This window comes from Prosopis cineraria, unplaced genomic scaffold (genome assembly GCF_029017545.1).
Source record: "Prosopis cineraria cultivar Desert tree isolate PC_DT_omini unplaced genomic scaffold, ASM2901754v1 PC3, whole genome shotgun sequence".
NCBI lineage: Eukaryota > Viridiplantae > Streptophyta > Magnoliopsida > Fabales > Fabaceae > Prosopis > Prosopis cineraria.
The window spans coordinates 1052673-1113915 of NW_026555334.1; the positions used below are offsets into that span (position 1 = coordinate 1052673).

Below are 61243 nucleotides of genomic sequence, written 5' to 3' on the forward strand. Positions count from 1 at the left end.
TTGCTTGATAATCGATGGAAAACAATCCCTCGAGACCTCTGTTTTTAATTAATTATATGATCCACCTACCTGTCAATTTTGCATTAGGGAGAAGTCAAAAGAATAAAAGCAAAAGATGGTTTCACATATTGATGAGATTACCCTATAATAGGAATAGGGTGTCAATAAAAGTGGATGAAAAGGGAAGTATTTTGAGGTTGAAGAAAAAATATTATAAAATGCCATATAAAAAGATATTGGTATTAATTAAATCTGCAGCAGAGGCTAAAAATTTTGAGTTTTTATTTGTATTGTATCTGGGAACACTTTTTTGTCCAAGTGCTAACGCTAATGTTTAGTGAGCGGATGGTTAAGGTCATATATTGTACCAAGAATGCACTGAAAGACTTCAATTGGTCAAGATATATATTAGATAACTTGTGTGATGAATTGGAAGAGTATTTGAAACAAATGAGGAAAAAGAAGAAGGATGGTGCTACAAATATTGAAAGATGCCTGTACTTTCTAGTGGTATGTATAGATGAGTTTATGCTAGTTTTTTTCATTGTAATGTATTCATACTAAGTATAATATCATAACTATATGTATATATTACAGATCGATTTTTTTTAGCATTTCTCACTAGTCAAAACAAGTGATCATGATTTTAAAAATGGTGTCTAATATTGGAATGATAAGAGAGCCAAGGAAGATACAAAAAGAGAGAGAAGCAATATTAGGATGCTTTATGGTGCTTCTACTAGAGAGCCCATTTCCACCATGACTAGGAAGAGATTGATGACATTATATCTAGACCGTATTTATTACTTACTATTTTGGATAGAATATAATTAAAAATAATTTTTTTCCTATTAATACTTTCTAAATGTGTAGGAATTAAATGAGTTATTATCAATAGTGATAGGGGATTATTGAAGATAATTATCAAAGATTCGTCTATGTTGAATTTGCATTTAGAAAGGAGTAGATGAAAAGGAAGCATCACAAAAATTAAAAGGGGAAGGCAAGTCAAATGTTGAAGTTGAGGAAGAAGATGATTGGGTGGATATGGTAGTGAAGACAGCACGCTAAAATCCGAGCATGAAGAAGAAGACAACTAAAAAGGACATGACATAAAGACAAGGCAAATTTTTTGAGTTTGAAGAACATGAACAACAAGAAGATGGAGGTGATAAAGGAGACGAAGATGAAGGAAAAGAAGAAGGTAGAGGTAATAAAGGAGAAGTAGATGATGATGATGATGAAGGTAAGGGTGATAAAGGAAGAGGAGAACAAATTGATAATTTATCATCTCCAATTCATCTATTTGTCTAAGAAGAGAAGGAAGAAGAACAATAAAATGAAGATGATAAGGAAGTTAAGGAAGATGATGGTGAGTGACGAATTAGGATATCTATAAGGAGAAAAATACCAACTATTAGGTCTCCTTAGGTTTTGTCAAAGCCAGTAAATAGGTGATAGAACACATTTATTACACACTTTTATTTGTCAATTAGGACCCTTTTATTAATATTTTATCACCTCAAAGTGTACTCATTGCATTAGATTTGAAAAATTTCCAAAGTGTCTAGGTTTAATGCATAGGGATATTTTGGTTTAAAAATAAACTTTTAAGAAAATGTACAAGAAAAATTGATAAAATTCATTCTATGTCCATTTGATTAGTGGTCAAATTATATTTTTAAAATTTATTTTAGTTTGAGAGTAATTAAATAAAAAGTCAACACTTTCTTAAGTATCATAGTTTGACCTAATTTTCGGTTTGTCTTTGTGTGAAAATTTTTATACAATTTTATGCAACCTAGAACTTGGTTATTTTAATAAAGTCTCCCTTTTAATTATGAATTTAATTCTAAACATTATATGTGATTTATGTGATATAGGTGGCATGTGACTTATGCATCAATTGGGCAATTAAGGTTAACACTTCTAGAGGTCAAAGGCTAAAGCAAAATGGCATGATTTATGATTCATTTGAGGGATTAAATCATCCTTAATAATGTGGATGACATATGAGAAATTAGACACACATTGAAATCATCTATAAACCAATAGGAGGGTGTCACCTTATAAGTGTGACAAAACTCCTATTTCCTTTTATTTTTTTTTTATTTTTTAATTAAGTATTCAGCTGAGGGGAAATACTAGAATCATGCCATTCCATCCCTTAATCAAATCCAACACTCATCTCATTTAATCTCCGTCACTTTCTCTCATCTGTTATAGTATTCTTCATTTTCTCTCTTGTGATCTTCATTTTTTAGCACCATATCTCCCATTTTCATCGACCAGACATCTACAAAACTCACACCATTCTTCTCCTCTCTTCAATCTCATCCCAACCCTCCCACTTTCACAAGGATTGAAGCTTATTTTCATCATTCAAGGGCTATGGAGTTTGGCCTTTATGAGCAATTACTAGGATTCTTGAATATGATGAAAATTAGTTAATTTCTTTAGTGGAATCCTAGAGAAATGAAGATGAAGGATGAGTCTTGAGCTTCAAATTGGTTAAGTTCTTTTGTTTCCTATCATCTTCTCTTTTTACTAGATGGTTAGAGTCCTTAATTTAATTATCTTAGTTTGTAAATTCTAATTTGAATTTAATGTTGGTGTAAAGAGAGAGGATTGTTTCACTTAATTTCTTACTTGGATAGTTATGGTGATTTCGGCTATTGAGTGTTTAGTACATGATATTGTATTTTTCATTTAATAAATTATTTGTGTCATTATTGTATATTCTTATGGTGTTAATATTTGAATTGTTAAGTAACTTGACATAATTTTGTAGTTGCTTAATTTCACTATTTGACCATAACTATCAAGAGAGGATTTTGAGTGAATCACTTAGCTAATTTCTTCACCAATTGTTAATTGAACTAAGGGCTTTAATCTAAGACCTAGAAAAGTTAGTTAATTAGGTTAATTAGCTCAGGATTATTTTTTTAAGTCATGATAGTTTTAGTCAAGAGGAAAGGGAAGCTTAACTTAGACTAATTATGAGAAGATAATGAGTCTAAAATTAAATAATATCTAGGGTTTCACTCTTGTGAAAAGAGAAGTTCATTTCACTCACTTTAGTTAGTATTTTAACTACTTGCATATTAAGTAATTAGTTTAGATAATTAGATAACTAAATTTCAACTTTTTAGGTAACTTATTGCATTATGTAACCTTTTGTTAGACTTGAAATCATTCCTTGGGAAATGACCTAGGGTTAGCCTTGTATTGCATTAGAGTTAACTTTAGTCTAATTTTGAGAGTAAGCAACTAATTCTAATCAATAGGGTGAAGAAGAAGGTTGATGAAAAGAAAAAATTATTTTTAATTATATCATATATGTGTAAAAAGGAGGAAGGTGACGAGTAAGTAGCTATTGTTCCCTATTTTTTTTTATTGATTTGCATTAGTTTAAGAGAAGTTAATTGTTATTCCCTGTTTCAAGATTTTGGTTGAAATGTATGATCAATATTTAACTCGTAATGAACTTCAATGTTTGGGAGGAATGTAGTGGATTAGTAACAGAGTGAGATAGTTTTTAATTTTTTTTCATAATTTACAATAAATAATGTACATATAATATGATTTTTTTTGGTAGTTATAGTTCATATCTATGTTATGCCATGCATTAATGGGTAATATCAAGAATTTAGGTCTAGTCCTCATCATATATTTGATGCTGACTTTATGGTTAGCTTCCAATAAAATTCTATTTAAATGTCCAGTTGATATTATTTTTTTTAAATTTGTTATATACTGTGTTGTTGTTGTTATGTAAAATGGCATCAAATCCCCTCATTTGGAAGGCAGCAAAGAACAAGAGGAAGATCTTACTTGAATATTTAGAATATAATATAGCTGTATATAATCTTATCCTTAGTCCAACTCTTGTGAACCATCATTGGATGTGTTTCGTGTTAGAGTTAAAGATAATGAACTTCTATGTCTTTGACTCCTTAAAAGGGGATTGTGGCATTGAACCGAAAAGAAAGAAAAGGAAAAAGGAAGGAGCTTTATACCTAAAGAGATTATTAGCGAATACATGTGTATGGCTTATTAGTCAAGTTTGATGGTGTGTTTTGTAGTGTATATAGTTTTGATAGTATGAATTTGTTTCCTTTATAGTGGAGTTGGATAAAGCTAGAGTTGATTGGAAAGAAACTAATAGCTAAAGTTATTTGGCCTCAAGTACTCCAATAAAATAATCTTTGCCTTTTCTACATATCTTCACAACTTATCTTGTTTATATAATGCCCTTATTTCCTTCAACCATTTTTCATTATTGTTTATATGCTACATATTTGCAGGAAAGATTATGGTGTTCTTGTCATGATTTGGTTGAAAACGTGGGATCCCATAGTGTTACAAGACTTCATTGATATATGCTTGTATTTTCTTTAATGTTATTCTTTCTACTTGTACCCCAAAATGACAAGTGCCCATGTCTTAAAATAAGGAGTACTTATCTCTTTAGTGCAAGAAGAAGTTACTAACTTTATATCTGAGCTATTATGGTGGTTGATTAGTCATCTAAAAAAAAACTAAGGTGGCTTTGAAATTAGTTAAAGAAGAAAAGACAAAAAAGAGAAGCGGGTAGCCATTTTAGTATATAGGATGTTCAATGTAATGACTGTTTGAACATTTCTTAGTACATGTAATGACTTCTTAGTTCAAGGAAATGAGAACTACCAAATACTGCTTGGGTTCATACAATGAAGAAGAAAGTTATTTAAAATAAAACTTTGTTTGGTCCAGACTAAGGATTTTTTATGGACGAAAATAAATATTGAAAAATGAAGTTTTAGTGTGCACATCAATAGAAACAAAAAAATTTAGCAAGCATAGTTTGGTAGCACAAAAACAATAAAAGAATGGAGATGAATAAAGTGTAAAATAATAAAAGAATTCAACAAAAAAAATTCAGCAAGAAAAGTTTGGTAAATGAAACTTTCCATTCACAAATTTTATTCTTATACAAACAACTTTTATTTCTAAATTCACAACAATTTAATAGCCATTCGCAAGTTCTCATTTGCAAGTCCTGATATGCATCAAATGTTGAAAAAATATCATTTTCCATTCACAACTTTTAGTCTTATATTAACAACTTTTGTTCTTAAATTTATAACAATTCAACAGCCATTCACAAGTCCTCATTTACAAGTCTTGATATGCATCAAGTGTTAAAAATTTGTAACTCTCTATTTACAATTTTTGTTCTTATAGTAAGAAGTTTTGTTCCTAAATTTGCAACAATACATTAAGGAATTGTAATTTATTAATACCCTCTGTAAATTCACTAAATTAGTAATGATTACCACTCTAATTCAAGAAATAATAACTTTCATTAATTTAAATGATAAGAAAACCTTAAAAAGTGATAACTATCTACGGTTTTGCTATTAGTTACATAACCTTACTACACTATCCAACATACATGATCTACAACTTGTATCAAAATATCCTACAATCTTTTTGACAAAAATATATGAAGGGTTGAATCTTCTATAAATGAGATGTTTCGGCTATATTATATTCACAATCAAAAATAACAATAATAATCCTTACACACTGTATAAGACCAAAGTCAATTGTATTCATAAAATATGCATAAAAAGGATGTCATGTCCACATTACATCCTAGCTTGAATTAGGATTCCTATAGGTCTTGCGTATATGATCTAGTTGATAGCATAGTGAACAGTGATAAATTTTCTTGTTCTAAAATTGTAACTACCTTCTAGAAGTTTGTGGCCTCCCAGGAGAATGATTGATCCTTACTAGTAGAAGGAAGTTTTAGCCCCTAGTATTTAGAGTGTTGCAGTCATTTGGATGTGGCATATCTATTTTAACAACAAGAATCAGAATAGTATATCTTCTCATATACAGTGACTTTGTAACAATCTTCGATATAATTGTACACATTACCATGTATTAGCTTGATAGCAGAGCAGGCATATGGATACAAAATCCCTGACGTTTGCCATGCTACACAGCTACATTCACATAAGCTAAGATCAACACGCAAGTCCTTATTGTAGTATATATACAAACCTTACTTCTTTTATAATGCTTTGCAAAAATTTGTTCAACTCTAGCCACTTGGTCTTTTAGTTTTGCCTTAATCTTTGGACCAACACCAATTCTTCAAGTAGAGAGAGCCATTTTGGATATATGCATCTTGTGAGCTACCTTTTCTCTATGCTCATTGGATCAATTGAGCAACACCATGCCTTTTTTCAATGACCATTCATGAAATAAATGACTCTATAAGATATATAGTTATATTATCCCATCTTCTATATAAAAACTTAAATAAAAACCATCTATTAATGTCCTTATGATTTTCAAGCCATTGAGCCTATTTTGAAATGAAATTTTTCATGTTTCGTATTGCTTCATTAAAGTCATCCTCAAGCCTTGCATATGCAATGCCATCAAGCAAGTTTAATGCATCATCCTTGCTCTGCCCACTGGTCCTTCTTTTACCTCAATTAATTTTAAAAAATTTTGCACTAAAATTATCCTTAATGTGATGATAACAAAATGCATGTTGCTTGCCTCCAAAAATAACTTGAACAACACCTATTATGGCATTGTGTCAATCTAAAATTATTGTTAGTTGCATTAAGTCTATTATTTCTTTCGCCATGTACAGGAACCATGTCTAATTTTCAAGTGTCTCCCCTTTCACAATGGCATAAGAAAAGGAAAACAACTTATTATCAGTGTTATACATAGATGCTAACAACAAAATCTCCTTATAAGGACCACTTAGTTGACTACCATCTATGTATAGCATGTGTCTTGTACCATGTATGAATGCCTCTATATAGCAGGTATAAGCTACAGAAGCTTGCTCAAACTTGTTACTATTAGTTGCCACCTACTTAGCAATTATTTTTGGGTCTGTTTCTACTAAACAGTCATAAATTCATGGAATTATACGATTAGTTGGGTCTACCATGGATCTTTTCCAACACATTCCTTTTGGTTCTACATGCTTGTCGGTAGGTCAGATTGTCACCATATTTTGTTTGTAACTCTCGTAATGTCATTCGTATGCTTGTCTACATGAGACCTCACATCCTCAATTACAATAGAAGACGTTAGACTCGAACTTCTCCTATGGGTAACCATCAGAATGTCTTGTACATAATGCATGTGTTCATTTTTAAATGTCTTTACATGTAGAAATAAAGTTTCCTTTTGCACTGCATATGCTGTGATCTAACGTCTGGAGAATTTGTAACATTACCATGCAAAGTATAAAGTGCATCTACACTAATGCCAGAGCTTAATTTTTCTAAGTGGAGGCATTTATTGTCAAGTGTAGGGAAAACCTTTCCCTATACTGATGCCTTTAGAAAAGCATTATACAAATATAACATTTCTCATAAATTTTCATGCAACTATAAGAACAATGGTATGAAGAAGATGAGTGTGATATGTGACATTGAAGGCTACCCTTCAAAAGGAACATAGTAACTTACTTGGTGCTTTCTTAATTGTTGTTTCTCTATTGTCATTTTCTTTACAACCTATATATAAATGACTGCTTTCAACATTATACTCAAATAGGGTAGCAATTCCTCTATCATCAACAAAGTCTATAAGGGTCATTTCATTAAATCTCACAGTGTATTTCATGTCATTCAAATTAGTGTCAATGCCAAAATAAGTTGACATTATTATTCTACATTCTTCAAGTGTCATCCCTTCTCTTATCATTTTGACCATCACACTCCCATCATCATATTGTATTTTACTTTCAATATTTTTTACAAATTGTCTCCTTATGTGGAAATAACAAAATAGGTATTTTTCAAAACTAGAAACAAAAGAAGCCATTTCTCATGCCACTCTAAAACAATGAAATAGCCATCATTCAACATGTTTATTTCTCAAATAACAAGATAACATATCTGTTATGTTTTATCCAACAACAACTATTCTTTTTATATTCACAACTTTATATTAGTATCCATACCCATGTTACTAAGCTTTACGCATGAAAAGAAAATGAAGACTTCAATCATTTACACACATTAACCTACATCAATTTCAACTATCACATATGGGAAGAGAAATTTTGAGGAGAAGAAATTTACTTACATATAGCAGAACTAACAGAGGAAGAATGGTTGCTTACATATACCTACATTCAGTAGCTTAAAAACATTACCCACGTATAACAACTTGAAAAAAAATTAAGACAATGGAGAAGGAGAAGAAGAAGATCACAAGGAAGAGAAGAAGAGGAGGATAAGAAGAAGATGAAGTAGAAGAAAAAATGCGTGCTAGTTACTCTACATTTAGACTTGGGATTTTGTTTTAATTGAGGGCAATTTGGTCATTTCTTTTAATTTCCTAATGACAAAAAATTCCATGGGACTCCAAGAGAATTATGCCATTTTGTGGGATCAATATGTCATTTAGATAATTTAAATGGATTTTAATGTCATTTTCCCATATAAATATCTAGAAAATGAATGGTCATGAGCCGATGAATAGGGCCAATTTTGTATCCATTTTCACTGTTTGTGATGAGTAGTATGGCTTGCTTTAGGCTTTGTTCTAGTTTTGTTTTGATTTTCCCTTCCCTCCACTGTTTTAAAATTCAAAATTCAGGATTCATATCCATTTGTTTCGTTTCTTTTTCTGATCTCTGGAGTCTTTCATCTGCAACATGCTCTCACTCTTTCTCACTATTAAAAGTTCAATTAGTTTTTCTGAAATTTATGGGTGAATGTGATTTTCACACTAATTGATTTATAAATTAAAATAATATGATAAATTATAAGTCTTCTTTTAAAATTTATAAGTCCTCCTTACAAAATTTGTATATATTAAAAGTTGACTTATAGACTGTGTGTTAAGATTTATAAATAATAATATTTAAATTACTAAATATTAAATTATTAATATTTTAATAAGATGTTTTTTAAATTAATATTTTTAATTACTTATCCATGTTGTTGTTAGTCATGGTGATCTAATAATCACCTAATAGTTGGTCAAAATGATTGGTTAGAATGATATTTTAGTCTTTTATTTGGAAATGAAATAACATTAGTCTATTATAATTTATTTTTAATTTAAGCAACTTAATGCATATTAATTTTCTTACGAGGGGCAAAGTTGTGTAATATCCTAAGCATTGATCATTAGGTAATGAATTAATTATAAGTAATTTCGGGGCATATAAAAGAAGTTTTGAGGTATAGAAAATAATGAAAAATTTTATTGAGGATTATAAAAAATTAATTATAGGCCATTACTCTGTTTTTTGAATGATGTGGTTATAATTTTTGGAAAATGATTCCATCACTACTTGCATATGAAGAAGGTTATATTAATGGGAAGTTTTTTGTTTCCATGATTATGAACCTGTGATCTGCTATCACTTTACACATGATAGTCAGCCATTTTTAAGCCTTTGATATCTCTTATGGAGAAAGCCCTTGAGACAAGATATCTTTTTAAGAAGTTTTAAAGAGAGGAACCTATGGTTCGGTAATAAGTGCTAAACCTTTGATTAGGGTATAGATTGGCATTGATAAGTTTGATAAAATCCAATTAGATGGATGGATTTTGTTAATTATTGTAGCTCATGGGTTTAGTTAGAGGAGTAATGAGGAAGAGGTAAGATTGCATGTATATATGCATGATTTTATATCTCTTTATATGTATTGAATTAAATTTTATATGTTAAATTGTTCTACTCAACCAACTTTTAACTTGCCTATCATACTTTGTAAATATTTTTGTGGTTACTAGACTATCAAGTTTTATTATGTAATTACAAACATTTCAAATGAGTCCAGCATAGCACATGAGAAGCAATCGGAAGCTTGAGGTTTTGCTAAGGAAAGCCTTAAGCCCATTTGTTTAGTTTGAGAAATAATAACGGCCAGTGTAGGATTCATAATTTACTGTTGGGATTAAATTATTTATTTATTTGCTTAATTGTTTATGTACTTATTAATTGCTTGATGGGATTGCTAATATTTGAGGCTTGAAGCTGTTGGATTCTACATGGGTGGTTTTTAATTGGAGTAATTGTTTTTGTTTTGAGACTGTATTGAGACATTTATTGGAAAATAAATATTTCTCCGGAGACGCCTGAAGGCTTGAATCGATGTTTTATTATTTTTGTGCTGATGGAAATGTTTTCCGGGGAAAATGATTGAACATGTGGCAATGGTAAAAAATGTTTTCGGCTTACACAGGTTAATGTATGAGAAGAAATGCAGCGTGTTGAAAAATATTAACAGAAGGCAAAATGTACTGTTTTGAAAAATATTGGGACAACATTGCGCCAAAAATACTTTAAAATATCAATTACACCTGTATGAAAACTTTGAGGATAAATTTGAACAAGAACCTTTTAATTTAAAATGTTAAATTATGTATTATAAAAAAATGTTAAATTATGTGTTATCGTAAAAATGTAAAATTATGAATAGGGGTCCTTTTGATGCAACATCCCTCAAAACAAATTTTAATCCATTTACAAATATTCATTCAACTACCAAAAAAAAAAAAAAACTAAAAGATCCCTAACCTTCGGAATTTATGTCCCATATCATTCATTTCCGTTGAACTTTGTTCATCATGGTCCCTGCTTATGCTGAAAAATAGAAAAATGAAGTTTAAAGGATGTGATTTCTAGGGACAGATCCAAGGAAGGCAGAGAGGTGTACTAGGTTTATTTGGACAGAACTCAATTCATGCTAGATTTATTCGAATTGAATTTAAAATATCTTATCATATAAAAAAAGTTCATATAAATAAGTCCAACCCCAATCCCTCAGGTTTTCAGACTTATTCAAGTTGGCCCATATATCCAATTTGTTAAATATTATTTTTATTTTATTTTTTATATTTCATCTAATTTCAATTTTTATATTATTTTATTGTATAATTTGAGTATTTAGGCCTAGTTTGGATTTTTTTTAAGTTTATTCAGGTGACTCAAATAATCTCGAAGTAAAGAAAATCTTTTAAACTCCCAAACTTGGCCTTAAGATTTTTTAATTTGGGTATTCAGGTTTACCTCGGATTTTTTTGAGTTTATTTACCTCAGATTTTTTTGAGTTTATTCAGGTGGTTTGAATAAGTTCGAAGTAAAGAAAATCTTTTAAACTCCCAAATCCGACTCTAAGATTTTTTTTGTGCTTATTTGGAATGACCCTTCAAGCTTAACCCAAATTATCACTACTAGATTTTGGACCCCCATATCACATTTTATTTTCAATTTGGCCCCCTTCAAGTAGTTCTTGGCAATGATTTTAAAATTTGATCGAATAATCTAATTGATTTTTGTTTTGACTTTGCTTGAACTACAAAATTATTTTAGCTCTTAAACAGGATTGAGTCACTCTAAATCAGTGGTTAGACAAGAAAATTTAAAAAAACTGTGAATCGGAGCAGTTATATGAAAACCAAATGGTTCAATTTTTTTTGACTTTATTCGAATTCTAACCCTTAGAAAAACCTCCCTCACTTTTCAAACACTTTGAGAAGGTGAAAACAAGTTTGGTTTGTGTACTTTATTCCAATTTTAACCCTATATCAAAGTAATACCTTTGTTTTCATTTTTTTTTCTAGAATACCTTTTTTTGATAAAATCATTTTCATTCTTTTTGTCTTAATCTTAATAAATATTTAGGTAAAAATAAAATCTAAATTAGTATAGGGATATCTTTTGTGAATGTTGGTATTGAATCATTTGATGTTGTGTTATAAGACTTATTAACTCATAATTAACTTGAAATATTTAGCTTTATTTCAAATTATATAGCAATTTAATATTTATTTTCTTATATTATTATTATCATTATATATAAATAATATTTTTTAATTTAATTATTACATCAAATTGAATGAGTCCAGTCAATTAAATTTTGCAAACCACTAACATTTCCAATTCAACTTACAGTGCAATTTTGAAAACATTGATCCTTGGATCCAACCTTGGTGATTTCAAAGACATCCTAAAACTATAATGTTTTCAGTTTGAACATTGCGAGGTGGAGGATATCTCTCAATTTCCTCTACTTTTCCCATCTCAACCATTCATATTATTTTATTAAATAATTTTAAATAATTTTATTAAAATTATATAATTAATGAATGGTTGGATAGAAGTGGAGGGAAAAGGAGATAAAGGAAGAGGTCCCACATCTGCATTGCCCTGTGCTGATGAATGCTTTTGCATGAAGAAAATAAAGCACAGGAAGAATATTCAATGTTTGGTTTAGCTCACTTTATCTCATTTGCTTCCGTTCAGCTCTATAGTATATTTTCAATTTTCACAAAAATTACAATCTCCCTTCAATCTCTTTGAAACTCAACTGCATTCACAAGACGCTTATTATGAAAAATCAACTTCATATAAACTAAAATTATGCTGTGACTTTAGACATCTCTTCCATGCTTACCCACTTTCTTCACTTTAATATCAGGCTTTTAAATGAGGATTATTTCTTTTCGCATTTTATTTTTTTGCCTTGGTTGTTTCATAATGTTATTGCACGATAATCTTTTTACTTTAGTGCATTTGTTTTCTCAACAAACCAAAAAAAATAAAAAAACATGAAGGCTCCCTCCCCCTTGGCAAACGGAAAAATAGTGCGAATCTGAAGTGAAAGGGTTGACTCATGTAATTTAGTGATTCAAAACTTTTTTTTTTTATCCCTTTCGAGTGTCAGCTAACTTAAACTGTCAATAGCATAGTACGGTCATAACTTACAGCAATCTGATAAGATTTACACTAATAACAATATTACAGGTAATTTCCAACTTTTCTTTCCCCTTTCGGCCACCTGCATGAAAGTAATCCGAAAACCCTCCTCATCCCCTTCCCAGCAGAAAATAATATATGCAGACGCATGAAGAATCTTCAATCTCAACTGCAATGTTAACTCTCCATGCACTTGCTTCAGGATCAAGCAACAGCATTTCATGAAGGGCAAAACTACAGTTCAGACTGTCAACAACTAGGCTTGAGCAATTGCTTCAACCTCCTCAGGCTCACCCTCCGATGGTGAAATTAAGGAAGCCGACTGGATCTTTCCAGCATGATCAAGCCGCATCAAAATAACTCCCCTAACAGATAATCATTGTGAGTATTATAAATCAGTCAAGAAGGAATGAAAACAAGCCTTATCCCACTAAATGGAGTCCACTACATAGATTAAACAATATCGTTGTACTATTTTATTAGTCAAGCTTTTAAAGTAGGAATGAAAGGCCTCAAGAATTAGAAGACTTCTCATCCAAGTTGTGAACAGAAATTCAGACAATTTACCAACAGTATGATGATAATTTAGCAAAAAACCAAAACAGATGAGAGCACTAAAAAGACCATCAGATTTGTGCAAATAAGCTTAGAGCAGTATCCTCCAAGGCAAACAAATAAGAACAGGCTTAGATTGTTCAATTGCCAAATGAATGTAGCCAAAGAAGTGCATATAATAATGCCAATTCTAAAACAAAATAGGGATATAGTTGACTAACTCAGCTACCGTATTATATTTCTCAATATAGAAAGGGGAACAAAAATCAAATGCAATAAAACCCAAAGCATTGCATTCAAACGCAATACTTTGGTTCACTCTAAAGACAAGCTCCGAGTCGCATCATTTTGAAACATTGACCAAGTTTAATTTCAACATGGTCGAGCTAGCTTGATCAAGTTGGATCATTCTTTTAATTAAAAAAAGTAAAAAAGAAATCACAAAATGCAATCATATAAAAACATAAAGCTAGTATGGAAAAGAAAAAAAAAAACTTTAATCCTTATTTGCAAATTTAAAATTTGATCCTTAGTTCTGAAAATTCAAAATTTAGTCCTTACAGATTTTTTATTGTCATAAATCATACATAATCAAGGTATTAAGAAAATATCAGTTCTTTCAATAAATCAACAAATAATCGAAATTTCATCAATAGGCAGTAAATTAAGTTTTGTAAACGACAAAGTTTAAATTACAAATTAAAAGCTTAATCTGTATATATTGACTCCCATGAAACAACTTCCTCACCCTAGACAGTCATAACTGCTCTATTTTTCTTACTACTCATCAACAGGATGTCAACATCAAGAAAAGGCTAAAACTTCAAATGATGTGAGCAAACCTTTACTGTGACAATCCTCCAGGCTGAATGAAATGATGGAGTGCCATAGGCAACATTAAACGTTTCATATGATTCAAAGACTAAAAATGGCGATGATGCCACATTCAAAAATAACACAAGTAAGGTACCAAAACTAGCTGGCCATGAAGCTATTTTGGCTTGGGGGGTTGCATATTCAAATTATAGTATCTTTGACTGAAAATAAAAAAAAAAAAATAGTATATAGGTGTTCCAATGTACGCAATGCACTTGAGAAAATGTGTTGATAAACTTAGGGAAAATTAATCATTTGGTCCTTGTAGTTTTGACCAAATTGTAACTCAATCCCTAAACTTTGACTCGTTATTTATAAAGTTTAAAATATTTTTAGTCTTATAATTTTATTTTTTAAAATATAGGGACCAATATTTAAGAAATTGAAACTTCAAGGATTAAATTGCAAGAGGCAAAGTTCAAAGATTGATTTACAATCGAATCAAAAATTCAAGAACTGAATTATAACGAGTCAAAGTTTAGGATTGATTTACAACTAAGTTAAAGCTACAAGGGCCAAAAGATTAATTTTCCCAAAATCTAGACTCTCAATGAAATTGTTTATCACTATCTAAAGCCTTAAAACAATTGAGTTTATTACAGCTAATCTCTATCTTTAAGGAATTATAAAAGCGACAGGGTCAGCCACAGTGAGATGAGTGCCCTCGTAACCCTTCCTATTTATCATATTCCATTCCTCTAACAAGCACGGATTAAGTTCACGGATAATCTATTTAAGCATTAAATTTAGTTCTTCGAACGTATGTTTACATAGAATAGAGCTCTGATAACTGAAAATTGAAATTTGGAAAGTTTTATTCTTTTTGTACTCCACTTTCTTTACTTTATTGAATCTCCATTTTCTTGAAAAAAAAAAAAAACTTAGATAAAACAAAAAATACAGATAAAGCAAAGCAGTTCAATAGTTATCATTACTTCTTTTTTCTGCAACTTTATACTCCTTGGATAGTATCTAATACTATTTCTGGACTATGTCCATATTACATACTTTGGAGATGCCTTCACCTTCATCTAATTACAATGTAGCCGAAAGGGAACGTCAGACAGGCAAAAGGAAACGGCCCTTAAATGAGGCAGATAATGGAATTATTTATAAGAATGAATTCAAAAGTATGAACGAGAACATGAAAATATAAATATTCTGCACAGTTAAATTTTGGTGGCATGATGAACCCATAACAATCCAGAATTAATATAATCCACGCATACACTGAAAGGACACTGTACAAGCATACCTTGCAAATCGAGATTGTATTGAAATATGCCGGACCTTAATTCTATTCACAGTCCCACTATGACTCACAAGAACCACTTGTTCATCACTTTCACCATCATCTGTTGCAAAAAAAAAAAAAAAAAAAAAAAAAAAAATTACAATGAGACTACAACATATAACAAGGTCTTAAAAACTAAATCGGTCATTGAACCAATTAAAACACAGGCTTATTAAATTAATATATTTTAATTGTATGTGTTAGAATAATATGATGCAAACAAAAAATTTAAGGAAAAACGTAACTTAGAAGTAAAAGCATAGTGTCTGAAACATTGAGTGTGAGGCGAGCTTCTTTTGTCATAAATAATGAGAAGCTTTGGCCCACGTTTATTAGTCAAAAAAACTATTTAATTTTGATTTTTAATTAATGTTGATTCCTTTTTTTCCCCTGTTGGTCCGGTTTTTAGGAGAAGTGTTCTGGTTTCAACCAGTTTGGCTAGTCTCTGACTGGTTCTCTCTAAGGCTGGTTTGGGGTGTTCCAGAGGACTGGACCACGAACCAGTTCCCGGTCCAACTGATTGAATTAGCTGATCCAGTCTAGTTTTTAAAAACATTGATATACAGTACAGCAGTGATATGCTGGTAATTATTGGCATTGTACCCAACATCAGACTCAATGACATCAACTAAATTACCTGCTAATGAGAATCCTACAACAAAAACAGCAGCCAAGCGGTCCTCAGCAGAAAACTGAATGTAGGTGTTAAAAAACATATAATACGTTAGATGGATTAAACATGACAAAAGTAGGCTTTTCCATGATATAAAAAATACCTTGTATCCTATCAAACCAACTCGATTCAAACGTGATGGGCGAAAACTGCTCAAGGGTACCCGCTTTCCATAACCACTTTCAGACACAAACAACAACCATGGGCCATTTAGATGCTTTGTACTGCAGGCATATTTAATAAAAATAAAAATGTTAAGCATTTATGATATATATCATGGACACAAGTAGCCATCCTGAAAAGCTAAAAGACCCCTTCAATCCATTTATCAGCGTTTTTCTATAATGGAAGAAATATAATTAAAAAGACACGACACAAGTAGAAAGGGAGAAGACCAATAGAATCATCAGACCTACAATTAGTTCAGCACAATGTCAATTAAATCTATGAATTTCTATTCTATTGTTTTCAAAATTTGATTTTAAGATAGACTTCATATAGACAGTATATACAACAATTCTAAGAACTTCTAGGGCTCTAGCTAGTAAAAGAAATCGCACACTCAATCCAATAAAGAAGTGCAAAAGCAAGACTGAACACTTGCAAACTGGGCATCTTTTCAGTAAGGTTATACTTTTCTATTCAACCAGACATTGACTGGCTTAAATCAAGCACCATCATGACAAAGCCTAAGGAGAAAGACTAGTCAGATAGAAAACATCTTCCTTGCTTACTGTGCAAGATTTTGGTATGATAAACGATAAGGGATGTCTATGATGCCAGGATACATAACTTTTGCACATATGCACTGTTACCTGAGATTTTTTTCCTTACCCCTGTTCTGTTTCTCTAGGACATGCAGTGTAATTACCAAATACCAATGTACTAATCATGTTCAGGGAACATTATAACTTATAATAGACGCAACTAATGGGGGAAAAACTTCTGATATGAATAAATTATAAACCAGATAACGATGTTGGTAGATCTAGGAACATTTAGTTCTGGGAAAGACAAAGTAGTCATAATTGAGCGACAAAAAGATTTACAACAATTAGGGGTCCAGTGCAAGGTTCCCAGCCAAATCACATCAACTAACCAGAAGTCTTATACAAACCTATCAATTATCAGTATTACCAACTGAAAAATGTATGATCATGGAAAATTACTTGCTCCGAGGGGCTCCTGAAAAGTTTTCTAAATTTTTCCACATAGCTGCTGGTACAATGTCCACACTAGCCATCCTATCCCCTTCTTTTAGTCTCATCGCCAGTGCACCTCTTGTATTTCTGCCTAGTGTACGAATCTGAGCTTAAAGCAAGAGATAGTCATGTAAAAAACAATATTCTACATAAAGCACTAGTAATGAGAACAAACTACAAGTAAATAAATGTATCGAAGTACTATTGCTTCTAGGTTATTCTTGACAGTCAAAGTATGAGGAAAGAGTCCAGTTTTAACGGTAATGAAATATCTTTATCATTATTAATGAAAAAATAATACAAGTATATTTCATGCCAACTCATTACTGAGGTTATAGTCTTTTGGTAGCTTTTCATACAGAACAATTTTTTATTTGAAGTAATAAAAAAGTGTATGGTAGAAGAAAACTGTCGTGCATTAGAATAATAAGGCCCAATTCATAGAAGATAATGAAACAAGCAAAACAAAAGGCATCTCAATCCCAGCTATTTTGGACTGCCAGTGCCAATTGTAAGCAATGAAAAGCCCAAAGATCACTTGGAGAGTATATCAAAAGTCTACGTGTGTATAAAAATAAAAATAAAAAGAATAAAATACAGTCCTCTCCTATATTTTACCTTAACTACAAAAAAGCAACACAAATCTCCCTCAAAAGCAGTAATTATATAACACAGATCTCCTATCTATTTTTAAAATTTCATTTCCATCCATCTAACAGGTGATTAACCATCAAAATACATAGTTCAGACCAAAATACCCTTATTTAACATAAATAAAATGATTTAAGTTACCAATAAAAATGTTAATGCATATATTTTTAGAATTTTTAATTATATTAAATTTTTTAGTTACGTCAACTTCTTTATATAGTAATTTTTAAAAGTTTAAATGTATATGTTGGCTAAAATAATATTTCAAATACATATGTACAAAAAAAAAAAAACTGAATTAGGAATTTAACATAATAATGGGTAAATTACCTAACATAATTTATTTTTATTTTACTTTAAATTTTATTCATTTTCACATAATATATTTTAAAATATTTATTTAAGTATTACCATACTTGATTATTTAAAATTCCTATCTATTAACCATCAAAATACATATATTAACAGTCAAAATATCTATTTAAGTACTCCTATCCACTTAAGATTTCACTTCTATCCACGTAACAGTTAATGAACCATCAAAATACATGTTTCAGACTGAAATGTCAAAATACCCCTATTCAACATAAATATTGCTTAACAATCATTTAAGTTACCAATAAAGATATTAATTCATATATTTTTAGATTTTTTAAACATGTTTTAAAAATTTTTTAGTTATGTAAACTTATTTATATAGTAATTTTTAAAAGTTGATCAAATTCATGTGTATAAAAAAGGAATTAGGAATTTAACATAATAAGGGGTAAATTAGTTAACATATTTTATGTTTATTTTACGTTAAATTGTATTCCTTTTAATATAATATATTTTAAAATATTTACTTAAGTATTACCATTCTTAATTATTTAAGATTCTTTAGAGAGTTGCCAATTAGATTATAAGGGAAAATTAATAATTTTAAATTTTCGAACAAAATTTCAATTAATAAATTAAGTATTTTAGAATCCTTAATGGAATATTATTATTGACGTTAAAAATTAGATTAAAGTGTAAGTTTTGAAAACAGTAAAGAGGTCCATATAATTTTTAAAACAGGGTAATTATATTGTACTCAAAAATAAATATATATACAATCAACTTGTACTTCTTTGATTTTAGCAATCCAGAAATGTTCGTTTAAAATAAAGGTAATATTACAGGTTCTGAGTATAGCAATATTGTTTATATTAATAGAACAAAATTCAAACAACGAAATTCTTAAACAAATGAAATAGACAGCCGGGCACCCCTTCCAAAGTCGATGTTTAACACCAGAGATGCATCATTCCACCCATAAAAATACCCTGCCAACATTCCCATATATTAAGCAATGATAACACAACCTTCAACAACTCATACAGCCATTGGTGTATAAAAAGGGGGAGATAAAAGCTCATCAGACAAGATGGTTATTGGATCAGAAGCTCGGGCCTATTGCTTGAAATAAGCAGGACTAGTTCACAGATGAAGAGCATGAATTCATATATATACAAGGAATGTAATATGAAACCCTGTTAATTTTCTGTAATTTTTTTATGTGACTAGAACAAGTGATTTCAAGTCACCTCATATTTCAATGTCTACAGAATTTAAAAAATAAAAAAATAATAAGTTGTTGAGTATAAGAAACAATAACAACTTCTTACATTACTGCAGAGGCTCAGAGTAACCATTCCATTATGTGAAGCCATGGCCACAAGGTCATCATTTGTGCAACGACGAACCCATTTTAGCTCATCACCAGGCACCTATTAAATTAAAGGCTTGACTAAGCAAAACTAGCGTACAAGGCATTCTAACAACTTACTAAATGAAACATTGGAAAAAGGTGAAATTCAGAAAGATCAAATAAGAGAACAAACCAATTGAATTGCAATGATTCCGGTTGATCTGATTGAAGAAAAAGAATTCAAGGAAACTTTCTTGATATAGCCATTCATTGTAAGCATCAGCAAAAACTGATCTTCAGCAAACTCGCTCACAGGAATAATTGATGTTATCCTTTCCCCATCAGATAAAGATATAATCTGGCTCAAACATAAAAACATTGATAGATTTTGTAAGCAATACATTAGTGTACATACATTTGTGTGTGTGTGTGTGTGTGTGAAATGGGAGACGGAGAGAGATGAGCAATTACTTGAACAAGTGGAGTTCCAGCAGCATTCCGGCTACATTCTGGAATTTTATAGGCACGAGCCGAGTAAACTGTTCCCTTATCACTGAAAATTAAATTTCACAAGTCATTCTCTATGCCTTTTCATAAATCAAGATTGTAACATCTCAAATTTTAATCCTTAGATTATTAAGAAATTAATCAAGTTTGATTATGGTGATTGAGTGATTTGTTGTGGTGCATGTGGCCGAAGAGATCTAATAAATGTAATTGATTGTGATTTCAACAACTCCGCCTATGTTTATAGCCGGTCCCAAGCCCGGGTAAAGGAGGAGGGTTGTGTTAGGCCATCAACAGCCAATGTAAAAATTTGTTGAATCTATCATGAACATGGACAATAGACGTTATAATGTTAATGCTAGGTCGTTGCCCGTAAGTAATGCGCTGCATGGCTCGAGTACAGTGATAAGTGAGTTAGAGCCGCTGCATCGGCGCCCGGATGTAGTGTTAAATGAGCAAGGGTTACCGCGTCATTCTGGACGCACGCGGCTAAAGAAGTTAGTCCATAAGAGCAAAATTAGATTTGGTACTTGGAATGTTGGGACATTAAATTGTAAATCTGTAGAGGTTGTAGGAGTTATGATTCAAAGGAAAATCAATATCCTTTGCTTGCAAGAAACAAAATGGCGTGGAGAAGGAGCTAAGGATATTCAAGGTTTCAAACTTTGGTATACAGGAAAAGTAAGTGCACGCAATGGAGTAGGCATCATTATAGATAAGGAGTGGAAGAAGAACGTTGTAGAAGTTAGTAGAATTGAAGACAGAATTATTTCTTTAAAAATGATAATTGGACGTGAGACTGTTAATATTGTTAGCGCTTATGCGCCGCAAGTCGGGATAGAAGCCAGTCTTAAGGAATTATTTTGGGAGGATCTGGAGGGGTTGATTCGACACATACCACAGAGTGAAAAGATTTTTATTGGAGGAGACTTTAATGTGCATGTCGGGAGGGAAGCTGGTCAGTATGCGAGGGTGCATGGTGGTTTCGGTTTTGGAGAGCTAAACACTGAAGGGCAAACTCTTCTTGATTTCTCATTGGCGTATGATTTTAAGATTGCCAACACTTGTTTCAAGAAGAGAGATGAGCATCTCATCACTTACAAAAGTGGAGCCTCAAGGTCGCAGATTGATTTTCTTTTGGTTAGGAACACAGATAGAAAACTTTGTAAAAATTGTAAGGTGATCCCTGGAGATGCTATAACGACACAACATAGGGTCCTAGTCCTTGATGTGTGTATTATGAGTAAAATCCAAAAACGTCGACAAGTAGTAACACCAAGGATTAGGTGGTGGCAATTAAAAGGTGATAAGCAAGATATTTTCAAGCGAAATCTTTTGGATAAAGGAATTTGGGATTCTCAGGGTAGTGCTAACATCATATGGGAGGATATGGCTAAAAAGATACGGGAGGTTGCAAAAGTAGTTTTGGGAGAATCGAAAGGTTTTGGTCCGAGAGATAAGGAGTCTTGGTGGTGGAATAATAGTGTACAGGACAAAATCAAGTATAAGAAGAACTGTTTTAAAGCCATACATTTGTGTAACAATGAGGAAAATTGGGAGAGGTACCGTATGGCTAAGAAGGAAACTAAGAGAGCTGTGGGTGAAGCTCGTTCCAAAGCTTTTGAAGAATTTTATAAGAACCTTGAGAAGGAAGGAGAGCAAAATATTTATAAGATTGCCAAGAGTAGGGAAAGAAAATCAAGAGATCTAGAACAGGTAAGGTGTATTAAGGATGAAGAGGGAAGAATTTTATTACAGATGATGAAATTAAAAATAGATGGAAGACTTATTTTTCTAAACTTTTCAATGATGGAGAGGATTCATCTAGTAACTTGGAGGATTTAGTAACTGGTGAAGGAGAACAAAATTTGTCATTCTATCGAAAAATACGTGATAAGGAGGTAAAGGAAGATCTTAAGAAAATGGCAAATAGTAGAGCTAACGGACCTGATTGTATATCTATCGAAGCGTGGAAATGTTTAGGTGAAGAAGGGGTGAGATGGTTAACTAAGTTATTTAATGTGATTTTACGGTCCAAGAAAATGCCTGATGAGTGGAGGAGAAGTACATTAATTCCTATTTATAAAAATAAAGAAGATATTCAGAATTGTACTAACTATAGAGGGATTAAACTCATGAGCCACACAATGAAATTGTGGAAAAAAGTAATTGAGCACAGGTTGAGATTGGAGACAAGTATTTCTGAGAATCAATTTGGTTTTATGCCAGGTAGATCAACTACAGAGGCGATTTATCTACTAAGGGGATTAATGGAAAAGTATCGTTGTAAAGATAAAGATCTACACATGGTTTTTATTGATTTGGAAAAAGCTTATGACCGTATACCAAGAGAAGTGCTTTGGAAAGCGTTGGAAAAAAAGGGAGTACGGATTGCTTATATTAAAGCCATACAAGATATGTATGAGGGGGTAAAAACTAGTATAAGAACGCCTAGTGGTCAAACAAAGGATTTTCCTATAAAGATTGGACTACATCAGGGATCATCTCTGAGTCCTTATTTGTTCAACTTGATTTTAAATATTTTGACGGAACATATTCAAGGGAAATTCCGAAATGTATGCTTTCGCGGATGATATAGTTCTTATAGCAGAGACAAGAAAAGAGGTTAATTGCAAACTTGAGTTATGGAGGAGGACATTGGAGTCGAAAGGTTTTCGTCTGAGTAGAAGTAAGACGGAATATTTATATTGTAAATTTGGTAAAGGACTATTCGACAATAATTTGGAAGTGAAATTGGGAGATCAAATTATACCTCAAGTGGAAAAGTTTAGATATTTGGGAGCCATTATTCAAAATGATGGCGAAATCAGTGGAGATATTTCACATAGAATTCAAGCTGGGTGGTTTAATTGGAGAAAAGCTAAAGGAGTTATTTGTGACCGTAAGGTGCCTAATAAACTTAAAGGAAAGTTTTATCGTACTGCTATCAGACCGGCAATGTTATATAGTAGTGAATGCTGGGCTCTAACGGGACAGCAAGAGCATAAAGTTGGAGTAGCAGAGATGAGAATGTTACGATGGATGTGCAGACATACACGTAAAGATAAAATTCGAAATGAGCACATACGTGAAAAAGTGAGGGTGGCACCTATTGAGGAAAAAATGGTAGAAAATCGGTTGAGATGGTTTAGGCATGTACAAAGAAGACCAAGGGAGGCACCAGTGAGAAGAGTGGAACATATAACTTTGAGTCCGATTAAGAGAGGTAGAGGAAGGCCTAAGAGAACACTCTTGGAAGTTGTTGAACGTGATCTCTTAATTAATAATATTTCTAAAAGCTTAATAAATGATAGAGCACAATGGCGTCTTGCAATCCATGTAGCCGACCCCACCTAGTGGGATAAAGGCTTGTTGTTGTTGTTGTTGTTGATTGTGATTTCAACCTTAATTATGGGCCTGAAATGAAGATGGGCCACTCGGGCATTGAAAGAAAGAAAAACACAAAGGAAGAGTCTCTGTGCCACATGTTACGGTGTGCAACACGTCCACCGCGGTGCAAAGATGGCAACGATGAAGGAAAAGCCTCTTTGTACTATGCACCGCGAAACTTGATCGATTTCTATGGAAATTGGTTTGGTTCAGTTTAGTTAAGGTATGGATCAAGTTTCAATAAATTAATTCGACTTTTTTTTTCCTTTTTTCCTATCTTCATAATAGTTGGATTTCTTTTAATTTGAATTGATTTATGCATTGCTGGCTCTTTTATTACTTGGAAGGTCCTTGTTTATCTCATGATTTATTTCAATCATAACATATTTATGGAAAGTCTTCGAACCTTAATTAATCACATATCTTATATATACATGTTCATTCTTTTTTACTTAATTTTAATTTATTTTTTGCTTGGTCTCAAATAAATCAAAGATAAAAAAGATATGTTCATGTTTTATTAATCTTATTCATCTCTTCATTTCATTGGCCTTGAGTGTACTCAATCTTCATGATCTCATCAATTTCCTTGTGCCATCCAATATATATATATATAATGCAAATTAATTTTATGATTGCAAGCAGCAAAAAATCAAAATAATGATGGTGATCAACTAATCATCTATATGATTATATTAGATGCACTATTTGAATTCTCATGGAGAAAATTCATCATTTAATAGCAAGTATCAAACATACAAATATCTCAAGTCAAAATATCCAAAATTCCAAATATCACGCTATTTAATATTAATATTTATATTCATCGTTTCATACATTATACATATTTATTCAAAACATAATATCCATCTCCCAATGTCATAATAGATAGATATTAATTAGATAAATATTATATAAATAAATAATATTTTTTAATCAGGCTTGGTTCAAGTTCGATTTGGTTTCCAAATCTTGAACCCAAAACCAAACCGAACCAATCGATTTGTATGTCATAAAATCTGAAGGAGATTTGATCAATGATCGATTTTGGTGCTCATTTTAATTTGGGTCGGTTTGGTTTGGTCTTTTTGGTTTGAATCAGTTTTGAACACTGAAAAAGAATAAAAACAAAATTAATTATTATGTATCCCTGATTTATAGGGATGTGGTTAGCCAAGAATATAGGGGGTAAATAAAGGATTTGTTCTGATTTGATCTGATTTTATTTTCCCTGTATAGCTATACTTGTACGTAGTATATATTCACACATAGTGGAATGAAATACTATTATTTTGATCCAAAAACTACATGAGTTGGACCTAGATGACTCAGAACGCACGACACAATGAGGAGAAAAACTAGTTGAGCAGCCCAAGAAGCTCCTCCATGCATTCCGGCACCAAGACTCCTCATTCGCACACCCATAGCGAAGCTCCCCACGGGTTGAGCTCTATCGCCAATGGGTCCTCTGCTCTGATTGTGTCCGAGAAGTTCAATGGACAAAATTATCGTGAGTGGGCCCAAGCAATTAAACTCGCTATCGCAGGTCATGGCAAGTTAGGCTTCATCACCGGTGCTTCTGCTACTCCAAATGGGTTTGAAGCCAAGGCTATGCTAAAGTGGGAGACCGCAAATGCGATGGTGGCTTCATGGTTGATCACAGGCTTCATCATCGGTGCTTTTGCTATTCCAGATAGGTTTGAAGCCAAGGCTATGCTGAAGTGGAAAACTACAAATGCAATGGTGGCTTCATGGTTGATCATAGCCATGTCCTCACAGGTTCAGCACTCTTTTATGTTCTTGCCAACAACAAAAGATATTTGGGAAGCCGTTTGAGAATCACATTTAGATGAAGATGGCGCCAAAATATATGATTTGAAAACAAGAAGTTGGAATCTAAGTATTCCTATTGTAATGCCTCTTTAATTTATTTATTTATTTTGTATAATAAATTAAATATTGCCAATTAGGATGATTTTTTTTTTACACTTGCACTATAAAGTTGTTTATGATGTTTGGACCATATTTTAGGCCCTGAGATGTTAGTTATGATAAATTATAAATATTGATAGGGCCAAAATACTAGTGCAAGTGTAACAAGGTTGTTTTAAACTTGCTGTGGATGATTTTGGATGCAATGCAATGTTAAAATTTTCCCCTTTTGTTTTTGGTATAAAAAGGGCTGAGCGGTGAAAATGTGAAATAGTGGTATATATGTGCATGTGGTGTGTTGTACTGTTAGTCCTAGTTCCAATGAATATGATCTGGGTATTAGAAATGACTTTTGACACTTGTATAGAGCTTTGAACACCTTTTGTTGTGAAAGTTTGTAAAAAGTTGTGAAAATATGTTTGAGTGTTTTCTAGTGTGACTTGATTTGAAAATAAAACCCGTGCCATTAGCTAGTTTATGATAAGAACTTTTTGTAGACACCTAAATCATCCCATTCGGACATCGGACGAAGACATGGAGCATGCCTGAAGTTGCCTGAATCTACTGTCAAATGACAATAGAATTTCTATCATGAGCACGCAACACGCCACAGCACACTACGCTGTTTTCAAAATCTTAAAATTTTTCAACTGTTTTCAACTCATTTCACTCCGTTGAGGTATCCTGTGTTTCTATGATATTATTTTACTTTGATTAAAGGTCTAATGAATGGTTTTGACTTATTTTAAATCACAAAAACTTGAGATCCCATTATTTCAAATTATAAACTTAGTAATCTCTTTATGAGCTAATCCTTGAATTACCTTAGATTATGGTTTTTACTGCGATTAGATAAGGGAGATTTTACAAGGATTAGCTGCAGCATAAAATTTTAAATACTTAACAAAATAAAATAGCCAGTACAACAAATATAGGGGCCTAGAATCAAAGATCTTATATAAGTCCATTTGCCACCATTATGTCATTTCCTAGAGAAAAGTATGGTTAGTAATATGCAAAGCAAAGCAATATAACAAGCCAGCTCAAAAGCTTAGCAATTTTTAGAACTTTTGAGGGAAGGAATCACACAACCACACAAATAAATCCAAGGTCTACATGCTTCATGAAGAGCAGTGAAGTGAGCTATATATGATAAATACTAGAATAAAAGTTAAGGATCAAAATTTAATGCAGAATTAGAAAATGAGTCACTCAGAAATTAAGGGCCTAGATCTAGATGTTCAGTTTATGCATTGCATTATTTATCACTTTTTAATTATGTTGGATTAAGATTTTATTCCCAATGTTGGAATAAGGTTACTTCAACTTGAGCTGGGATTACACACCCTCATAGAATTAGCCCTCTTTTGGTCATCTAAACAAGGTTCAGGATGTTTCTAGAGGTTTCACTTGCCTTGATTGATCAACAATAAATTTGAGTGTTCTTCTATATTGACCTTGCTTTCCCATCAGGTTAGCTTACTATATATTTCCAAAGACAGAAGTTCTTTTACTTGTGGCAACAAAATAGGGAAAAAAATTAATCCACCTGAAATAAAAGACGTGATCATGTGCTGAACAAACAAGAAAGTCTGACATTGAATCGTGCACTCTCAACTTTCCAACTGATTTGCCAATTGTTCCACGGTTTTGAAGGTTAAAGGTGCTTGGCTTCATCCGCTTAACATACCCTTTCTCACTAAATGCCTGAAAGTAAAAGACAGAATGATGAAAAAAGAGTTCGAAATATTCTGACACACATGCATCCTGAAGTGTCATACCAATGAAAGAAGAAAAGCACAAAATTAAGATTTATTATGCCACCTACCAATATCATTTCTTCATTTGGAATGACATCAATGTCTTCAAGTTGACCGTTATCTGCATCCTCCAACATTGAACGCCTTGGACTAGCAAATTTGTTTTTCAGCTCAACAGCTTCTTGTTCTATAAGCTAAAATTTTAAGGAATAAGTCAAAATATTTCAGTAAGAAGTCAAATGGTTCATTTGGAAATATAAATGATCCTTTAAGCACTGTAAATAATCATAATAGAAGTAATTAAGTGCGACAGTGTGTGAAAAATTCCCTTCAGTTTTTGTAACAAAAAATTGCATAGAATGCAGAGGCAAAGAAAATGAGAAGGAAGATAGAAAAGGCAATAAAATTATGGAAGTTGAAAATTAGCTTCTTCCCTCTTGTTCAACATAAAAAATAAGGGAATAAAACTGAAGTGAAAACTTTAAAACTATAATTTCAATGAGACTGTAGAAGGTATTTCAAGTTGAGACTGTAGAAGGTATTTCAATGAAAATTTTGTATTTCAAATATTATCAACATATTTCTTAACTTTAATGCTTTATTAATTTTATCCCCTTTTCTTGCCAGAATATTCTTGTAAAATTAAGGTAAAAGACCCTCCAAAGGCCACTCATTTTACCCCTAACAGGGTAGTGCAACTTTCACCATTAATTTTTATTTCCCCAAAATCATTTCTTCCCACACCTTCTATTCCATATCACAATTCTGAAAAGAGAGAAAATTTAAATCAACAATTGATATATAAAATGGATGGAAAAAAGACATTGGCAAACCAAAACTATTTTCAAAAGGAACAATTAAGATCTACAACTGTCTGGCTTTGGGTATGCAAGGTAGACTATCAGTGTCAAAATATTGACAACCACCATTGACACATACAGTATGCATGCCAACAGTAAAGAAATTAAGATTCAGGGAACAAATTTTGATGTAAAAGCCATATAAAACAACATTAATATATTGTCTTGCCAAAAACCAAGCAATACGAGCATTTGACTAAACAAATACAACCCGTGGATTAGCCTAAACAAGTTATGAAGGAAAGAAATGCCAGTAAGTGAAACTATACCTCCAGTATATTTTTCCTGCTGGATAGCAGTTCCTCTAACTTTGAAACTTGTTCTGTCAAAGATTGACTTTCATCCTCGAATTTTCTTCTCTGTCCAGAGGAAAAGATTATTTCTACCTCAGGTATCATCACTACTATTTAACAAAAATCTTAAAGCAAGTGAAACTATTAGCAATTTTAGTGGCATGATTCTGGTTTACCTCAAGAAGGCTCAGTCTTCTTAAACTAATGTCCAATATGGCTTCAGCTTGTTTGTCAGATAAGTTAAACTCTGCAATACAATATTTAATTTACTATTACATAATTAGAAAAGCTATTTTTTTTTTTTGGGTAAAGAAGAGCTAGAATTTGAATACATAGTTAAGTGGATTGAATTCTGTTGCTCTTTGATCATAAATAAAACTTCTGAAACGATAAAGATAAGATCTAGATCTAACACTTGAATTGAATGTCTGAATATTATAAGTCATGCAAACATGCTCTTCATAAGTCTTCAAATTACAAATATAGGGGAAACAGGATTTCCAAATGATCAAGACAAGGAGGTAAATAAAACATGAGGAAATTACCATTTCTAAGACCAGCTGATGCAGCTGAATTACTTGAAGCTTCACGAATAACACGAATAACTCCATCCAAATTGTCAAGCCCAATAACAATACCCTGGATGTGACCATGTTAAGCAAGATCAATAAATATATATATATATATATATTTTCAAACAATTTTCCCAATCTGATGTTCAATAATTATATTTTGCGAAAACCAGTTCTATTTTTGTTTTTCATTGAGAGGTACCACTACAGAGTAGCCAAATGCAGAATTCTGCCACAAGGCTGAGAGGGTGACAATATCGTCTGATGGCTCACCATGGAAAAGCCAAATGAGTAATTACCCATAAAGCTAGTCGGGTAACCAAATTTACAAAAAAGAAAAAAAAAATTTCAAGATAGCAAAGAAGCATGCATGTCCAGTAAGTCGATAGCCATGGAAAACAATGCATATATTAAACAAGATTTGTCTTCCTAAAAGCAAAAATGACATTTTCTGAAACCACCATTCAAAGATATTGCCAAGCATAAACCCAACAGAAGATTTCCATATGGACTAATTACTACGTTTATCCCCATTAACTTGACAAGCAACATCCTTCCAACTTCACTCTCAATAAATCAACAAGGTTCACCTGTGTCATTTGTTTTCTGCATCACCCATGAAATTAATCAAGCAATAGATAATTGAATGAAACAATTATAAATGGAACCTCACCATAGTTACAGCATAAACCTGATGAGTATATTAGTCCATCTATTAAAAAATCTATCTTAAAGGAAATGGTTGGCCTCAACCTACAACCACTTGTAAACACAAATTTCACGGGGTAAAAAGCATATACTGAAGTGAAAAGGATATATAGTCAGCACAGCTAATAATTGACAGCACATCACTCTCCAAATTATTTTTCGCAAGTTCCAGAAGCAAAAGGAGAAAACTAACACTGTTGGACAGCAAGCATGTACGGATTAACAATTCAATCCATAGAATTACACATTATTTATTACATAAAATAAATAAATCCTTAGGATATTAATGAGCATATACCATTTTAGCATCCATAAGGCATACTGATGTGCAATAATGATCTTGAATATCTTGTATTTAGATTATTTTATTTTTAGTCAAATGACTCAAGGAGCAGCTAACTAATGGAAAAGGACATATTAAGTGTAACAAATGGTTTATTCAGCTATCACATTTTGATAGCAGTATCTTATCCAATAAAAATAAAGAAAAAAACAACATTTCTTACAGCTTCCCTGGATGTGTCTAAAGATTTCAATTCTTTACATGCAAACACAGAGAGCATATACCTTCACAATATGCTGTCTCTCCTGTGCTTGTGAAAGCTTATACCTTGCACGTCTCTCAACAACGGAACATCTGAAGCCAATGAATGCCTGAAAAAGGTGGAATATTACAGGAGAAAACAAAAGAAAAATTAGTCTACTCCAACCTAAAATAACAGAGTAAGATAAGGCATGTTGTTAACTTGTAATAACTGAGTCATTAAAAGGTTTGAAGCCAAAATGAAAAGAACGGCATGTCACAAAACAGAGATTAAAAGAAACATAGGATGCCAAAATTATAATTAATTCCAGGCAACCAGTAGAATAAATAAAATTCTAATCAATGAAAAAATAAACTAGAAACTTCAAGAAAATAATTGTAATCTAATATCCCTAGTAAAATGTTATATTACAAATTAAACTAAATTGGATTTTTCAGCAGTTATCATGAGATGGACACCAGCATATGTTATATATAAAGCCATGGTAATCACTAATCAGGAAAGATATGATGTGAGGATGGTTGTGTCACAACACGGAACACCAAACACGGAAGCATAGGAGGATAGACAGGGAACACTAAAAGAATTCAATTGGAGGCCTTCAGGTCATCAATTGTGTGTATTTGAGTGATGAGACATGGGAAAATTATGGGTGAATCTTGCATACTGTTAAAACACTCAAATAATAAAAGGAAAGAAGAAGAACAATTCTATTAAGATAATATGGAACAAGAATCACGTTTAAGATAATATGGAACAAGATGATATGCTAGCTTCTAAGTTGCTAGGCATATTTATAGAGGTAAATACAAATGAAATATTGATAACTAGATAATGAAAGACTAAATAAAAATCTAAATCTAGATAAGATCTAAATAAATGAATAAAAATTTAAATCTAGATAAAAACTAAATAACTAAATAAAATCTCCTATATAATATTTAAATTAAATAAAAAAATCTTAAACTAAATAACAAACAACAACAACAAGCCTTTATCCCACTAGGTGGGGTCGGCTACATGGATTGCAAGACGCCATTGTGCTCTATCATTTATCAAGCTTTTAGGAATATTATTAATTAAGAAATCACGTTCAACAACTTCCAAGAGTATTCTCTTAGGCCTTCCTCTACCCCTCTTAATCAGACTCAAAGTTATACGTTCCACTCTTCTCACTGGTGCCTCCCTTGGTTTTCTTTGCACATGCCTAAACCAACATCAGATTAAATTTACCTTCTGTCATTTCTTTCTCGAGTAAATCTTTAAGGGGATCTTATCATTACCCCCTCTTGAAAACTCAACTTGTCCTAGAGCTGAAAAGAGGGAAACTGAGCATGCAAAAAGTCATAGTCCTCCCAACTAGACTCTTCTATAGGTCGTCCAAGCCATTGTTCTAATAGCTCCAGCACATTATGGCGGGTCCAGCGATGATCCAAGACTTGGTTAGAGGCCACATGGAATTCCAAATCAGCAAATAATGGCAAGGATGCTGGAATAACGGGCAGATCAACCCCATGAACAGGCCACAGAAGAGACATATGGAAAATGAGATGAACTTGTGCATCTGAGGGAAGTTCTAGTTCATAAGCTACCTTCCCAATCTTCCTAAGAATCTTGTAGCGACCAAAGAAATGAGATGACAATTTTTCAAACTTCCTCTTGGTGAGTGATTGTTGGCGAAAAGGCTATACTTGCAATCACACAACATCTCCTTCAACATACTCGACTTCTCTCCTATGCTTGTCAATATACGCCTTCATCCGGTCCTGGGCCTTCCGTAGGTCATGCTTCAAGGGTTTAAGCATTGCATCTCTTGTTTCCAATTGATCTTCTAAGTCAGCTATAGGAGTTTTGCCTTTCACATAAGGGAGTAGGGTAGGCGAATCTCTACCATGCACTAGCTTGAAAAGAGAAGAGTTGGTTGATGTATGTTAATCTGTATTGTATGAGTATTCTGCCCAGCAAAGAAACATATGCCATAACCAAGGTTGTTCATGGGCAAAACATCGCAAATAAGCTTTGAGACCTCTATTGACAACCTTCGTTTGACCATTTATTTAGGGATGGTACATAGTAATAATCATTTTTAACTTGGTCTGGCTTAGCCAGAATAATTCCTGCTAAAAAGAACTCATGAAAACAGGGTCTCTGATAGAGACTATTGAGCAAGATACCTCATGCAAACAGATAATTTCTTCACAAAAGACTGTTGCAACCTTCTTGGCAGTGTAAGGATGTGCAAGAGCAATGAAGTGGACATTGTTACTCAAATGGTTTACTACAACAAATATAACCTCAAAACCACCCAACTTTGGAAGACTAATGATAAAGTCAAGAGATGTGTCTTACCGAATCTAAGAGGTATTGGTAAAGGTTGAAGTAGACCGGCTGGTGCCAAAGTTTGATATTTGTTTTGCTGACAAATGGTGCAATGTCGCACATATACCTTCACATCTGTTTTCATGGAAGGCCAATAAAAGTTCTCCGCAAGCCACTTAAATGTCTTAAGAAAACCACCGTATCCACCCATAGCAAATGAGTGAGCTTCTGCTAGTAGTTGGGTTCGTAATCGTGATCTGTAAGGAATGACAACTCGATTATCATAAAAGAGCTTTTGGTCAACTAGGTGGAATTTTGGTCGAGAAGACGGGTCCCTTTTAAGATCCAGCATGATCTCACTGGTGAAGGGATCGAGTGCCAACTCAGAAGAGAGATCGTGTAACTCAAAGGCGAAAGGTACTGTCGTTTGAAAAAAAATCAGCATGTTGGAGTAGTCTTGACAAAGCATCGGCTCCTTTATCATCCACACCCGCCTTGTGGATGATAGTAAAATTAAATGACAAGAACTTTATGATCAATCTTTGTCGAGTATTAGTTGACATACGTTGTTGTAATAGATATTGAAGGCTAGCATGATCTGCCTTCACGAAAAATGTCTCCCAAGGAGGTAATGGCACCATTTTTGTACTGCAAGAACTAATTATAAGAGTTCACAATCATAAGCTGACTTGTAATGGTTAGAGACCAAAAAACATTTACTGAAGTAAGCAATCGGATGGTTGTTTTGCATAAGAATAGCTCCAATCCCTTCCGTCGATGCATCACACTTAATTGTAAATTCTATCTCAAAATTGGGTAATTGTAAGACAGGGCGCCATCATCAATGCAAGCTTAAGGCAATTAAAGGCCTAACAAACAACATTCCAGCCAATTCTTGACTCGAGCAAATCGTTCAGCAAACTCTAAGCGATACTCTTGTACGAATTCCTCTTGTTTGATGCTGCATAGAAATTCATCTGGATTTTGGTACTCTGAAGGTCTAAAATATTCTTGAAAAGCTATCACAAGTTCATCCCAATAATGAAGAGTCCACTCATGGTTGATCCAAGTGAACAAATCTAGAACATTTCCTTCCAAATACATAGACGCCACATCTACCTTATCTTCTTCAAGTGTGTCATAATATTTAAAATATATTTACCTTATCTTCTTTATGGGTCACCTCTACTAAATTTTGGAAATTCAATTTTAGTATGATGAGCCCTGTTGCGTCTTCGGTATTCTTGCTCATCTTCACTTTCTTCTTCATAATGTCGCCTGCTATGAGTTTCTCTTGCCATTTTGCTTTTAGTGAATGCAGATGCTTCAAGGGCATCTACCTTTTCTTTTAACAAATCAAGAGTCCCGAGTTTTAAAGCAATGGCAGCTGAACGATCTGATACAAGTGGGTTTTGATTTTCTAGGGTGTTATTGGATGAGTCATTGGAAGGATTGGTTTCTTGCTCAGTACGTGTGGTAATCATGGCTCTGATGCCAAATTGTTAAAACACTCAAATAATAAAAGGAAACAGGAAGAACAATTCTATTAAGATAACATGTAACAAGAATCTCATTCTATATTTTTCTTAATAGCCATGCTTCAGAGAATCTCCAAAGGGTTTAGGAAAGTATTTTAATGATGATGATATGCTAGCTTTTAAGTTGCTAGGCATATTTATAGAGGTAAATACAAATGAAATCCAGGTAACTAGATAATGAAAGACTAAGTAAAAATCTAAATCTAGATAAGATCTAAATAAATGAAAAAAAAATTTAAATCTAGATAAAAACTAAATAACTAAATAAAATCTCCTATATAATATTTAAATTAAATAACAAAATCTTAAACTAAATAACAAAATCAGATTTAATTTATCTTCTGTCATTTCTTTCTCGAATAAATCTTTAAGGGGATCTTATCACATACAGTTTGCATCTCAAAGGCCTAGCACTATCATATATTTTCTGCATATTTTACAGTTTCGGGTTCAACTATTTTTTTGGTTTCATTACTGTGTTTTCTGTCTTATAAGAGCTATTATATTTCAGTCGCACCTTTGTTGCAATTTTCTCAGTGATCACGCTACTTTTTTTCTTTCGGCTAATATCAGTTACAGAGTCACCACCTCCAACATATCAGAGTGTCTTTGGTACAGTACAATAGGCTGTTTCCTTGGTCAGCTCTTCTAGTTTCTTCTTTACTGTGTACCTCTAGTGATGTTAAGGTGAAGAATGAAAGATTCCCATTCCAAGCTACCATTTACAGAGTGAAATTTTGGAATAGCCAATCATTTTACTTTGAGGAATACTAAAAAATTGTGTGGTTAAGCATTCCAAAGATCAAGTGAGATTCATGACTAAAGTATGTGACCTTGTTTGCAGACTCAGAATCTCCAACATTTTCACATAATACACATGATATAAAAATAACAACATATGATTCATCATTTGTCTTAACATTGCTGTTCAAATTTTACTCAAGCGTGCTCATGTGTTCCATGACCTAAGAAGTATCTTGTAGGGTAAGAAAATGAATGTCAAAGACATGGAAGCTATAAAAGAATGTCAATTAACCTGACGAGACAAGCAAAACAGTTTAATCAAACCAACAATTATGTCAATGGGTAACAGTGGGAAGATTTGGCAAGCAAATAGTCACCTGGAGTAATTCCTTCAGTCCCATTTGTTTAGGTTGCCCATTTAGTATTCTACAGATATGGGAACGAGAAAGCAAGAAATGATGACATGAAGAAACACAAGTAAAACACAAGTAAGGAACAGATAGATGGAGTAACAGAAAATTGTAAATTCATAACTTGTTATTCTAATTGGGAGGATAAAGGCCCTTGAAAAAATATCAAGGACCTTTTACAACTGAAATTTCAAAATTTACAACTTAAACTTCAATATTTACAGCTTGAAGGTCATTATTTTACATTAATGTTCTTCTAGAGTCCTTAATTGTCATTCTCCCCTAATTGGGAGACTTAGGCTTTGATATTTACAACTTGAAGGTCCTTGTTTTACATTAAGGGTCTTCCAGGTGGTCCCATTCTAATTGCTCTCATTCCACTGAAACCAATAACAGTGCATAAACTGAGGAAAGGATTGCAAACAGATCCCACTCAATCCCATGTTCAAAAACAAGGAATAATAGAAAATTGAACTCCTTCAGTAAGCATGATTCATGGACGAAACAAATTGCAAATGGCTTGAAACCATAATAATAATACGGAAGAAACGAGAAGCAAATTAGGCAAGATGACTCTAGGCCATAGGGTAATAACTATCCCTACATAAACGGTTTTGGAATATAAAGCCGTATTAAATAAAAATACCAAAGACATCCCTGAAGCATCCTTAAGGCAGTCATTGGTAATAAACAATTCCACACATCAGTGATTCATATTAGTCTGGGAAGGTGGCGGTAATACACCACCTCAAGTTTTCCAAAATACCAGACAATGGAATAAAAAATTAAAAAAAAAAAAACAGAGAGCACTATCCCAACGTTTCAAAAACATAAGAAACATAATGAAATTAAAAAAAAGTTATCTTAAAAGAAATAGATAATAAAGCAACAAAAATGATTTGAAAACAATATATATATATATATATATTGTATTGCTCAAACCTTAGTCTTTTCAGTACAATTATACTAACCTATATAGATATCGAACAGAACAGAAGGCAGAAGCATAAAACTAAAATAAACGAATCAAATCAGTAAGAAGATAATATACTGTAGATACAGATCACAAATATAAAATGAATTTTGCATTACATTTTCTTACTCTTTAGGGGTAGTTTAACAATACTATGAGCTAAAAACTATGTAAAAGGATAAATTCACTTACATGTTTTATGTCCACAAAATTTTAATAAAGGGAAACTTTGTCAGCACAATGTCATGACAAAAGCATACTAGATCTTGGGCATATGAGTAGTTAAGATAAGACCAAACTAAATAAAAAACTCTTGCCGTTCTAACTAAATGGGATTGCTCAAATAAAAAGAAAAAAATCTGAAAGGTAGCCAATATTTTCAGTCCAAATTTATGTATCATCAAAGCCGTTAAACTTTATACAGAATTTGACCTCAGTTTTAGGTAAAATCGCTATAACAAATACTTAGTTTTCAAGAGATAAAAAGGCAAATCTTCTATTTGTAAGCCAAAAACTTCTGCCACTTAACTTAATCAGAACCCATGAAAAATATTCTGTCAGTAAGTCGAACACTTGCAAAACTTGGTGTTTTTTTTTTTTTTTGGGTAAAATGCAAAACTTGGCTTTGTAACACATGAACTCACCTCAAGCCATGTTATTAAAAAGAAGAGGGTGATATCAAACCAATAAAATGCTAGCTTAGTTTCACAGAAAAACCATGGCTTCCAAACATGCCTTGGTCCATGTTTTCACAGTATTCATAACCATGAATTTCTAACCAACAAACTGTTTTTAAATAGCCACAAGGTCTATGCCAATCACAAAAATCAGCTAGGGTCCTAAGAAGTGAAATGAGTTTAGGCCTTTCTTAAACGAGTACACACTTGTAAGGCATATTACTCAAAAGAAAACTTACCAATCACACATCAAAAAGAATTTTCAGATTGACAATTTTCTGCATGTTTTGGATTGAATATTTCAAAAAGATGTGAAAGAACTTACCCCACCACATTGCAGTTAAATGAAGACTGAAGAGATGTTAATCGATAAAGATTGTTCAAAACAATTGATGAATTTGATCCCCGCTTAAGCTGCAAAGGGCATAAAATTAGTCACTATCAAATGTTCTAAAGCTTTGTATTTTAATTTTTTCTGACATTTTTAATGTTTACTTTGAGGTTTCAACAAAAGAATGTATGAGCAAAAACCACAACTATGTAGTATACCTCAATAACTACACGCATTCCAGAACGATCACTCTCATCCCGAATATCACTTATTCCCTCCAAACTCTGATAACAAGAAGAAAAACTAATGAGAAAGTTGCTTATTATACATGCTAGCAGCAATTCATGAATGGAATTAGCAAACACCAAAAAGGAAGAGTACAAAGTGTTGCAAAGAAAAATAACAACGTGAGATTAAGGAGTGTGATGAGGGTTTGGAAGTTATGGCACCATCATGCATTGCATGCTTCATCGTATGAGGAAAAATTAAAGCAAGAGAGAGAAGTTTACAATATCCTCCCATATTAATCAACAAAGTTGTTCAATCTCCAATATTCAACTGACACCTTAGAGGGTCATGTGAGAACACAAAAGGGTAGGCCCAAAAAATAGCATCCTTATTCTTGCGAAAGATTCAATGCTTAAATCTTGTATGAGAAAGTCAACACAACTCTAAAATTACAGGGCATCCACATTAACGTGCAGCTAATATAGAAGCAGAAAAGCTTATAAAACACGAGAAAGCTGCATTTAATCTGGAAGCCACAGTTTGTCTTTAGAGTTGAAAACTCAATGACATACACAACATTAACCCTTCAGTTGCTATACAATTACAGAAAGACAAATATACCCTTAACTTCGATGGCAGTACTAACAACCCTTTAACCAACAAGCCTTTGCTAAAACCCTTGATACTCCCCCTTAAACTAAATCTCAGAAAGCTTGTGGTTGCTACAAATGAAACACATTAATGAAGATAAACAAAGAATGTTAAACAACTTGAGCTTTAAAAAGGAACGACTGATCCAAGAAGTAAACTAGTGCTCAGGCTGAAAATGTCCAAGACAAAAATAAAAAGCTTACAAAATTCTTTGACTGACATTCTGAGTGGTCCCTAAACATTCTCCCAAGAATACTCCTCAGAAAAAGTACCTAACAAAACATAGCTTCAAGAAGTCCTGGACCAGCTTCTCATGAGTGGTCCCATGACTTCTCTCAACTAACCTTTACTGCTTAGGTCGCACTGGTGAAACCTAACAACATATAACTCCCTCGCCAGTTGCTATTTTTTTTTTTTCATTGCATGACATCCGAAATGCCAATCAAACACCAAACCACCACATACAGTTCACCAAACATTGACTGAAAAATCACGTATAAACTCTACCACCATCCATGTAGAAGAAACTATACAAACTAATCAACAAGCACCATAAGCCCTCATACACTAAATCGACCAAAAAAAAAAAAAACCTTTGAAATGTATCATCAGACAAGGTATTCTTACCCCCTGTGCTGCACAACCATGTTAGGTTGGGCTCAATCCAATGAAAAATAAATAAATATGTATACACATACATTCAAAAAAAAAAAGGTCATGTCAGACTGGTGACTGATCATGCTGTCCAATTTGGCCCAACCAGAAACGGCCCAGTGCTGAATGATGTGTGTAAAAAAAGGCAGGGGAAAAGAGAAAGAAAAAGACATTCCTTTTCAGCCAAAAATTTTTGGACACTTCACAAACTGTAGGCTAGAGATTTGAAAAGTAGTCAGTGAATATATTAAACTACCATTTGTCTTATTTATAATCGTATATACAAGACAAAGGGTACAAAGAATAATAGACAAGATACATATTGATCTCCTAATCATAATCTAGTCAGCACTAATATCATCCAATAACTACAATGAAGATTTCTGACTCTTAACACTCTCCCTTAAGATGGTGTGTATAGATCATACACACCGAACTTTTTACAAATGTACTTCATTCAATGATCATGGGGAGATTTGGTTAGAATGCCTGCTAGTTGATCACTAGAACTAACATATTTGGTAACAAGAAAACCTAATTGAATCTTTTCTCTCACAAAATGATAATTTATTTCAATGTGTATGGTCCTCTCAAGATGCACTAGATTTGAAGCTATATGCATTGCAACCTAATTGTCTTGTCGTAAATCAAATCCATTTTAATAACATTCCTATACTTCAATTCCATAAGGAGTTGCTTTTACCACATAAGCTCACATGTTGCTGAGGCCATGGCATGATATTCTACTTTGACACTAGACCTTGCAACTATATTTTGCTTCTTACTCTTCTAGGAAATTAAGTTTACACCAAATAACACACAATATCCTGAAGTAGAGCACTGGTCAATCAAGCATCCAAACCAACCAACATTGCTACACCCAACAATTTGGGTCTCGTCTTGGATATCTGGGACATCATTCTTATCACTATAACCATAGCCCACTGCTTGAGAATTACCCTTATTCTCATATAACAATCTGATGGAAATGAGAGTTAATTAATATAACTTTACTATAGTTAGTTACAGCCTCTTCAATAGGGGTTGGAATAGGAAAATGGATAGATGAACTAAGTAAGATCAACTACAATAAAGTCAACTAAAAATAAAAGGGAAAATAGAGCTAGAAATTAAAATGCTTTCCTAACTTCAAGAGGTCAAGAGCTCTCCCAGTCACCACTATCTAATTGCTTTTTCTCCTCCTTAGACACACAGCCCTAAACAACTGTCTCTTTGTCATCCATAGTTATTAGGCCTTGGGCTTGTTGAGGTACCCTTTTCTGACCCCCCCAACCACTACTATTGGTCTTAGCAGTAGTTTTGGGCTGTCACCTCTCATAAATGTAACCCACTTGAGTAGTGGTCACATCATCTCCCCCCTCCTGAAGCCCATTCATAAACATACACATTAGTGAAACCTTAGACACATCATCTAAGGTTATAAATAACATCTGAAATTTGTCCTTGTATTCAGTCACAAACCCGCTCAGTTTCAAGGCTGCAATGCATTCATGGTCATTCCAAGCTTGTGAACAATGGAATCTCTTGATGACCCCTGCTTTGAACTTTGCCCAATTCACCAATGGTCCTCAAGTTTTAGCCCACTAAAACCAATTCAATGCACTTCCCTCCAATTCAACCATTGCTGTGTCTATCTTCTCTGCCTCCCAAAACTCTATTAAAGGAAAAATACCTCTCCATACATAAGGTCCAGCCAATGGGATCTTCTCCATCAAATAAGGGCATCTCCAATCACATATTCCTGCCCATCTTTCTCTCCAAGTCCCTTGACCACCTCCTTGTTTCATTCCCCACCCTCCCCTTCTTTGTTCTATCATGGTTCCTCCTTGTTCCAAGGAGTTTCAATATGATCACCTTTCTCTATACCTTCAATATCATGACCGCCAAACAAGCATTGAAGAATGGCAAGGATATTTCTATTTTGCTCTAGTAATTGAGTAAGAGCTCTCTACATTGATATATCTTCACTATTTTATGCCCCGTTTCATACAGTAGAAATGATTTTGATGTAAACGAAAATAAACATGAAAATGGAGATGGATATGAAAATGAACATAGGGTTTAAAAATATGTTTGGTTTATGTTCATGGAATTAAGAGATTATTTTATTTAATATTATTATTTAAAATATAGAAAGACTAAAAAGCCCTCATCCCAAAAAACTTACTTCAACCCATATTAAAATCACCATCAACCACTGCTAGGATTTGCAGCCACCATCGAAATAGGAACAAAACCAGATCCAAAGAAAACAATATAATAAATCAAAGCCAGGTTTTGGGTAAAGGAATGTGAGAAGGCAAGGGGGAGAAAAACTATTGAAGAATGAAGAAGCTTCGTGGAATTGAAAATAAGTGTTTTAAAAAGGGAGGAGAAATTCAAAATCGATAGCAAAAAAGGTCCTAAAAGCTGTGCATGAGAATGGAGGGTCAGGACCTCAATACAAAGTCAACACTGACTCAAATCCCTCTTCTAACAACGAAGGCGAGTACAAGGGATGAATCTTTTTTATGGGCGCTTCAGATATATAGAGGATGACGATGGCACCACTTGTCTCTTCTATGTGAAGGAGAAGAAGATCGAGGTTTTGTGAAGGTTTCAATGAAGAAGAAGCTTGGGAGAGTGAAGAAAGAGGCCACTATCGAGAGGTAAAAAGGGAGATCTAAACCCGAACAAATCTGGTTGAACAACACAAGCAACGGTAAGCGGAGGAAAGACAAGACCCACAACAAACAACACAAGCAACAACGGCTGAGTAGCAAAGGTCAAACATCAAAGGTCGAAGGTTGGAGATCAAATGTCGGAGGTCGACACCTGGTTCAATAATAAGTGGTTGACTAGAGAAGGGGTAAAAATTGAAAAAGCCACATGGAATTTGAAAACTAAGCTCTTTTTTTTTTTTATGGAACCCAATTTCATCAATTTTGATGGAAATGATTTCCATGTATAAGCCCAATTCAACATGACTTTAACTAACCAAACATGAAACATTTTCAATTCCATTTACATATTCATTTCCGCCCTCCTAATTTCATCATACCAAATGAGGCCCTTAGTTAGTCATACCCTCTTCAATAGGGGTGGAAGAGGAAAACTGATAGATAAACTAGGATCAACTATAGTGAAAATAACCAAAAATAAAAGGGAAAATAGGGCTGAAAATAGAAATGCTTCCCTAACTTTTGAGAGATCAAGAACTCTCCCAACCACCACTATCTGATTGCTTCTCCTCCTCCTTAGACACACAACCCTAGATAACTTCCTCTTTGTTACCCTTTAGGCCTTTTATGGTACCCTTTTCTGACCCCTTGCCACTGCTATTGGTCTTAGTGATAGTTTTAGACTATCTCCTATCATAAACGTAACCCACATAAGTACTAGTCTCATCACAATCCTTAACCCAAATATCTTTTGAAACATTTAAGAATGTGGATTGTAGCTTCCTAATGGCTATCACATGGAGATTCCAAGAATTGACTTACCATGCTTAAAGGAAAAGACACATTAAGATGAGTGTTGGTAAGGTAGTTGAGTTTTCCAACCAATCTCCAGTATCTTTCCAAGTTTGCAAGTGGCTCCCCTTATCTTAGTAGGAGTTTAACATTTGGATCCATAGGAGCATCAACCAATCTACAAACCAACATCCCTATCTCTTTTAGAAAGACCCTTTGTAAGTGACTAACTTTTAAGGTTGTGAGCAGGGATATATAATAATATTTTAAATATCACAATAATAGTTATTGGTTGGGCACTAGTATTATAAAGAGTCAACAATTCCATAAGTTCAGACAACTTCTCATATGAGATGGATTAAGTGGTGGTTTTACTATCATCACCTTTTTCAATTCTCATATGATAACCATACCCTTTATTACCCTTTAATTTTCAATCCAAAAGCTTGTCATGAAGATCCCAACATGTATCTTTACTATCACTTGTCTTCTTACAATGTTCACGCACTATTTCTCCTTTCTAATCCTTAAAATTAGTGTGGCAAGTGGCAAGGGCATAAGGATCTGATTAGTGGACATAATAGTCGAAGCATATTCACCTTTCATCATGACCCATCACCATGAATCTTCAAATCAGACTTCAACAAATGCTTCTTGAATAGATGGTAATGGTGCTCAACTTAGGATTTGCCCCCTTGCTGCATCAAGCTCAAGGTTCACACAAGCAAGAAACTCGAACAAGCATTGCTCAACTTGTATTTTATACTAAGCAACATCAACAAAACAATGCCATGAGATGTTACTATTTAAATCCAACTCCTATCACCATGTCTTAACCTCAAAGACTACAGATACATTCTCGCCATCAAAATAGGCTTCACGAATAGCCTCTCAAATTTCATAGGCAATGGGTAAAAACATAAAGCAAAGTTTTATCGCAGGATCATCACATTGATAAGACAAGAAGCCACAATCGAGTTCTTTATCCTCCAAGTTCGTAGCAGTTGAGCATTGGATGCGTCTAGGACGGAGATGTCACCTGTGATGTAGCCTAATATCCTCTCCCTTCAATAGCCAATTTAAAGGTTTGGGCCCATTCACAATAATTGTCCCTTGTGAGTTTTTCAAGGACAATAAGCACACCAATGCCATCAAGACAAGACAAAACCAAGGTGCCTGAAGGCTTATGCAAATCATTCAAGGAGGAACCCCCAATCCTTGAAGTTGTGTGAGGTTCATGAACTTCAGGCAATGGCTGTAACTCCATATCAATCTTCAACATTAAGGTATTGCCGTTGATTATCTCTTGCTCGTGCTCTAATACGATGCAAGCAATGATATTGAATAATACTTTGAATATTATTGATAGAAAGCAATAAGACATACACACACTAATGTAGCATGTATTTCGACTAGAATAAGGATGAAACATAAAAATCTATCTTTGACTATTTACAATTAATAATAGCAGAGCCAAAATAGGAAATAAATTAGAGACGTTAAAAACAAATATTCTAAGTATTTCATAAGACATCACGTTATTCAACAAAATGATACTTGTACCTTGTTTTCCACGAGTTCGGCAATCTTCTCCACTAGTGCAGACTTGTTTGTCTGGTAAGGAATCTAATCCAATCATAAAACAAAATTTTCATTAATCTCTCTAAAAAGTGGCATAAAATTAGGATATCTAACAACATGATCTAACAAAGTTCAAAATTCCACCTCTTTTATGATTATTGCAGACCGTTTTGTTTTAGAATCAAGCATCTCAATGTCAGTTTTCCCTCTTACAACAACTCGTCCTCGACCACTACGGTATGCCTCTAGGATCCTGCAAAAAAATGAGCACAAATGGTTGCAACAGTTTGACAAGACATAAGGTTCTAGAGAAAGCAAAATAAGCAGGACCAAAACATTGATTCAGTTTAATAAGTTATAAAAAATAGAAATTGTTCACAAAAACTTTGCAACTTTCCAAAGTTTCTGAAACTTTATGAGAATTAACATCTCACATTATTTTATTCTCCTTATCATCATGATACATATATAGGGGTCTAGGATTAAAGCAATGAATCTGAATCTAATCTACTAGAATCTGAAAATATCCTAGTATTAATTCCTAATAACAGAAAATTAATTAAATATTAAAAATATAAGCTGCATAACTAAACCATAATACCTAATAGACCAAAAGACCTTTAGGCCAAGCCCATTTGCGTTTACCAATAGTTTCTGTAGAACAAAGTAGCTAATTTCACTTCCATCTTTATTTTAGTCCAGTTATCCAAAATTCTCAATTTATATTTTATAACCAACGTTTTTATAATTCAAAGAAAAGCATAATGAGTGCGAGTGCAAGAAATTTATATGAGATCATGTCAATGTTGGCTATAACCAAAAGTATACCATTAATTAATTAGCATCAATGTTATCACCCACAAGATAATTCATAATCACATTGCCATCAATACATTTATTTTAGTACTAATTTTCAATTGTTGGCACAAAAAAAAGGTACTAATTTTCAATTTAGTTATTTAACTTTGTTAAGTTTCATTTTAGTCGTTTAACTTTGAAAATATAATAACACCACTAATTTACTTAAACACCCTAGATTTTTCAGTTAAAAAACCAATTAAAATAGAATCTAGGAAATTCCTAGAGGCCCTAGATTGGAGATTGCAAAATTTGCTTCGTTTTAAATTGAAAATTTTGGGAGTTGAAAGAAAGAAGGAATATCGTTTTTCATATGATATGTTGAAATGATAAGGTAGTTGAAATTATAAGTAAATGTATTTTATTCCATCAAACATGTCAGCATCTACAACTCAGGAAAAAAATCCCATGCAAGTATTTCACATTAAGCAAACAATGGTGTTAAATGAGAGAAATTTTTTTAAATATTTTCAAAGTTAGAGTACTAAAAAGAAATTAAGTTAAAGGAACAAATTACAGTTTCATTTAAAATTGAAGGGCTAAAAGTATACATTTGCCTATTATCAATGCACTATTGTAGTATGAAAAAAATGTTTCATTAATTTATGATGAAACTGTAAGTTGAGAATTTTGAGTCATTTAGGGTTAAATTATCAGTAACTTGAGATTTTAATTAAGAGAATTCTAAGGAAGGATTTTGGGCCTCATAAACATACTGCCAAAAAACTTCTAAGATATTGCAAACCAACTTACCCAAAATTTCCCATAATTATCCCTCCTGTAGGAAAGTCAGGTCCAGGCATGTATTCCAGCAATTCTTGCAGCTATGACACAAGAAAACCAAGAAAAGTCAATTATGATTACAGAACACATAAGATTATTATGACTCAATGCAATGAAGTGAGTGTTTACTTTATCCAAAGCATATGGCAAACAACTATGAAGCATTGGGCAACTAATGACGATAAAGTCATAGCCGAATTGTATGAAAATGTTCATTCCAATCACAATGATAGATAGGAAAGTAGGGAAGAGGGAGAAAGAAGGGAAAACAATGGAGAGAAGGAGAAGGGAGAGAGGTAGGTAGAAAAGAACAAGAGGAACAGAGAATAGAGAAGGTGAATAATATTTCTAATTTCAAATTAAGGAAAGCACCGTAAACACCCTTAGGATCCTCTATCATTTATTCTAGCAGAACCTAACTAACAAACTCTTTAACTAACCAAACTGCTTATTCTTTATTTATTTATTATTTATTCTTTACATATCAATGCCCTCCCCTCAAAAACCCTTGACCTCAAGGGTCTATAACAATGAAGCCCAAAACTAATGCCACAACTGAAAAAGTAGAAGCCAGCTATCTTGCTTATCCAAAAGACCCTTTCCGTGCGTCAATACATCCGTGGCCTCCTGACACTTGCCCAATATCATCTATGATTGCTTCTTCAAATTCAAGATAGAGTTCAATGAGTTGCAATTGCACTTTCCAATTCAATGGACAGCTATGACCCTTGAAAAATGGCTTGTCACAATAAAAACAAAGGTTGTTGGCTCAAAGCTCTTCAATTTCATCTGTGCTCAATCTTCTTGTGATTTTCGCATTAGTTGTTGAAGAAAAAGCTCTTGTAGATGAAGAAACAAAGGAAACAAGACCTCTTTTTGAAGAAAGAAAGGGACATTCAAGGGGAAAGACTTTTTGTCCTTAACAAAACAAAATCCACCAACTCCAGCTACCACTTTTGCATCCTTACACCTCTCAGATGAGCACAAGGCACTTGAAGAACAGCCAGCCCAAAACCCAAGACAATCTTTCTCCCTTAAATGACCCTTGCACTCATCACACAACAAACAACAACAACAACAGCCTTTATCCTACTAGGTGGGGTCGGCAAAATTAAATTGATTTCTTGCAATCATGTGAGATGTCATGCATCTTAGAGGGTAATCAGTTTGAGAAGACTCACAAGTCCTAATTCTTCTTGTAAACTAACTAGATATAATTGAGCAAGGTACTCCTCAATCAATTAAAGTTTACATGTGATGGCATCAAACTCATTGTTGAAATAGACCTAACTTCCTATTTTTCAAAGATGCATGAGATTCTCCATTGGTGCTTCATATAAAGGTTCGAATCACTAAGACCCAAACCTACCCAAACGATCAGACCGATTGAACCATCACCCAAAAAAGAAAACAACCTAGTTCAACCATTTGGCTCACTTTGACCTAGGTAGTTCTTAAAGACTCAAAGCAAAAACCCGAGACCCAAAGCAATTAAATCATTTTGACCCGTTTTTTAATATATATGTATATATATGTATATAAATATTATTTTTTATTTAATTATTATATCACCACTTCAATCACCAATCTAACCGGTTGAACCATGAGACCTATGACCCACTAATCTTTCTAGTCCATTATCCAGTCCGGTTTTTAAAACATTGGTTTAAATCTTGCTTTAATGGCTTCAATATAATCATCCCAAAGAATTTGTTTCCCTATTCCATAACTACTCAACCAAGGGAGGCACCAGTGAGAAGAGTGGAACATATAACTTTGAGTCCGATTAAGAGAGGTAGAGGAAGGCCTAAGAGAACACTCTTGGAAGTTGTTGAACGTGATCTCTTAATTAATAATATTTCTAAAAGCTTAATAAATGATAGAGCACAATGGCGTCTTGCAATCCATGTAGCCGACCCCACCTAGTGGGATAAAGGCTTGTTGTTGTTGTTGTTGTTGTTATTCCATAACTACTCAAACGATTGGTGCAACTAGAATGCCTTTTCATCCAAATGAATGCTAGCCATAGTGACCTATACATCTGGTGTCTCATCTAATTGGAAATACCGCTCACACTTGAGAAGCCATCCAATAATATCATCCCTCTAAAATCTTGGAAACCCCTTGTGAATCACATTGGTCTATTCTAGGTCAATGGTTGCCACCTCCACCATTGGATGTTGACCCACAATTGTTATGGGGCTCATCAAAGCTCCTAACAAGTTGGGCCATCTATGCTGTGAGTGATTGAATTTGATTTTCCAAGGTACAAAATCTATCATCATTTTGATCGGTCATCTTTCTCGGTGTAGCTTGCCAGCGTGCGTTTTTGGCAAACAAAGGTAGGAAACCAAGCTCTAAATACCAATCATAAATAGAAAAGTAGGGAAGAGGCATAAAGAAGGGAAAACAAAGGTGAGAAAGAGAAGGGAGAGAGGTAGGTAGAAGAGAAAGAAAGAAATAGAGAATAGAGAGTGAACGATATTTTTCTGATTTCAAATTAAGTATAGCATCTTACAAACACTCAGGATCCCTTATATAGGCTACTTTATCATTTATTCTAGCAAAACCTAACTAACTAACTCCTTAACTAACAAAACTGCTTATTCTTTATTTATTTATTCTTTACATATCACACAACTTGCCAACCTGCCATGGATGAGCTTCACACCAAAAATGGACTTTGTCTTCATTGCCTATCAATGGCACCCTCAGTATTGGAGGGTGCCATTTTAGAGCCTTTAATGCGAGTAGGTTCAGATAAATGCCCTTAATCCACTCCAACCATATGAACCAGTAAACCCTATCTGCCTAAACTATTGCTAAATTTTATTCTCTATCTTGGCAAAACCTTTGAAATAAATAATATGAAACTGCTCCAATGCAATATAACTGGCCTGATTTTCACCCAAAATGCCAAATAACATGCTCCAAAGATACATCAGTGCTGGAGAAGTCAATAATGTATTACTCCCTCGAGTCCTATTTGTAGGACACCTTCTAGAAATCATTTTTGGTCCAAAATGTAGGACACTTTGCTATAATTAAACTACTTTTTCCAAGTCTACCCTTAAAGGTTTTTAATGTAGCTGTATCATTATTTAAAGCCAGGAATAAAAATAAAATTACACATCATTTTTAATGATATCAAGAGAAAAAATAGCTTTTCTTAAAATGTGTGTGATAAGACCCCATCTTCTGTCACTATGAAAACTCACAAAAGGGAGATATAAAAAGAATGGCAAAGGGCAGAAAAGATGGAACTATGGGTTTAGGAGAAAATCCTATGGGTAAAGACCAGCTGACACATCAAAGTAGGGGAGTAAAGCTAGTGTTTTGGTAGGGGCAATCTACTTTTTGGCTTTTTAAATCTATATGTTTGTGTAGAAGGAAAGTGTGGAGTATTTTGAAAATTGGAGTGGTGTAGAGAGTTCTGGCCTATCAAACGCCAGATTGGGGTGGAGGAAGTTCATCTTACTTCATCATTTGTTCATGTGTAGCTTAGGTTTGTGTTGCTGTACTGGCTGTATGTTGTGTTGTTTAATTGTATTTTGTGTTGTTTCATGTACTGTGTAATTTCAGCTCCTTATTCTTCTTGCAATTCAACTTCATTAGTCTGTTTAATCCCATTTGTGGTGTATTTTCTGTATTTTCGTTGGTTTTAAGTTTATTAGGATAGAGGGTTCCAACAGTGTGAAACAGTTAAAAGTGTCTTATAATAAGGACTGGAGGGAGCATATAGCATAGTGAAGTCAATAATGTAACATATTCATAAACCTACTTTACAGAATTTCCAACATCCCCCAGAAAACTAGATACAATTAACTACCTTCACATAGAGAGAGACTCAAGATTTGGTACTCACAGTAGCTTCTGGATTGTGAATCAACACACAAAGAGCATCTACTAATTCCCCAAGATTATGAGGAGGGATATTGGTCGCCATGCCAACCTGATTAAGATTAAAAAGAGCCGTTATATTTGTAAAGATAAAATTCATATAATAAGCATCAGCAGCTGTTTCAAGCATGCAAAAGGAACCCAAAATTACCGCAATCCCTGAAGAACCATTCAACAGCAAGGTTGGGAGCCGAGCAGGTAGAAGGGAAGGTTCTTTCTGTGAATTATCAAAATTTGGAACAAAATCAACCTGCAAGAAAGGTTTAAAAAACAAACATAAAAATGTACTTCAGTTATTAATGGCACCCCATAATAACCAAATATCATTAGGTACAATGAGCATCAGTATTAACAGACCGTATCTTGCTGTAAATCTGCCAACAGCATTGCTTCAGTGAGTGCCTGAAGATTCAAGCCAAGACATAAAATTATCCCACAAAATGTTGGTGAACACATGAAATTAAGACACTTGAATTGGCTGACAGTTGGAGTAATCTAGATTAGTAGTGGAAAATAATTATCCCTAGATACTATAGAACATAGATTAAGCGTTATTACATTTGAAAACTCCATCCCATAGACTCCATAACGTGATTAAATCTATAATGACTTCTATTTAGTTTAATGGTTTTAAGAAATAAAATTAAACTAAAACCAAACTGTCAAATGGATTGCCAAACATGAAAACACAAAGTTGCAAAGCCATGACTAATGATTATCCACACACCCACTTCATTACAACCCATAATAAAGGAAAAAACCATTTAAACATGATTATTCACGCACCCACTCCATTAGAACACAGATTAAGTATCACTATATTTGAAACTCCATCCCACAGCCTCTGTAACATGATTACATATATAACGACTTCTATCCAGTTTAATGGTTTTAAAAAATACAATTAAACTGGAAACAAACTGTCAAATGGATTGCCAAACATGTAAACACAGTTGTGGCACCATGCCTCATGATTATTCACACACCCACTCCATTACAGCCCATAATAAAGGAAAGCACCATTTAAACAAGACAACTTCAACAAAAATCACTTATTGCCACCAAGGAGCTTTATATAAGACATTAATTAATAAGTGACCCATTCCAAGTTTAAGCATTACAATTGCTGAGCAAAAAGCAACCAAAACTCCGGAACTGAATCATACTTCATATATGGTATTGGCAATTCTGGTCATATGCAACACACTTTTGTGTTTAAGGAGTGAGAATTAATAGTTTGTGGAATGCACTTCAAACCATTTTTTACAGCCAAAAACATGAAACAACAGTCTTACTTCTCACATCACATCTTCAAACAAATTAAGCAAGCTTCAATACTTATAGTTTGAATCTCCACCCATCATTACAGCATAAAACCCATTCCTCATATCCCTCAGGATACAATTTTCAACTACATGATTTACCAACTTCATTTTCCTTATCAAATTGGTAATAACATTATTTAAAAAAAGATAAATACAAAACTTCATGAATACAACCAATGATTTGAGCATGGTAATTCACAGAACAAATGCCTATTGATTGCATCACAAAGGGGGAATTTGACATGACATAAATTCCTATCCATAAATAAGACAAACAAACAGTTTCAAGATGCCACAGTCTCACAAATTAGTCCTTGTTCAAAAAGATAAAGCACACAATATGAGCCAAATACTTAATTTTAAAGAACAATTTAGTTGTTCAAAACATACTTCCAATCTACACTCTGTGTAACGCATGGCAGCTGGAGGGTCCGCATCAATTGATCCAAAGTTCCCATGCCCTTGGATTAGTGGACAACGTAAGGAGAAATCCTGAAAGAAATTGAAGACATAAGGCCTAAACAGATGAGATAAATAATGTGAGAAACTAAAAGAGCATCAAAAGAAAACATCATCTACCACCAAATGGCACGTCACATTTCAGAGAAGTAACAGTTACCAAAAAGAAGGGGGGAAATGGAAATATTAGGTTAACATACATATAGATCCTTCTCAAGAACCAAAATAATAATAGCAAATACAACTCTCAACAGAAAGAGAAAAAATGATGCAAAGTACATAGTTACAGAAATTTGGTGCATTTTTCTAGGAAGGAATGGCAGCCTTCACATTCAATAAAAGTATCATACACCATAATTATTAGAGAACATGATAGGATAGTTTATTTAATGACTTGACATGAAATTGCAAGAGAAATTCTGTTAATAAATAGTAAGGTACTCAAAGGCTTTATTAGCATCAAGATTTGTCCTTTCGTCACTATTTTCCCTTTTGAAGTCTGACTTAATCTCTGCCTGATTACCTTCCTAAAGGCTTTGTTAACTAATTTCTTAGTCGATCAAAAGGAAGATGGAAGCAGAATTATTTTTCAACATATTTAATAAATAGATGAAAGATAGCCAAATGTAATATGATAGTCATTCAGTAAAGAAAAGAGGTAATCTATTTGATGTCACAGGGCATTTGATTGTGTCACCTTTCCATTAAACAATAAATAAGACATTCAATATCTATTATATTTCTATCATTATTTCTTTATGGTGATTTTATTTTATTACAATTATTTTATTTAGAAGCATAAAAGACATTTATCATCCACAAAATCACTTTTTCTATTTCATTTTCATTATTTTGCATACCAAACACTAGTCAGAGATAGGTAATCATTGACGAGCAATATTTCTACTAGTTTATCATTATTAGGACAAATAGTGGATAACAGAATTATTTTACCTGGGCCATTCTTACTAAAGAATCATACACAGCAGAGTCTCCATGAGGATGAAACTTCCCCAAAACCTATAGAAGCAGCAGCACAAAAAATGAAAGATGTCCATATGCACAGAACACTCTTGGAAGTTGTTGAACGTGATCTCTTAATTAATAATATTTCTAAAAGCTTAATAAATGATAGAGCACAATGGCGTCTTGCAATCCATGTAGCCGACCCCACCTAGTGGGATAAAGGCTTGTTGTTGTTGTTGTTGTTGTTGTTGTCCATATGCACAGAAATGATCCACATATATTTGTAGAATGCAGACGCATGTTCTAAGTGCTCTCTTAGAACAAGAATTGAATATGTATTGCTAGAAAATTAACCTCTCCAACAACTCTTGCACATTTCTTGAAGGGTTTACGTGATGAAAGGCCAAGCTCATGCATTGCAAATCTGTATAAAAGAACATTAAGAGAAGACCAATAAATTATTAGGTTGTTTTGCAAGTATTCTAAACAAAAAATTTCAAATTTCAACTGCTCTAAAATTAAAGTTAATAAGCCATTAGACAAATGTTTGTTGTGTTTTTCCAAATCACAACACAGAAAACTACAGGTGACATCACGGTAAACTTCATATGATGAATACAATAAGAAAGAGTATATAGTTTACGCAATTTGCAATAATACATTGCTACAATTCATGAACCAATAGCAGTAATGATTCTTATGAATTACATATAATTACGCCTCAAGGACCCTGCCCAAACTAATAACAAACTGAATTATAGGATTATGCTAATATCTTCACAACCTGCAAAATCATTGCGATCAAGAATAAGCGTACATTCCTATAGAAAAAGTATCACAACCAATTTCTAACGCGCCATGCAGAAGTTGAAAAGCATATATTACATAAATGGAAGCACAATCACGAACAAGCATACCACACGACGTTTGAAGGAAAAATTCTTCAATTGACCAAATTAAATTTACTTTCTTTTTACGCAGTTAGAACAGAAAGTTTGTCACTATTACCAACCACAAAGCGTTTTAAAGTAGAAAGGTCATGAAGATATTCCTTGCCTTCGGACAATATAACATCATTGCTTTCCCCAAAAAAAAAATTCCAAAAACACTACTCACAGAATTCTTCTGTGCACCGGCTTCAACCCGTCACGAACATCAGGCAATGCGCGACCGAGCAACACAGACATGGCATAAGCCATATAAGCTTCAGTTGCCTCCTTGTGAAGTTCCGAAGGCAAAACCCTTCCATCGTTTTCACTTCTATCCTTCACCGTAACTCCCCCATTCTCCTCTCTTCCCGCGTGCACCGGCCCATCCCGGCGTTGGGCACTGACAGGCCGGGGCTTGTCGGGAGTACTTGCAGAGAGAAAGCGGTTCCCTGAGAAGCTCTGCTGGAGCCTAGACAAGCGAATCGGAGCAAGGGGCGGAGATAGACGATACCTGAGAATTGATGAGACTCTCAGCGCAGAGGCAAAAGCCATCGAAGAAGGAGAAAGAAGCTCCGTGTGGTTTTGAATCGGCGAGGGTTTCATAGGTTAGCCATTTTAGAGATGACAGTGAGAGAGCGAGCGAGCGTGTGCAGTGGATGAGAAGTGGAGTAGAGTTGCAGGGTTTAGGGCTTTTAGCTGTGTTATAGTATTTGCTGATAGCTGAGAGACTGACTGAAAATGAACGTTGGTTTTGGCGGGCCGCTTTATTTCATGTTTATTGAAATTAGAGAAAATGACAATTAAGGATTTTGTAAAAATATTAACATTAATATTAAATAAATAACTCAAAATATTGAAATATTACAAGAAAACATAGTTGTCATTTGCAATTAAATATTTCTAATTATTGAAATAATTTTTTTTCCTTTGTACCAGAGATTCTGGATGGCATTTGGTAGGTCTAGTCAATAATGGTTACTTATATTTGTAGCAAATTACCAAAATGTATTATTTAATTAGTTAATTTGAGATACTTAATATACCTTATTTAGATTATTACAAAATTCAAGAAAATATTTGTTAGTTACACAGGTTATAAAATTAAGATATAACAAAAACAACTAAAAGAGCAAAAGATCAAATGAACAAGGGAAGATTTAGAGCAAAACAGGTTTAATCTTTCCATTTTTCTAGCTTGATGTTAAAAATCACTTCCAAGAGCTTGCACTAGCATGTCTTGGTAGAATTCTGATTAGAGACAAGTCATAGGCCATACATCAGGGTTTTAACTTTAAAAATATCTTACAAAGCATTTTATAGTGTTTCATGTTAATTCTTGCAAGAACTAGTCAATCATGTGCGATCTAAATGAAATGCCTAGGAGCACATGTTTGCGTGTTAAACCCATTCTTGCAATAAGTAGACATGTCGCCCACAAGAGCTAGACTTCTAGAATGGAATTCCATTATGTCTACTCATTCATACAAAAATTCAATTCGATTCAAGCAGCAATTATAATTTCAAAATGGAGATTGGTTCTATCCACTATATCACACAAGAATCAGAGGTGATTATCGTGAGAAAAACGACAACAGGGAACCATGTTTCTAGACTTATATTTCTTGTAAGAAATAGATGTCATGCTCATGAGAATCAAAGTTTCAGTAGGTACTTGAGTTGTGCTCAAACTAATTCTTGCAAGAGCTAATTGATTCATGTGATAAGTAGTCTACCTTTCAAAAAAAGTCAAGTATGCATTAAAGAGCTGGAAATACTTGAACACTTCATGAAAAATCTTGTAAGTCTTGTGTTAACCAATTCTCACAAGAATTGGATCCTGGCCTCGTGAGAACTGACCAACAAAAAAGTTTTTCACCTCTAATGTCTAATTCACACAAGAACCAAAGTGAGACATTGCATAAACTATAATACCCTAAAATTTATACCAATTTTTTCCTAATTATATAATTTCATTGTGAACTTTATTCATTAAATATATATTCTACCATAATAATGAAGAGTAAAACTTATTTTTTAAAATACTATCAAAATATTTACCATAATAGAAAATATTTTAGATAATATTTTGAAACTCTACCACGGCAAAAAATGGGCTACCATGATAACTAAAAGTTAAAATCATTTTTATAAAAAGTATATAATGATGAAAAGAGCTTTTCTTACAAATAAAATATTTTTCAAATTAGACTACCATGATAAAAAATGATCTACTATGGTAGAAAAAGATTAAACATAATAAAATAGACCAACCATGGTAATTAAAAAGTAAATAACTCAAGTAAATAATTACCAATGGTAAACTAAGTTAATTAAGGTGTACCTCATAGGATCCCATTGAAAACAAATATTTAAATATAATAAAATGATATAAAAGGTAATTAGAAGTAAAGCATGATTCTTGGGGGATAAATTATCTAAAAATAAGTTTATTAAGAATAAAAGGGCCTAAAGGGACCATTTCATAAGTTAAAAACTTAACAAGGGCAATTTAAAAAAAAATTACATCATGTGCCATGTATGACACAAAAAGAAAAATTCATCCTCTATGACATTCCAAGCTAATTGCCATTCATTGGGTCTAATGAAGGCATGCCACATGGTAAATATATCTTCGAACAAAATCCCTAACAACAACAGTTCAAAACCTGACAAGCTATGCATATTTCAAATATATTCGAACAATTTCATGCTTTCGAACACATTATTCATGCCAAACATAGTATATATAAATATACACAGCAACCCACTTGACAATTTATTTTCTAAATACTAAAAACATGTTTTTTCAAACACAATTTACTTTAAACACAATAAGAACAAACATAATCAATTACAAAACATATAAAAACACAAGTTAATAATTATTACTTTTGCCCCTAGTTAATAGAGCTCCCCAAACAAGTGAACTATCACCTCTAATAGTGTTAATATCACAATCCAAACAACATGAAACTAATTATTGCTATTACAATGCTAATCATAGCTAATCAAAGTATTTACACACTAATTGCATTATAATGTTAGGGTTGGGTTAATTAATCTAATTAAGCCAAAACTTCTACACTCATCTAAGCCCTTAAACATACTCATAATCATCATCATTATACTAATTAATCCATGAAATGCCCTCTACAACCTTAAATCAACATCAAAAATCACCTAATAACTCTTGGGTTTTGGATTTCAACACTTCATTACCATAATCATCATTGAAATTAACCAAATAACACTTATTTAACCTCATATAAGCTTGAAAATTCGAACCCATAGGATAGGCAACATAAAAACACAAACCCTAACCTTACTCACTTAGAACATTAGCTTGAACAGTGATTAGTGCATGATAACTGAGTTAAGAGAGAATTATTGATCATCTAAAATGTATTATTTGATAATAATATGTAACACATTGACAATAAGTCTATAAGTACTTAATGATCTATAAACAACTCTAATAACATTCTATTAACCAATATTGGGCCAAGGCCCATTATATGCTAATGCTTCCCTTACAAATCGAAAAATAAAACATATCACTTTAAGCCAACACTAAATGACAATATCACTTTTGAGCATATAGACTTTCAATGGGAACAACTCATAGATGAGCTCTAAAATCAACAAATAAAGATTGAGGAAGAGCCTTTGTAAGGACATCTACCACCTAATCAGACGTAGGAACATATCCAACATACAACATACCAAAAGCCACTTTTTCTAGAACAAAATTCAAAGCAAGCTCAAAGTGCTTAGATTTCTTATGAAGAACAAGATAAGCTGAGAGAGTAACAATATTGGTGTTATCACACCAAAATAGAAGGTGTTCATGTCACTATAATCTTCATTTCATCAAGAACAGCAAGCAACCAAAGAACATCAAATATAGAATCAATAATACTATAAAATTCAGCTTTAATAGTAGATCTAGAAACCACAGGTTGCTTTCATGAAGTCCACATGATCGGACTAAAGCCTAAATAAGTGCAGTAGCCACTAGTAGAGCAACAATCTTCCTTAGAAGAATCCTAATTAGCATTAGCATAAGCTTGAACTGTAAATTAAGAAATAGGCTAAAGTAATATACCATAGTTGGTAGTGCTATTAAGATAACACAAAACACGTTGACCCCTTCCTAATGAATAGTAAAGGGTTGATGCATGTACTAAGCAAGCTTGATAATTGTATAAGCAATATCCAACCTAGTGAGACAAATAAACTGTAAAGCACCAACAATCTAACGATATACTATAGGATCAGGATGAAGAGTCCCTTCAATAGTAGTAAGACAAGTACTAGCAGCCATAAGTATAGGTTTATCATTGGACAAAATCATATTAGTCTTATGAGCAACTCTATAACATATTTCTTTTGAGATAAATGCATGCCCACATCAGTATAAACAAATTCAATGCCTAAGAAAAAGGATGAATCACCAAGAACTTTGAGAGAAAAAATAGAACCCATTTAAGAAATCACTTCATAGACTTCAGCATCATCACTACCCATGAGAATAAGATCATCTACATAGACAATTAAATAAAGAGATGACTTGTCATAAAGTCTAAGAAACAAGCAAATATCAAACTTAGCCTGAGTAAAACTAAGATTTCCCATTGTATCAAAAATCTTTTGAAACCAAGCTTGAGGACCTTGTTTAAACCCATAAATGACTTTTTTTAACATGCAGACCAAAATAGGATTAGAAAAATCAGGATTCAATTCTTCAAAACTAGGAGGTTGTTGCATGAAAATCTCTTTTGTCAGATCACCATTTAAAAATGCATTATTAAAATCTATTTGATGTAGCTTCCATTCTTTAAAGGCAACCATTATAATAAGAATGCATATAGTAGTAGGTTTTACTATAGGACTGAAAGTGTCTATGGAATTAGTTCCAACTTCTTGAGAAAAACATTTAGCTACTAAAGGTCCTTTCCTTTTAGCAGGAGACCTATCAATATGAGCCTTAAGTTTGAAGATCCACTTACAACCCACAACTTTACAATTGAAGGGAAGTAGGTCAAGTTTATAAGTATCAAAATTCACTAGGGCAGTGTATACATCTTCTATATCAATGCACCATTCAAGATTAGCCAATGCTTTAAAGATAGTAGAAGGACAAAAAGGGACAAAGGTAGCGCGTTAAACTTTTGGTTTAAAAATTCCATCTTTGGAACAAGTAGTCATAGGATGATTATTTAAGGAAAGTTGGGGAAAAGAAGGAGGATCAAGGGGTACATCATCAGAAATGGTTGTAGTGGTAGGTGGAATAAGTAAAGAAATGGTTGTAGAAGGTAAGATAGAGGGAGATGGAGTAGATGAAGGCACTTTATTAGATGAAAGGGAAGACAAGGTGTTAGATGAGAAGGAAGAGAAGTACAAAGCATGAATAGTCTAGTGAGAGGTAGAAGAAACACATATCTAGAAAAATATAACTTCCTTACAGAAGGATCAAGACATTTATAACCATAATCCTGAGTACTATAGCCTAAGAAAATGCAGGGAGATGATTGAAAATTCATCTTATGTTTGTTATAAGGGCACAATCAAGGATAGCACAAACAACCAAAAACTTATAGAATGGAGTAATTTGGAAAAGTAGTAAAGAGTTTATAATGAGGAGTTACCCCTTCAAGTGCCTTGGTAAATAAGCAATTCATCAAAATTAGTTCGAGGCTTGAGCAAGTAATGTGAGCCCAGTTTCAACAATTTGCCTATGACGTCTATCAATAAGACTATTCTGTTATGAAGTATGAATACAAGTAAGGCAATGTTCAATACCACAATCAGATAAGTAAGGAGCAAAAACCTAAAACTCTCTACCATAATCAATTTAAAGTTGCTAGATCTTAGTCTAAAATGAAAGTTCAACCTTAGCTTTAAACTTGTTAAAAGCATGCAATGCCTCATGTTTGTTTTTAAGCAAATAAAGCCAAACAAAGTGATTATGGGCATTAATAAATGAAATGTAATAAGAATTACCAGAAGAGACAATAGGTGTAGGGCCCCACAAATTAGCCAAGGCAAGTTGAAAAGTTTTGTCATAGATTGTTGTAGAAGGTATAAAAGTAATTTTGGTTATTAGCCAATTGACAAGCCTCACAAACTAACCACTTATTAGTTGCAGGACCAATAAAATTATTCGAAAGTAAAATTTGCTTGATAAATCAATAGATAGATGGCCTAGCCTATAATGCCATAAAATAAGCGAGGATACATAAATTAAAACACTATAACAAGAACCAATAACAATAACATTAGAACCCAGGATGATTGAGGAGTCACATTCTTTCAATTGCTCAAGATTCTTGTATATGCCAGATACTTCAATACCATGCCCCAAAGTTATTCAAGTTTGCGAGTCCTTCACAACACAAACATCAGGAAAAAAACTCAATAGAAACCTGATTTTCTCAAGTAAAATTGTGCAATTGAGGCAAGAATCTTTTTTTATGGCAAGAACACATGATATGTCATTTAAGTGAAGGGGCCTAGAAGCAAATAAAACAGAGTGATCTACGACAGAAATAGAGAGAAGCTCGCCATTATCTTCTTCAACTGAACCCAAACCAAAAGCAATAAAGTCTTGAATCATATCAGTAGAGCGAGTAATATGCTAAGTGGCACTAGAGTCAAAGTACCACCTATTAGAGTCTATAGCAGTTGGAGAGGCTAGAAAAACTTGTGAAGAATTAGTAGAACTAGCATTAGGTAACTCTGTTAGAGTAGAAAATAGTGAAATTGAAGGTGGAATGGTAGGTAGAGAAGTAGAGGAGGGCACAATAACTAGTGGAACAATAGGTATTGGAGAGGGCAAAGGTGAAGTACTGATGGTGTAACATAATCACCTCTAAATTAATACTCACAAGAAGATGAACCTTTAACAGGAGCATAAACAAAATTATATGCACTTGGTTGAGTAGAAGAAAAGAATGAAACATAATTGTAGTCAAACCAGTAGTAGCAACAATCAGTGGTATGACCAATTTTATGACAAATTTGATAGACAAGCTGCTTGGAAGAAGACACATAAGCTTAACCATAAGATAAATGAGACAAAGGTGGAGTAAATGGTAGATGACCTTTATGACCAGAATACACCACATGATAAGTAGCTTAAAAAATAGTTGAATCAAAAGGACTCACCACAACAACATTTAATTAAGGAAAGGAGTGTAAGATAAACTCATGTTATCGAGATTCAGCATTAATGAACATTATGTGAACTTCAAATAAGGTGAAATGACCCTAAACACCATTGATGATAGCAATGATAGACTCATATTCTGTTGATAAGCCATTAAGAATATAAGAAATATGATCAGACTCTAGAACTTAGTGACATACCATTGCCAAATGATCACAAACAGACTTCACATTCATAAGATAATCACCCATTTGTAATACACCTTTTCGTTGATTGATAAGTTGATGATGATAAGAAAGGATCTTGGCATTAGACTTAGCTGAAAAGATTTGAGCAAGATGGTGCTAGATCTGAGTAGTCGAATCATAACCATGATGTTCAAGTTAAAAGGAGGTAATTACAGAGGCTAGGAGCCATGAAGCAAGTATCGAATCTTGAACCTCAAACATTTTGACAGTTAGATTTAGAGTAGAACAATCAATTACATCATGAACCATTAGAGGTAGAGGAACAATCGAACTATCAAGATAACTGAGAAGATGATTTTGCTTGACCATTAACAGAACCTATTGATTCTACACTAGGTAATTATAGTCATCAAGTTTGATAGTAATTCTTTTGTTGAAGAAGGAGAAATTAGCTAGGGCTTTAGACTGAAACTCATCAGAAGAAGGATTGACAACAAATGAGGAAGACATCTTGTAGCAAGATCTCAACTCAAGAAAGAGGAGTCCCTGCCTGTGATGTCAGAGTATTGGTGTTATCTACTTGATCGAAGACTCATCGGAGATTGATAGCTCTGATACCATACAAGGTAACTGAGTTAAGAGAGAATTATTGATAATATGAAGTGTATTATTTTAGAATAATTTGTAATACATTGACAATAAGTCTATAATACTCAGTGTTCTATAACAACTCTAACAACATTTTGTTAGCTAATATTGGGCTAAGGCCCATAATACACTAATAATTAGAAGGTGTAATGTTTTGATAAGTTACATTAGATTTTTAGGAGTAAAATCTTAGCCTTAATGA

General features: G+C 33.2%; 1 protein-coding gene across 1 annotated transcript; it reads right to left on the reverse strand.

The window, feature by feature from the left end:
* Positions 1 to 12645: 12645 nt before the first annotated feature.
* LOC129305989 (DNA gyrase subunit A, chloroplastic/mitochondrial) lies at positions 12646 to 53761 on the reverse strand. The gene is made up of 27 exons (XM_054946253.1): positions 53225 to 53761; positions 52463 to 52532; positions 52097 to 52162; positions 51074 to 51175; positions 49716 to 49760; positions 49510 to 49608; positions 49324 to 49410; positions 45429 to 45499; positions 43962 to 44070; positions 43800 to 43862; positions 37449 to 37514; positions 37225 to 37313; positions 35217 to 35265; positions 30261 to 30347; positions 28959 to 29052; positions 28590 to 28660; positions 28390 to 28479; positions 27329 to 27454; positions 27050 to 27207; positions 20143 to 20224; positions 19865 to 20029; positions 19649 to 19750; positions 17316 to 17452; positions 16250 to 16370; positions 16111 to 16165; positions 15435 to 15534; positions 12646 to 13113 (listed from the first exon to the last, which is right to left on the reverse strand). The coding sequence occupies exons 1-27, from the start codon at positions 53638 to 53640 to the stop codon at positions 13005 to 13007; spliced, it is 2829 nt and encodes a 942-aa protein (XP_054802228.1). The 5' UTR covers positions 53641 to 53761; the 3' UTR covers positions 12646 to 13004.
* Between the last annotated feature and the right edge of the window lie 7482 nt (positions 53762 to 61243).

Bases quoted from the DNA above. Each gene is read 5' to 3' on its own strand.
- LOC129305989 (XM_054946253.1), bottom strand. From the start codon at position 53,640: ATGAAACCCTCGCCGATTCAAAACCACACGGAGCTTCTTTCTCCTTCT. The intron at 49,761-51,073 runs GTATGTTTTGAA...TTGAATCTTCAG, and splicing joins ACACAGAGTGTAGATTGGAA to GCACTCACTGAAGCAATGCT. The intron at 27,208-27,328 runs GTAGGTGGCATA...TTTTACTTTCAG, and splicing joins CAAATGAAGAAATGATATTG to GCATTTAGTGAGAAAGGGTA.